At 36.6% G+C, this 72,089-nt stretch overlaps 3 protein-coding genes across 3 annotated transcripts; all 3 read left to right on the top strand.

Moving 5' to 3' along the window:
- The first annotated feature begins 11,533 nt into the window (after positions 1–11,533).
- Positions 11,534–16,011, top strand: TXNDC15 (thioredoxin domain containing 15). The gene is made up of 5 exons (XM_014070367.2): positions 11,534–11,690; positions 12,352–12,830; positions 14,463–14,626; positions 14,922–15,052; positions 15,745–16,011. Exons 1-5 carry the CDS (start codon positions 11,621–11,623, stop codon positions 15,939–15,941), a joined length of 1,041 nt encoding a protein of 346 aa, XP_013925842.2. The 5' UTR covers positions 11,534–11,620; the 3' UTR covers positions 15,942–16,011.
- A 1,509-nt stretch (positions 16,012–17,520) lies between these two features.
- On the top strand, positions 17,521–50,854 carry PCBD2 (pterin-4 alpha-carbinolamine dehydratase 2). The gene is made up of 4 exons (XM_014070355.2): positions 17,521–17,664; positions 24,292–24,423; positions 44,874–44,954; positions 48,339–50,854. The coding sequence occupies exons 1-4, from the start codon at positions 17,554–17,556 to the stop codon at positions 48,447–48,449; spliced, it is 435 nt and encodes a 144-aa protein (XP_013925830.2). The 5' UTR covers positions 17,521–17,553; the 3' UTR covers positions 48,450–50,854.
- Positions 50,855–54,046: 3,192 nt separating this feature from the next.
- CATSPER3 (cation channel sperm associated 3) lies at positions 54,047–69,935 on the top strand. Its single transcript, XM_087708229.1, has 8 exons — positions 54,047–54,156; positions 57,182–57,335; positions 61,379–61,618; positions 64,521–64,703; positions 66,576–66,716; positions 68,288–68,407; positions 69,304–69,461; positions 69,785–69,935. Exons 1-8 carry the CDS (start codon positions 54,047–54,049, stop codon positions 69,891–69,893), a joined length of 1,215 nt encoding a protein of 404 aa, XP_087564355.1. The 3' UTR covers positions 69,894–69,935.
- Positions 69,936–72,089: the final 2,154 nt, after the last annotated feature.

Genomic DNA, 72,089 nt, shown 5'->3' with positions numbered 1-72,089 from the left:
CATTATAGTACTAACGTGATGAATTATGTATTCTGAAAAAATATATGATGAGAAAATAAGCAATTTATGCTCATCTATAAAATAGAAAACATCCATTAAAAAGACCAATACAGATAAAATAGGCAGAAAGGGTAGTTATATACTCATTGGATTTATTAACCAGGCCAGGAGAGCACTGTTGGACATTTCTTGATTTCAATTGATTTTACCTTCTACTGCAGTTCATAAGGGCCTTGCTATAGAGAAAACAGAAGTCAGCGATTTGAGATGTTTGAATGATAAATTCAAATATTTTTGCTACTGCTGTATATAATCTTCTGAATACATTGTGCTTTTTTGGTAAACTATCTCTTGTCATGATAAACACTGCAACAGCATGTTAATTCCTATGCTTTGTTATTACTGGGAAGGAAGAGTGTCCTTTCTTTCGATAGTATTGATACATGATTTGTAAAGCAAATGATAATTTTATATTCTATAAATTGTACTCTACATAAGCTAGGATTGTTAATGTGTATTCACACTGCTCAAAACATCTACATGTTGTGCTTTATCTTTTGGTTAAATATAGATATTTGTTGTATCTTTTGATAAATAAATAATTAAGCATTAATAGGGACTTATACTACTTAAAAGACAGAAAAAATGCTGTTTACTTTCTAACTAACTTTACATAAACTATAGAACCAAATAACTTTACTACTATTTTTTAAGTCTTGCACTGGATATGTTCAAAATTATTGTATAGGTAGTACTTTCTAAATACAGCTTTGTCTACTATATCAAAAATCACTTTTGTTTCATAACTTTTTAAGGTTACTTATTACTGATCAGGATCTTTGTTTTGCAATGGGCCATTTTTAAGAAATTACACATTTTCTTTTGGTGTCACAAGAAATCCAGGAAAGTAATGTATATGGGATGGGAAATTCCATGACCAATGAGGCAGGAGGGATTACAGTCAGGGCATTAAAAGAATTTTAAAGGCAAAAACTTTCAGAATGAGAAATCTACAATTATTCCCTAAGTTGTCATTCTACTTTATATGACTGTACATACAGCGAAGCATCATGTAGTTCACTAACTACAGTTGCTTGCAATCAAAGCTTCTACACTTGCTTATACTCAAATGCTTTTTATTACACATATATTAAATATAGTTCATTATTATAATGAAAATATTAGAACAAGCCCTTCCTTTTGGTCTCCTCTCCCAAATAGATAAATTTAAGTTCTGCAATGTGTAATCAATTTCATCTTGAAAATTATGATAGCATAACAATTTTTTTAAAAATATATATTTAAATACTGTAGGCTATTTTAAGATTTTCACTTTCACGACTTGCTTTTCCATGGACAGGTTATTTTATTAGAAAAAAAATCATCAATATCATCATCCTGTCTTCTGGTGTAAAAAGTCTGATTAGGTAACTGTGTTTGTTCTTACATCCATGAACCTCAGCTACTCATGTGCAATTGTCTGTATGGGAATGGAGTAGTATTCATGAACTGTACTTATGTCATCATTTGGATGTATATTTATTAATAAAGTAATTACTTTAAACACAAAATAATGTTTCATTTCTTGCCATACATTGCATCTGTCTTTCATAAATTTCATAAACTTCTTAAATTTATAAAATAATGCAATAAGCCTACTTAACAGAATGAAGAACTTTTAATCTCTTGATGTTTTCTTTGTTTTATCCATAAACATATTGAACTAAATTCTTTTAAGTTTTTCTTCTGCTCTTCATGTATTCTTACAAAGTCTAATTGAAGGACAATGCCCACCAATGTTATTGGCTATTGATTTTGGTGACCATTTGGTTAATAATATTTCTATGAACATGTGTGAGACTAGGTGTGCATGACAGCAAAAGTGTGAATGAGTGGCGAGGGGCTGAGTACCATGGTAAATTTGTGATTAAAAATGTAATAGTTGATTTAAAAGTAATGGAACAATATATTTTAATATCAATCTTTCATTTTAAATCTTTCACTTTTAAAATATTTTGAATAGCAATAGCAATAGCAGTAGACTTACATACCGCTTCATAGGGCTTTCAGCCCTCTCTAAGCGGTTTACAGAGAGTCAGCATATTGCCCCCAACAATCTGGGTCCTCATTTTACCCACCTCGGAAGGATGGAAGGCTGAGTCAACCCTGAGCCGGTGAGATTTGAACCGCTGAACTGCTGATCTAGCAGTAGCCTGCAGTGCTGCATTTAACCACTGCGCCACCTTGGCTCTTAATAGGCTGTCAATTGTCAGTTCCATGGCCAATATGAACCTTTTGCTTTAAAAAAAAGACCTGCACTGTTCCTTTACTGAAACCCTTTCAGAAATATTGCAACGTCACAATGGAGAGTTTTTAGTGGTATTTCTTTTTAGATTCTTCATTAGAATAAGATGGGTAATTTTTAATTTAATTTTTTGTGTCTTTATGTCTTATAGCAGTAGATGGGCCCTGTAACTTTTAAGAGACGCATGACATCCTTTGAAGAAAAGAGGCCTAGCTGTTTGTTCCAATACATTATATGCATGGAGAACATCCTGGGTTTTATCCCTGGAAGTTCCATTTAAGACTGGATAACCTTCCTATCTTAAATTCCAGGCAGCTGCTGCTCAGTAAGTGCCCTAAAATAGATACATCATTGTTTGATTTGTTACACAATCCTATGAAAAAAAAAACCTTGCATTGTAAAATCTCAGATACTTCAGCCAATAGTAGTGTTTCTTGTGAAATTTTATATAAGATTTTTAAATTTTGATTACCTGTTTAATTGTGTTCTCAATTGGATTGAGAAACCAATTGGTAATCAGTATGTGTAAGCTCTTTCTTCTACTAGAGCAGAGAGAGGTAGAATTAAAATAGTGCAGACATGTATTAAGTTTGTATGCATTTGTATGCTTAAGGTTGACTAGACCTGAAAATTGGAATTCAGAAAATAAATTTATACTTTTCAAGCTTTGCTTACAAGAGAATCTCTTCTTTGTTCTAACTCTGTCTCATAAAATACTGTGTACTTCATTTAATGTTGGATGCTGACATGCAATAATTGAGGTCTTTCATCAGTTGAATATAGCTCATAATGTTTGTTTGCCCAAGGGACATTTGCAGGGGGTCAAAATAAGCAACCCCTGTAAATTGAAACCTATCTGCCACTCTTAGCACTTAAGAGGCTAATCAAGATCAACAAAATTTGGCATTCTATTGGGGCTACTGTTGCATACAAGGTGCTCTTGTGCAAAATTTCACTTAATCCTCTCCCAAAGATGTTTTTTCCCCCCAAGAGGCAACTGGACTTTCAAGTTGCCTTTTGAAAAAAAAAGCAGCTTTGGGACAACCATGACCTGGATGACTGAGAATCTCTATAGACACTTAATTCCATCTCCCCTCAAAAACAGAGTTTCAAATGTTCATAATATTGGATCTTCTCTATCTCTTGCATGCTAAGCAGCTTTTGAACTTTTGTTTTAATTTGCAATTGAGACCTCCCACCCAGCAGCAATCTTGTATGATGCACAAGTTGCAGACCAAGTTGCAGCAGCTATGCATTCCATAATCTTAATGTTACACATTTTCTTTCCTCTTTCCTTCCTACACGATTGGTGTACAGCAGCGATCCCCAACCTTTTGGGCACCAGGGACTGATTCTATAGAGAGAGGTTTTTCTGCGGACCGGAGGGGGTGAGGTTTTATGTGCTGTCTGCATCCTGCAGATGGGGCTTTACTTGTTTGCATGGCCCAGTTTCTGATATGCCGCAGCCCAGTGCCAGTCCACCAACTGCAGCTTTGGGGATCTCTGGTATAAAGACTTCTGGCATAGTCCTTCACTAAAATGTTTATAGATAGGAATAATATAGAAATTTCAAGTTAAACCAGTGACTCAATCCTAATTTCCAAGTTATGTCAGCAGTAAACATTATACAGGCTAACATACTAAGATTTACAACATACTATATTATCAGGAGGGTATATTTGTAGAGGGTAAGAATCCTGAGATAGATGCTTTTGACAACCCTGAAGAAATAATACTATTAGGTAGATTTTAAATATTTTTAATGAAACAATGCTACTTGAAAATGTTGTATTATTTCAATATCTATACAGTTAGAACTGCAGCTATGGAAATGATTGGAAAATTTAAACTCTAAAGCTGTTACCAAAATAACACTAAATCAATAAACAATTTTGTTCTCGGTATGCACAAATATTTATGCTGTCACAATTTGGTATAAGGGTTATGATCCTTTCCCAACCCATAGCAGACATACCTAATCCAAAATAGGTAATGCCCAACAGTGTTATATATTGCACATGTTAAGACACTGGCTTTGAAAGAAACACTGCAAGCTTAGCTCTGGTATATACAAAGGAAGAGTTGTCCCCTGGAAACACCATAGCAGACTGTTCAGCTGGTGGTGAAAACCTCTTTGCCGCATTCTGAATGAATGGCAATGTGTTCCTTTGGTTTCTAGACAGGGACCTCTGCCCAATGAAGAACTACTATATAACTTATTTATGGGACAGACTCTAGATCTGCCACCTATTTTTATACTGTTCATGACAACCATTATTCTGATGACCAAAGAGCTGGTTGGGAGGGCCTGTGAGGCTTTGGTAGTTGCTTAATTGCTTATTTAATAATAAGCAATAGTTGCTTATTTAATGAGTCAAGTATTACTTTTAACTTCTTTATGTTTGTCTAACGTTTGTTTGTTCAGTCATTTATTCATTCAAATTCTAATGCTGTACCTACACTCACCAAACGTTTCTGGGTGGTTTATACAGCATTAACATAATAGCAGTACTGAAATTAATATAAATATCACAATAATAGAAACAACCATACCAGGGGAAAAATACAGACTCAAAATATACAACATGAATCAATTCATGCATTATCGCAACCAAATATCTATGAAAAGAGTCGGGATTTTAAGACCTTGAAGGATAGCAGGGCTGGGGCAATATGGAGTGGGAAGGGTGCTGTTCTAAAGGAAAGATTGGTAACACAAAAGGCATATCTTTTAGGTTCCATAAGATTTATTTATTTATTGGATTTGTAATGCTGCATGAATCCAAAAAGATCCTGGGCAATTTACAATACTTCAAATACATCATTTTAAAATGCAGTTACAAACAAACATAATGTTATTGTTGCTGTGAAACACCTTAATGCCAAGCCTGGAAACCAAGCAAGGTCTAAGGAACCTATGCACTTATAATACAATACAATAGCAGAGTTGGAAGGGACCTTGGAGGTCTTCTAGTCCAAGGTCTAAGCAGGAAACCCTATACCGTTTCAGACAAATGGCTATCCAACATCTTAAAGTCTTCCAGTGTTGTGACATTCACAACCTCTGGAGGCAAGCTGTTCCACTGATCAATTGTTCTAACTGTCAGGAAATTTCTCATCAGTTCTAAGTTGCTTCTCTCCTTGATTAGTTTCCACCCATTGCTTCTTTTTCTACCATCAGGTGCCTTGGAGAATAGTTTGACTCCCTCTTCTTTGTGTCAGCCCCTGAGATATTGGAACACTGCTCTCATGTCTCCTCTAGTCCTTCTTTTCATTAAACTAGACATACCCAGTTCCTGCAACCATTCTTCATATGTTTTAGTCTCCAATCCCCTAATCATCTTTGTTGCTCTTCTCTGCACTCTTTCTAGAGTCTCCACATCTTTTCTACATTGTGGCGACCAAAACTGAATGCTGTATTCCAAGTGTGGCCTTACCAAGGCATTGTAAAGTGGTAATAACACTTCACGTGATCTTGATTCTATCCCTCTGTTTATGCAGCCTAGAACTGTGTTGGCTTTTTTGGCAGCTGCTGCACACTGCTGGCTCATATTTAAATGGTTGTCCACTTATCTGGGGAGACACTGTTCCCAGAGGGCAGGAGCCCTGACAGAGAAGAAGTTGAAATGACCTGGAATATGAGTGCACAAGATGAATCTACACAAAGGCCTTACTGGCTACAGTTATTACTTGCTTCTCAAGCAAGAGCTATGAATCCAGAAGCCCTCATCCCCAAATTGAGTAAAGGTAGTCCTCAATGATGGCAATTGGCCCTAAATTTCCATGCTAACCATGTCCATGGCAATTGGCAGTCCTCATTGCCATCATTAAATAAAAGTTGCAGATTGTTAAATGAGGACCTCATATGACTGTGACTTGGGACTCCCTGCCAGCTTTCCACAAAGCTAGTGGGGAAGATGGCTGAAAGTTGCAAATCTCAGGTACCGTTGTTTACAGAGCAAGAGCAAGCATCCTACAGCCTACAAGATCCCTGGAGTATCATACTCTGACAGGAACTCCTCAGGAGAAAAAGTGGCTAGATTGCATCATAACCTCCTCTGCCAGCTTAACCTTCTCTGCCAGCTCCCTCAATGACTTTGCTTATGGAAGCCAGCAGGGAACATTACAAATGGCGAGCACACATCTGTGGGACAAAGCAATCATGGTAAATGTGAGTTGCTTGCCAAACAGCTGGATTGTGGTCATATGTCCATGTAGAGGATATGATGGCTCGAGCTTTGAAGACTGGTTGTAATTAACACGTATTCAGTGTTGTCGCAACTTCAAATATTCACAGAATGAATGAATGCTAACTGAAGTCTACCTGCACCAGGTAGAGAAAGTCCATCCAGAACTAAAATTGGAAAATCCCTGGAAATAGACAGTTTATGTCATGAACGCACAGATACTCAATCTTATTAGTTTGACAGCATCACTTAATTGGCATGGGATTGAGATATACAACTGGTATCATTGGCATATTGATGATGCTTAACTCCATACATCCACTCCATGGCTCAGCAGTTGGACCATGGACTTACAGAAGTCAACCAGCAACAAATATGAACAGATCCATTACGTGAATCCCTTAGGTTGTTCATATCACTACCTGAGCTGTTGCATTCTGGACCAACTGTAGTTTCTAAATGCTCTTCAAGAGCAGCCCAATATAGTCCAGTAAAAATGTGATTAATCAGATTAATCACATCAGAGCCTTGGTTGCACAGTGGTTAGACTGCAGTACTAAGGCTACTTCTGCTGCCTGTCGGCTGCCTGCAATTTGGCAGTTCAAATCTCACTAGGCTCAAGGTTGACTCAGCCTTCCATCCTTCTGAGGTGGGTAAAATGAGGACCCAAATTGTTGGGGGGAATATGCTGGCTCTGTAAACTGCTTAGGGCTATAAAGCACTATGAAGCGGTATATAAGGCTAAGTGCTATTGCAGGAAAGTTTGTGATTGGTATACAAGATGTTTTGGCCAGAGGTGTCACCTGCTCCTCTGGAGCCATTCAAGAAGAACCCCAAATTGTAAATTAACTACCAAGGAGAGTGAACAATGGAATCTCCTGGACAGCATCATGAACTTCGTCAGAAGTTAAGATATACAACTGGATATCATCAAAATGGGCATATTAATTGACATCAGCAGACAGGTGAAACCTGACTCCATGCCAATGTCTGATCTCATCCAATGGTTTCATGTATAGCTGATGTTGAATAGGAAAATGTCTAATTTTGCAGTATCTCCCTATTAAAAGTCCAAGAATCTCTCCCTATGATTGGAACCCCTTCTTCAGAAAAGACAACCAGTATAATAGAGTGTTCCCTGCTGCTAAATCTTGGAGAAGGCTTGAAAGGATATCATGACCAATGGCACTGAAAGTCACTGAAATATTAAGCAAGACCTGGAAAATTGTACTTTTCCTATAAGTGAAGTCAATGCTGTTTCTCTGCTGAACATGGGCCTAAAATTGGACTGAAACATAACTTTCATTTCCTCCCAGGCCATTTTAGTTCTAGTCCATCCAATTTCTTCACAGAAAGAACCACTGGAGACAAGTCAATAATTGTCCAGGGCAACTGGATCAAATGATGGCACATTACTGCCACTTTCGAGGTTATTATATATTATGCTTATATATTATGCCCTCTCTCAAGGACACATTTACTACCGCACCAACTCAGATCCCCGTGAGCCGACTGCTGATAGCGAGCGGAGGTGGTGATGTTGAGGTTAGCTGACAAGTAATACAATGTTCAAAACTGAATGTAGTGAATGGTCTAGAAACATAAATGAACTGAGTAGAGGCTAGCATAGTATTTGTAGCTATGCGTAAAAGCGATTTTTTTGGAAATGCTAGAATATACAATGTAAAAAGACACCTATCACTTTTTCTTGTTTGAAAGTGCTAATCTTTGTTGTTGTGGCTTGCAAAGCAGGGAATACCCTTTAGCCAGATGATCCAATTGCTTCCTGGGAACTCTAATCCTGGACTTATTAGGAAGCAGACTGTTCTACCCAATTTGTTATCAATCTGAGCCAAGCATCTGGGAAAACTGTGTTAATACAATTCTTGCCAAAATAGACTCTTCAAAGTGCATTTTGGAGGAGGAGCTTCCTGGGGGAGTTTCTGCAGATCAGTTGAGATATACAGTATCCAAAGAGTGTGCAAAAGCATTTAGTGCAAGAGAAAAAGCTGACTTACATATTTATTTTGCAAGCAGAAAGGAATTTAGGTTCCATCCTAAGTATGGGTCAGTTTCATACTCTGAAATGGGTGAAGAACACATGAGTTGTAGCCCAATACAACAAAAATGGAGTAGATTAATAGCCACACTTCCTTGGTAGCCTTCTTATTGGTGCTCTCTAGTTGCCTTGGACTTCAATTTTCAGAAGTGAACCAGCATTATCAGAATTCTCAGAGCGGCAGTCAATATAGATGAAAGACAACCAATTGAAGAAAGCTGTTTAAAAGGAAATGGATCATTAGTTTGCTTTTTATAGGGGGGATAGAATTAAGAAATGTCAGACCATAAACTGTGATATACTATGAATGTCTACACAAAATGGAGCCCCATTAAGCTCAACTGCATTTACTTCCAAGGAATTAACCATGGAATGGTTAGTAGTGCTGAATTCCATGGAATTACTGTGTGGGCATATACTCAAGGTCTTATGCACATTAAGCTGGAATGTACTTTGTTATTGAAATTTAGCCTTTGTAATTTAAATTAGTACCATCACCATTTGCTGTGGATATTGGCAGTATTGCAAAGGAAGTATAGATGAAGTTAATGGAATTTCAGTGTGAGATCATTGTGAAGCAAAATGAAATGGAAGTGTTTACAAGTGTCTTACTGAAAAAGATTCTCCAAGTTACTTATTGCTTCCACAAGAAACCTAGCAATATTTGGATGGACATATACATGTGTGCATTTTTCTCATCTGTAATAATTAATACTCAAAGCTAACTGATGAACATTTGCAAGCAAAAGTGAGATTTGTGAGAGCAAGGAAGATGATCATGATAGAGACAAATCAGACCAGTTAGCAAAAGAAAGACAAAAAGCATAACATACGTCCAAAACAAGCAGAAAGTATGCAGAAACTGCTCAGACAGACGCCACCCTAATTCACATAGATATATGAAGTGGAGAAAGTTCAGCACAATCAGACTTTCAAGATTCTATTATAATAGCCATTCCAGTAAAAATAGTATTAGCGTTCCTGTGGAGCTGATTCCTGGTCTGGACTACCTAGCTGGCAATTTTGTATCTAGATATAAAACCAAATTTAAATGTTTCAGTTAACGAAAAATGTTGTCAGATAAATAGTCAAAGTGCTCAATTAAAAACTCTTAATATTTTTAAAGAGATCTCTTAATATGATTTTGTTATACTTTTTATTTCATTTTCATTTCTTCAGTTTTTACCCATTTCAAAATTTTCTATCATTGTATGATAAGTTTTGCAGCCTTCAGACTAGTGAAGCAATCCTCAAGTGTCCCTCTTGATAATTTGAGACCTGTATTATAACATTGTGGAAACATGGCTTATAGAAAAAAAATGCTTTAAAAATAGGCTGCACATGAATATTACCACTTTCTTTTCTTTTTCTTTGTAAAATAATAACTGGTATATGAGCAAATTAAGGGACATGGTGGCTCAGTGGCTAAGATGCTGAGCTTGTTGATCAAAAAGGTCAGCAGTTTGGCGGTTCAAATTCCTAGTACCGCGTAAGTGAGCCCCTGTTACTTGTCCCAGCTTCTGCCAACCTAGCAGTTTGAAAGCATGTAAAAATGCAAGTAGAAAAAATAGGAAGCATCTTTGGTGGGAAGATAACAGCATTCCATGTGCCTTTGGCGTTTATTCATGCCGGCCACATAACCACGGAGATGTCTTCAGACACCACTGGCTCTTTGGCTTTGAAATGAAGATGAGCACCTCCCCCTAGAGTCAGGAATGACTAGCACATACAGTATATCACAGAAGTGAGTACACCACCTCACATTTTGTTGTCAGCAGTTTAGACATTAATGGCTGTATGTTGCATTATTTTGAGGGGACAGCACATTTACAGTGTTATACAAGCTGTATACTCACTACTTTACATTGTAGCCAAGTGTCATTTCTTCAGTGTCGTCACATGAAAACATGTGACAATATATTTAAATATTTACAAGATGTGAGGGGTGTACTCACTTTTGTATGTGAGAAGGGAACCTTTATCTTTATGAACAAATTATTCTATGATGTACAAACTGAGCACTGAGGCCATCTGCAGTTTATAGGGTTGCAGAGTGATGTGGGATTAATTTTGATAATATTCGAAGTTTTAGTTTTATGTTCATTATTTTAAATTAACTTTTTATTCATTTGGAGACTTGATGGTGTGCGTATATAAATGAATGAATGAATGAATGGCAACCTGTAGCAACCACTGCCAGACATATACAGTATGTGAAATCACAGCTGGACTTCTTTACCATTCTTGAAAGTTAACTTTGCGGCAAGAACCCGAATCACCGGTACGTGAAAGAAAGCTGTAGGTTTTTGTTAATTTTTGCTTGGGAGAAGTGGGATTTAAACAAACAAGCCAACAGGGCAAATTTTGATATTTGTGTTGATTTCCTGACTCGTAAGAAAAATACGGTGACCCTAGCACTCTTCAGTATTACGATATACTCTCGATCAAAGATTTTTAAGAAGAGACAGGACAGCCACCTTTCTCAAATTGTATAGGGTCTCCTGCTTGAGCAGAAGGGTAGACTAGAAGACCTCGAAGGTCGCTTCCAGCTCTATTCTGATTTATTTATTTATTTATTTATTGAAAGATGGAAGGGCAAGATCAACATGAGTAGCTACGACCTGAGATCACTCTTCTGTCCCAACATTCCGCAAAGTGAAAATAAGGAACAAGATTAACTGCAGGGTTTATAAAATCGAGCCATTCGTTTCTCCATAGCAATTATATTATTAATTGGGAAAAGAAGCGCTTTTCGCGAGGAAAATAAGTGATGGTGATTTTTATTAAAATTCCTTCGGGGAGGGGAAGCACAGGAGCTCCCAAAACATCGCGGAGAAAAACGGCGTAGAATTTCACCTTTGGTTCCTCCGAGACTACAATATCCGGGTTGCGGACAAAAGAAGAGCCAGCCCAGCACTTTTACGCATGCTTTCCCTTGGCGTTGCAAAACAGGAAGCGGAAGTACAACCGGAAGCCCTCATTTGGGGGCTAGGTCCTTTTTCCCGGACGCTTTACCGGTGTTTTTTTTTTTGGCCGGGGCAGAGCAGCCGGCCCCCCTCCCTTGCGAGGATGTTCTTGGCCTCGCGCGGGTGGGGGTGGCGCCTCGGGGTGCTCTGGCTACTCGCCTTCCTTGCAGCAGGTGAGGAGGGTTCGGTTGCCATGGCGATGCTGAATGGTTGGGGGGGGAGGAGCGAAGAGCGTGGAGGAAGAGCTGCCTTTTAGACGCACCTGTCGCCCTGACGGCCTGTTAGGTTGATTGTCGTGGCTTTCTGGTGTTTTTTTTTTCCTGGGGGGGGGGGAGAGGCAAAGTAGGACGCGGGTGGGGTTTAGAATAGAATCGAAGAGTTGGAAGGGACCTTGGAGGTCTTCTAGTCCAACCCCTTGCTTAGGCAGGAAACTTTACACTACTTCAGACAAATGGTTATCTAATCATTGGGTGCTATCTGGGTGAACCAGGTAGCAAAAATGTATTCCGCTCACTCTGCATTTCCGTGGTTTTCAGGTTGCATTGTTCTCTCTCCTGAAATAAATATTTTCATTTCTGGTGTTAAAGGGAATAAAGGCAAGGTGAAAGTGTCTAATCAGATGTCTCTTGCTATATTTAAATGCTGTTGAATCATGCATTTAGCAGAGATGGGCACAAAATGAGAAAGCTTTAACCATTAAGGATTAGTAAGTTAATTATAGTTATGGCTGGATTCTCACATTGAACAAATTAAGGATGTGTGGTTATGCTGCATGAAATTTTAAATGATGTCTATTTCTATATGTACACACCTGTATGCATGTATATTTTGCAGCAGAAACAGATGAAACTTCTGACGTGCTATCAGAAGAGCTAAGTGAAACTTCCCTACCATTAAATCTGGAAAGCACTTCTGTCCATTCAAGCAGTGATGGACACAGAGAATCGGTACAGTATAGGACTGCAGAAATTGCTGATGCTATGATGAGTGGTAGCCTTCTTGCGGACCGTCATGTTGTATTGTCAGTTATTCCAAGCGACACAAAGGCACATCTCTCTGAAGCAGATACTGGTACTTGTGATGCATCAGCAGATGGTGAATGCCGTACAAATAACATGGCATCTGTATCTCAGCAAGTGTCTCATGCACAAGAGCCAATAGTACATCCAGCAGTAGTGCTAGAAGCAGTGCATCCTTCATCAGCAGAGGACTCAAATAACACCGATGGTATGAAAACCCCAAAAGTGAACTGTGAAGAAAGAAACATTACAGGAATAACAAATTTCACATTACAGATTTTGAATATTTCACAAGTAAGTGATAACTATTCTGATATATTTCTCCTTAAGCTAAAAATTGGCAATTGGGGTTGACATCATTGGTCTTGCTTAGGTACAACTAAAGTAGGGCCTGGATAGGACTACAGCTGTGTTCCTTAACCCTGGCAGCTTTAAGATGTGTGGACTTAAACTTCTAGAATTCCCCATTGCTGGCTGGGGAATTCTAGAGGTGAAGTCCACACATCTTGAAGTGATCCAGGTTGAGAAACACTGGACTAGAGTAAAAAAATGGGTCTCTTTATGCTATTACAGTACTTCTTTAATTTGCATGCTGTCGAATCTGGTTTTCTTTCAAATGTAATGGAACAGCAGTGTTCCTATTAAGAGAAAGAGCTAATGAACTAGATTGTCGAATTCACATAACATAACAAATGGTTATTCAATTAATCCCTGTTTGGCTTGAATAAAACATTGAACAATAACCTAACCACATAACCTGTTTTTTTTTAATCAAGTCTCTAAAAAATAACCAACTTTAAAACTAGTCCACAAGGCATTATGTGAATGCAGCCCTTGGGTTTTTAGCCTACATGGATAAGCACGTTAACTGAGCTAAGTCTTATCCTACTAATTATGTATGTATGTGTGTGTGTGTGTGTGTGTATATACACACACACACACACATATACATACATATATTGTTTTCTTACTGTCAGCAATCTACAGAGCACAATGCTATGCAACTTGAGAGGTATAACCATGTAAAATGATTCTGAAAATAAAGATGGATTCTATTTTGTTTTTTTTCTGAACTTTTTGTCATGAAATCTGAAGACTGGTATTTCAACTGATGTCAACTTTAATATCGAAATGCATTGATCCTAAAATTGTAAAGAAGAAAAATGTCTATGAGGGATAGTACTTATTTCATAGAATGCTTAATTGAGGTATCATAAAAAAGTGAATGTTATCTGCAATATTGGAGGCAAAGTAGTTCTGCATATTGATTGCTATTCCAAAGGCATTTTGTTGCCTTCAGTGTGACATTATTGGATTTAGATAGTGTTTAATTTGATACATCACACTTATGATACATCACATTATTTGGATTTAAGGAATGTGGATTTTCTGTTAGGTGTTTACTCTTGAAAACTATTGTCAAAATCAAACTATCACAGGATTTTATGGGGTTGATTGTGTCTTTGTTTTTGCAGGAAACTATGCAATGACTGATATTTAAACTATTTAATAAACTAGCTGGCTAGTATGCATATTTACTTTTGAAATTAGGAAATTAAAGTTCTCAAATTCATTCTACATGTCATCATAAGAAAATCTATGTGGTCGCTAAAAGTTGACAATGACTTAATGACATGTAATTATAATACATACTATGGTTATTGTTTAAGTTTGAAACATGTTTTATAATAGAATGGCTAGTTAGAACTTTCATGTAGAACACACCTGTAAAACTGGCGCCCCACGGGCTGGATACGTCACGTGCAGGCTACACCCACCCTGGCTCCGCAGAGGCAAAAACCATCACAATACATCACGATCCGGCCCATGACACAATCAAGTTTGACACCCATTATGTAGAGGCACTTCATTGCTTTTCTGAGTAGCACTTGCTTTTTAAAATTAATATTTTAATCTCTATTTTAGGATTTAATGGAATTTTTAAATCCAAATGGCAGTGACTGCACCTTGGTCTTATTTTATACCCCTTGGTGTCGTTTTTCTGCCAATTTGGCTCCTCATTTTAATTGTCTGCCACGAGTGTTCCCAGCACTAAATTTCTTGGCCTTGGATGCCTCCCAACATAGCAGGTAAATTTTATTCTTTTCTGAATGATAATTGTTACGTTTAATTTATACATTCATAACGTGAGTTTACAATAATAATAATGTAATATAATAAAGTAATAATGACACACGAGGGCAGAAAATGCTTTCTGACCATCCACTGCTCCCTACTGGTCCTACTCCAGGACCTTCAATTATGTTTTGTTTTTGTTTTACATGGTGATTCTAGTTTAATGAAGTATAACTGAAAACTAGTTTTTTAAAATTTAGATGAGAAATTTGTTTAGCAAAATTAATTCTTCTACTTTACTCTTTGCAGTTTATCAACTCGCTTTGGAACTGTGGCTGTTCCTAACATCCTCCTTTTTCAAGGCGCTAAGCCAATGGCAAGATTTAACCATACAGATAGAACTCTGGAAACACTGAAAGCATTTATTTTTAATCAGACCGGTAAGATGAACTATGATTCGGGATAATTCATAGCCTGATATAGCACTATCTAACTCTAGTAAATACTATTTCCAGGAACAAACATTGTTTTGTCTCCAGTTAGGAAGGTACTGGGAAGCAGTTTTATGGTTGATCAAAACCTAAGATTTTGGATGAATACAAAATAAGATAGCAGTCTTAGCTAGACAAATAATATTCTACTTCTTGTGATTTTGGTTCAGCCGAGGATCGTGACATCCTGTAATTTGCTTTTCAGTAGCCTTATTTGGATAATGTAACCATACTTTGGCATAAAAGGTCAATGTTGGTTATGTATATATATTTCAGTTCCTCTGAACAGCAGGAGTTATTGTTTTTGGCACTATTATGTTTTTAGACTAGAATGTTTGCCTGTTTATTATCTGTCACCTTCCCCTGGTAATATGAAGAGATAAAACAAGCTGCAAGAGTTCTTAACAAATGAAATGAAAATAAAGTAGCCCACAAAGAATCAAATATGTAACATTAATAGTTTACTGGAAATATATTTTTACTTCAGTGAATAAATTTTAAAGTATAGTAAACGTCTTAGCAGATTATAACTAGTATGCTATTTTCAAAATAGAAAATGGAGGTTTATACATGCAAATAGCTAAGTATGATTTACGATGCTTCACCTTGCATCAAAGTAATAATTGGATATTTCATTTCAGGTATACAACCTAAATCTGATGTGATGGTGAGCGTGGAAGATCATGTTGGTCCCCTGCCTAGCACGCAGAGTAAAGGAATAGATTGGCTCCTCTTGTTTTCTTTATTGTTTCTTATCAGTTTCATCATGTATGCTACTATTCAGACAGAGAGCATCCGTTGGTTAATACCTGGTCACGATCAGGAGCATCAGGAGTGATATGTGATTTCAGTACTGTCTGCTTTCAGAATAAGTTGATAAACATGTGAATTCCTCAATGTCTTGTGAACTCGAGTCCTGTTACATTTATTGCGTATTAAAAATGGCACATTATGATTCAGAAGAAATTTCTTAATGTAAACAATGAACACTCTAGTTGTTAATTAAATGTTGATGGGCAGCTTTACCCTATAGAATCTATACTCTGCAGAATCCATTTTAATGGAAATGAAAAAATACACAGACACACATACGCCTGATAATCTTGATAGAGTGAATATATTTGTTTCCTATTTTATAAGTTCTTACATACTTTGAAAATAATTGCAGGTGTGTAAGATTGTAGAAAGAAAATAACATATTTAAGTGGTAATTGGGTTTAGAAACATCTTGGCTTTAATGAGGTACACTTTTTGAAAATTGAATGCAATTTAATAAATATAAGTTACTGACACCTTTATATTTGTGCTTTGATCACAGTATTTGATTAAAGTGGTTAGAATTAAGAAAACATTTAATAGGTCCTAATCTTCATGTCATTTATACTGGAAACTAAGACATAGTTCAGTATTTTAAAAGGACATAAAACAATGTCACAGTAGGTTGAAAAGAGGAAATATAATTTCATGCACGATACTGTGATATTTAAATTAAGTATGGGTGTAAATGTATAATTTCATGGACACTGCCTTTTTAATGGTATTTTTGTTTTGATGTTTGTGTTTGTAAGAGTTTGAATCAACAGAAATTAAAAGAATGTGTTGCATAGATAGTTATGGCATTGTGGCTGCATTAAATACAGCTGGATTTTTAGAACTGTTACATCATAATAAATCCATTCATGGTAGAATATTTCAAGTTTTAAAAGCTTAATTGGAAAGCCAGCATAAGAGACTAATATAAAGTACCACAAATGCACACAAGACATAGAAAACAGAATCAAAAGTGAATCAAGACCTGGAAGAGATAATACAGGCATACCTTATTGTCCTCTTACATTTGACAACCAAATTGCTGCTTACTCCTAGCCGAATATTTTTACAGATCATGAGCTGAAAGAATGGTGGACTGCTTGTAAAAGTAATTGCTGTCTCTCTACGCTCCGGAGAATACTGTAGCATTTAGTACAAACAGAAGAGTACTAGATAAATTATATTTTCCTTGCTTCAGACAATACTACTTTTCAATCTTTTTCTATGAACTTTCCTTGCAAGTTCCGTAAAAGCGCGCCACCTGTAGCTGCCGCCGCCTGCAGTAATAAATGGCCAATCAGCCAACGCTGATCCCTCGTTAATTAGTGTAAGGACCCAAAGGGATGCAGGCGCTTTTCAATCCCGACCAACTCTGAGAATATCCAAGGGTCGGAGCCCTTGATCAGATGAATCCAAGTCGATCATTTCGAGCATCCGGGAAAGGCTCAAGTCAAGCGCTTTCCGTCGGGGAGAATCGAGAACCGCCACACTTTCGGAACCCAGCCTGGGAGGATGGATTTGCACCCTCCAGCAAAGGGCTGCACTGGCGCGTTATCGCGACGAGAGGCTCCCCCTGGCGGCCGCCGAACACTTTGGGGCGGCCGCGGCGCAGGCGCAGGCGCTGGCTGGAGGGGGCGGAGATGCCCGCCCGAGCCATGCTGAGCCCCCGCGGGTCAGGGTTGGGGAGGCTGTTGCAGCTGCTGCGAGGGGGCCTGGTGGCTGTGGGAAGCCGGAGCAACTTCTCAGCTATGGTGAGCGGCTGAGCAGCAAAGGAGAAAAAAATCCTCCTCGGAACGATTTGACAGATGGGGGCGGGTGGGGGGGGGGAGGAGGGGTGGATCGGGATCGTCCACGTAAAAAACGTGGCCCTTTGATCTTTACTCAGATTGGTTTGCTTTCTTTGAAGCTCTTAACTGCGGTTTTAACCTTTTACAAGGGAGGTTTAGGGAAATCCATATTTGGATCTCTGGGCTCTTTTTTTTTTTTGCAAGGGAGAGAGGTTCAAAATGTTCCTCGCACGTGTAATCCGAAGATCAAGTTTGCAATTGGCGCTTTCTCTTTTTCGTCCTGATTTAAGGATCTTTCATTACAGGAAGTCCTTTTGCATTAAACCTGGATCTGGCTGGGACTGCTTCAGATTCGGGGCATCAGGATCCTACATCTTAATACAGGAAGTAGTAGCTCAGTTGCCCTCAAGAATTATCCCTATCAGCTTAATCCTTAGATCGGTTTTCAGGTTCTGCTCTTATGCCTCCGGGTGAAACGATTCAGAGTTGTGGGGAGCGAGCAGTGTACAAATGTAATACATAATACTAATAGTTTAAGTATGTTCACCTATTAAAAAAAAGGGAGGACAAAAATACCATCTTCACAAAGTCTTTTTGTGCTGCTCCCAATATTTCCCTGCTTGGAAAATGGTTATTTGACCTTGCAACAGCTTTCATAGGGATAATCATTGTTTGTTGCAGCAAAAGATATTGGAGCATCTTAATTGAACACATTTACTATGAATGTTTTTGTGGAAAATAGTCCAGAAAAAATTACAAATTATTATTTTTTTTTTAAAAAAAAAGCCAGATTGGTTCTTTTTTCCTTATGGATTTTGTACATGGGTTAATAAAGGTTTGTACTAAACAGCAGACTAGTGCTACAGGTACTATTACCTATATCTGTGGTTTCTCATATGTGATGGTCAGTTTTCCTTCAATCAAGTGGACTACCAATTGCTTTGCTTATTATGGCAAATTATGCATAGTAACAGCATATTAGGCAATTGTAAATTTGTTCTACTTTGGGAAACTAATGAGATTTTTTTTACATAGTGATCTAGTGCTTGTTTATGCAAAATGAAATCCCACTCAGAACTAATTCCCAAGTAAGCATCTGTGGCAATGCGCACAATTTGCAATCTAGTATGTGCTAAAAAAATGGAATATATTTTCGAATAAAATTATTGAAAAGTATCCTTTATATGTCTGCATTCTTATGAATCACATCTTTAAAAGTCCATCTGTTAAATTGGAGTTCTCAACCCCCAGTCCGTGGGACACAGACAGCACACGCAACCATGCCCAGTGGTGGGTTCCTACCGATTCAGACAGGTTCGGCCGTACCAGTAGTTGTTTGATGGCCTGGTTCCCTGGAACCGGCAGCGACCCAGGCCTGCCACTCCCCCACTCCTGGTCGGCACCTTTGGGGCTACCATCTTGTTTTTCAGTTCTGCGCATGTGCAGAACAATTTTAATTGCAGCACGCATCAAGCATACGCATGAAGCGTGCACACAAGCAAACCGGTAATAGTGTCATCTGGAACCCATCCCTGACCATGCCCCCTCTGGTCTGTGGAAAAAAACTCTTTCCATGAAACTGGTCCCTGGCACTCAAAAGGTTGGGGGTCTCTGTGTTAAGATGGATGCAGCCTTACATGCGGCCACATAATTTGCTTATTCATCTAAATTATTATGGTTTTCTTGTTCATTCAGTATGTTGTTCCTTGTCTGTTTTATGCACCCACCCACAGACATCTTATGTAATTGCTTCATCAGACATCTTGAGAAGAATGTGCATCAAGTAATGTGATTAATTTTAACTGGAATGCTCACAGCTGGTTTTCCAAACAGCTGAATAGAAATGGCGAAGTTGCGATATGACACTTTGTGTATTAATGGCCCAATAGTTACTTTAAGTAACCTTGAATTCAGGAACAGATTCCAAGCCTATGTGTATTCATTCAGCTGGCAAACAAGTAGTGCATTAGTGTTGAAATTCAAGAATGAAGCTCAGGCATGCATTGAACAGCAGACATTGTAGTAATGGCAATGTAGGAAGCTGTTAATAATAGTACATAATAGCTAACGTACACAATCAAGAATCTCTAATGCATTTTCTTAGATATATTCTCAGAGTGTGAGTCTGAGGCTTGCAATTGGTGGTTCTGAAGACTTATGGGTTATTTGATCTGCTAATCTGAGTTACATATTTCAAACTGTAAAAAACTTGATTTTGCTCTATATCATACACCAGATTATTCTTAAAAAGGAAATCTGCTTTCTTATTTTACATTTTGCAAAATATATTTTATTAACGACTTCAAAAAATATATAGGAAAAAACTTTCAAATAAGCATAGACCCAAAATAGTTTGACATGGTTTTCCAGGAAAGAACTGCTAAAGAGGAAGGGGGAATTGTACAACATAAAAAAGGAATGGTAAGTGGACATTGAAATGTCAACAATTAACAAAAAACCATATATGACTCATGACTATAACTGCATCCTACCACATAACTGGTTAAAGATGGTATGTAAATAAAAGTAGACATTTGAAGTCCTCCAAGAAAAATAAAACAGCTCCATGGGCCAATCGATTCTATCTCCATTATCGGTTACTCATGTAGAATTAGTGGTTAATATTAAATGGCATGCAGACGACATGTCTGGAAGAATTAAAAGAGATAATGGCCATATCTTCCTTTTCAAATTCTCTCTACATTCTTAACAATTTATTATCATTATTTTGTCTGGTTTTTAGCCTTTATTGAAAATGATAGTGTGTGATATTATTTATATACAGATAGTCCTCTACTTACTGGTTGTTTAGTGAAGTTAGGGCAGACTCCCCCCTCCCCAAAGTTGCTTAGAATCTGGTCCTGAAGTTACGGCTGCTGCAGAGTCCCCTTATGACTGACTGTTTACCTCCCCACTGGGGCTCCACTACATCCTTCCCACTTTTCTAAGAGTGTTGGAGTTAGAGTTAGGGAAAACGGACAAACTGCGGAACAACTTGTTCTGCTTTCCTAATGAAGCCTCACAGCATCCCACAGAATGCTCATAGAATAAAATCACAGAGTTGGAAGGGACCTTGAAGTTCTTCTAGTCCAACCCCCTGCTTAGGCAGGAAACCCTAAACCACTTCAGACAAATGGTTATCCAACATCTTCTTAAAAACTTCTAGTGTTGGGGCATTCACAACTTCTGAAGGCAAGTTGTTCATGTTAGGGAAGCGTTCAGAAATCGGAGGCTATTTTCCTAGTCGTGGCCACAATTCAATGTGGCAGCTTCCAGGATTGCGCCACCCAGATCAGCAGGGAACAGCCTGCCCTCTTTCCCTAACTTGAGCTCACAAGCCAGACCTCCTCGAAAAGAGGAGATGGATGTGAGGCCTTATGGGATAGGAAGCAGGCGCAAGGCCTGCAGGGTCCCAGAGAGGCAGGAAATGGAGCATGGGGTGCCTCAACGTGGGGGGGCCTGGGCCAAGGCCTGGGCTAGGTTTCCCAGGCTGCCTCTGAGACACCCCATGCTCTGCATAACAACCTGCATGCTTGTTTAATGACCAAGAATAGAGATGGGGGAGTCATAAGTGAGGTGATCATAGTGCAACTCTTGTCACAATTTCTGACGAATGGGCAGGCTCTATTACAGTCGTGAACTGAGGACTAGCTATATGTTAAATTCAGTCAAACTACAAAAAAAAAAACCTATGCCCTAATAGAAGTATTTTGCTCTTAATAAATAAATAGGCATTATTTTCTTAAAATAAATAGTAATATTTCAGAAGCATCTAATGTTAACAGTATTTATGTTATATACTAATGATTAATAAATAGAAATGATTCATTAGTCATTTTCAGACTTTAAGCTTGTTGATAATGACTCATCTTTTCATCTTTTAATAAACAATTAATTTGTTTAATAGTAAAGCATTACTACTGTTTTCATTATTTTATTCTATAATATTTTAATCATGTAAAAATAATTGAATATTTTAACTTTGCAAATATAATATGAAGCTTTTCTATATTGTATCTTGCTGACTTTATATTAATAATTTACTTGATATATAATTATGTTGAAACTGCTACTTTTCTGTTATACTATATACCACATGATTAATCCTAATTTTTCCCTATATAATATAACATCTCTATTATTTCTTGTTTACCTCACCTTGAATAAGTACTTAAATTTGAAATATACTGTCACCTAGTGGACAAAATGCTCTTTGTGTATAACAAATGTAATTATTCAAATTCATAGGACTGGAGTTTCAAAAATTGTCCACTACATGTACATCTGAAGTTTCAATTGAATTTCATAAAGTTGAGATGTTTAATTGATTTATTTGAAATGTTTTATTTGTTTGAATGCCAGATTGTCCTGAAGTAGTGCTGTTAGTTTTTTCCTTTGAGGAAATTGATTGATGGGATAGGAGGCAGTGAATTATATAAAATGAAATGTTAAAACAAATCAGAATACATATTAAATCAAACTACTCCAGGCATTCTTCTTATACCATTTTTAAATTTATGGCTGCATATGAATTTTAGTTTGTTTTATCATTTTATTTTTAGCTACATTAAATAACATAATCCTTCTCCCCCCCTCCCAAATGTTTAGTTTGATTTGAAAAGCCAGTTCAGAATAAAATATTCTTGTGTAATTTAAGAACTTAGATTTATTTTTCCTTGGTTTCTAACATTACAGTTTTATTTACTTCATTCAAAAGTAAATTCCAGCAGGCCCTCTCTCTTTCTCTGTTGAATTGCAGACTGCGAGTTCTGATACTGTATAATTCCATCCCATGTACAAAGCATCCCTGAAGATATGCATGTCTTTTTATCATCAATATTTTTATCCTGCATGACTGGCAAGGATACTTAATATTCTTTTTGCCAATAAATTATTCTTTGCAAATGTTTTTGCCAAGGATGTACAAAGAATGCTTTTAGGAATCACTCCATTCCAGCTGTCCAGTAGCTGAGAAAAAAAAATGGCAGTTCAACCTACATATATTTTTCTTTCAAATTTTATGTGTTGGCAATATTCCTGGTTTTCACACTTAGACAACAACATCTGCTGTTTTAGCACCAAGCTTCTGGAAAAAAGAAAATCTGTGATTATATAGAAATATGCAGGGCCCTTATATTGGAATGCCACCTAAAAAGCACAAAGTTTGTTCATCATTCTAACTTCAATAAATGTGTCTTGTGGATCACCCAGGTGTAAGGATTTGGATAACTGTACAGGATTGTGATCGTTGTTCTTGTTAATAAAGACTATAACTAGGGTATGTCAAATTTTTCAGTTTTCAATTTCCTAACATTAGTGCTCAAAAAATGTGACGTGCCTTGGGGATTGTAAAAATATTTTGGTTACTTTAATGTAATTTAGATGAGCTTGGTAACTACATAAATATCATACCTTTTGTTTCTTTCACTCTCTGCATTGATACAGTAAAATGTTACATATTAAAAGATGTGAAGGGGAATGTTAAGAGAGTGCTTGGAACAGTTTTGTGGAATTCTTAATACTGTTCAACAGAATCTTCGCAGTTTATATTGTAAATGCATTGTTCATTGCATCTGATTAAAAAAAAGTTTAAATTTGTAGATATCTCCAAACTGGATTAGGAGAAAATGAGAAATAAAGCAGGATGATGAGCAGTGTGTCCAATTGGAAAACAGATGCCTATAGATAGCTATGTGGGTTCACCTACAACAGTTTCTAGAGAAGGGACAATTCTCTGTCCCCTCCATAATCCAATTCTAGTGGACTATGTTTGCTAATTACTGTATTTTTAGAGTATAAGACGCACTGGAATATAAGACACACCAAGATTTTGAAGAGGCAAATTAAAAAAAAAGTTTTTGCACTCTGCAGGCCTCCCAAAAATGGCCCATTTTTAAAAAAGGGCATGAATATCCTTTAGGAAGCTTGTAGAGTGCTCCTGGGGGGGCCCACCAAATTTTTTTGTGAAAACTGCCTCCTTTTTGTCAAAAAAAGAGCATGCATAGCCTTTAGTGCTGCTTGCGGGGGGAGGAATTAAGCAAAAAAATGGCCCGTTTTTGCTCATTTCTGCCTTCCCCAGCCCCCAGGAGCACCCTGGAAGCTTCCTAAAGGCTATGCACAGCCATTTTGGTGAAGGGGCAGGGTTTCTGGAGGCAAAAAATGCTGTATTTAGTGTATAGATGCACCCCGATTTTCAGCCTCTTTTTTGAGGGAAAAATGTGTATCTTATACTCTGAAAAATACGGTATACAGCAGCATCTGCTGCCACCTCCTATGCTCTAGGACAATGCAAAGTTACCTTGTACCATGTTTACTCAAATGCAAGTATCAATGATGTTTGCTTTCTACCTAAGATGCTACCTAAGATATTTTAATTTAGATGCTACTTGACTTCATATTCTAAATATAATGAATCCAGATGTGACTTTAAGGGAGGGAGCAGTATCAACCTGTCCTGTACAATTCTATTTGTGAAGACACAACCAGTATGTTTGCAAATAATTAATGCAATGTGGTCTTTTTAATCTAATAAGCATCTGTATGTTTAATGTAGATTTATGATGTGTTTTTCCTCTTTCTTTGCCATCATAGTCTTCACAATCTAGCTGGTTGAGCACCGAAGAAAGGAACCAAGCTTTATATGATCTTAAAGCTGCTGGCTGGTCTGAGCTCACTGAAAGAGATGCTATATTCAGAGAATTCGTATTCAAAACCTTTAATCAGGTAAATACCGTTAATCTTGATTTAAGGGAAATACACTTATCTTGATTCTCCCTTGTACTTGAAAAATCCCATATGCTACCAGACCCTGTTATTTAAAGTTTTACAGCTTGATGATGAAGATGATTTTCTTTAAAAATGATTTTTCTTGAAAATTGATACATTGTTTAAATGACCGTAGAACATTGTACTGAATAAGACAATTGAGTCCAAAATTTCCTCTGCTAAGCAAGACAGTTGTTAAGTGAATTTTTGCCCAGTTTATAACCTTTCTTGCCACAATTGTTAAGAAAATTGCTGCAGTTGTTAAGTTAGTAACATGATTAATAAGTGAAACTAGCTTCAAGATTGACTTTGCTTGTCAGAAATTTTGGCCCAGGTGCTCACATTTGCGAACCAGTAGAGAAGGTAACTTGATTTCACCCCGGTTGCAACTGTCATAAATATGAGTCAGTTGACAAGTGTCTGCATTTTAATCATGGGATTTAAAAGGAATGCTGCAACGGTTGTAAGTTGAAAATGGACATAAATCTCTATTTTCTGTCCATGGTAACTTTAAATGGTCATTAAATGAATTGTTTTAAGTCGAGGACTACCTATATGCATAAAATATAATTCTCTGGCCCTGAGAGGTATCTATGGGCACCATTGTGGCATCATATGGGCAGAGGTGGGTTGCTGCCGGCATTACTGCTGGCTTGGTGCACGTGCACTTTTGCACACGTGCGTTCACGCACACGTGTGCAATTGCACAAAAATAGATCTGTGCATGTGCAGAACCTTAAAAAAGGAGAAAAAAACATGTCGTCCCCACTAGAGAATCGGTTTGGAGGTGTGGCGGGCCTAGGACCCAGGCCTGGAAAGCACTACCGGTTTGGCCGAATCAGTAGGCCGAATCATCACCTCTGCATATGAGGAATCTCACAAAGATATAAGACTATTTTACTATTTATATATTTATATCCTTCATATCACTCATGTTTATTTTGAACAGCCTACCTTTTGAAAATAACTTCATTACCTTGGGGTGAGGGCTTTTCTAATCCAACCCCCTGCTCAAAGCAGAAAGCCTGTTGAAAAATCATACAAATCATAATTAAAAAAAATTCTACGCTCAAAGTTACATTCCCAAATCCTAAGAGACACTCTAGCAGACCAATTCTGAAAACTTGGAAAACCAAGAAGAAGGCACCCACCCCCCGAAGTCAGACAAGAATGACATTAAATGGCCTGTCACTCACTCACTGTCACTGTCACAATATTCTTTTGGCTTTTTCTACGTGGAACTATAAAGTGTATAGTTGAAAGGTCAAAGACATGGTATTCCTTATTTTTGCATGCTCTTAGGAGGTTTCCTTTTTCTGCTGTATGATCAGCTGGGCTTCCTGTTTATTTTGGCCAAATGGCAATAAAAGAGACAAGGATATTTAGAAATTCTTCATGTTGAAGAATTACAGGACTGGCTGGAGTACTTGAAAGCTGTTTACAAAACTGCTATGTTTATTAAATAAAGGCTTCAAGTTAAATACTTGATTTAGCTTTCTGCGAAACTTTTCAAGCTCTTATATCTAAAAGTGAGAAAGTAAACTCTACATGTGTATCAGGGCTGCATCTAATATCTAAAATTGGAACATCTTTCCAAGGTTGCCAGCTTAACTTTTATGATTATGTTACATATATGTGTATGTGAATATTCAAGGCAATCTTGGTTCCTGACAACTGACTTGACAAATCTATTCAGTTTTCTTGCAACATTTTGGTTTTTCACTGCCTCCTTCCTAGAGCTGGGAGAGAGCTAATGGCCCAAAATCATACAGCACACTTCGTTCCTAAGGTAGGACTTGAACTCAGAGTCTTCTAATTTTTAGTCTGGTGCTTTTAACTATTACACCAACTAGCTCTTTTTCAATAAAATAATAGGTTTAGGGAAAGATTCCCAATAAAACAGAACAATTGTAAATAATACCTGTAGAAAATCATGCTTAAGTGAATAGGACTTTCTGGAAGGGTAGATTTTTAAAAAGATTGTTGCCTTCATCGGCAATTATTTAAAAATAACTTTTAAAATACCCTGAATTATTATTTAAATAATGATTTAAAAAACCTGAAATGATAATCAATGTTCTTTCACACTTATTCATGCCATGATGTAAAACATGTACTCGATAGCAAATCATATATTTTTAACTATTGACATTTCATAGCTAGCAATAGCAATAGCAGTTAGAATTATATACCACTTCATAGGGCTTTCAGCCCTCTCTAAGCAGTTTACAGAGTCAGCATATTGCCCCCACAGTCTGGGTCCTCATTTTACCCACCTCGGAAGGATGGAAGGCTGAGTCAACCTTGAGCCAGTGAGATTTGAACCGCCGAACTGCAGCTAGCAGTTAGCTGAAGTGGCTGCAGTACTGCACTCTACCCACTGCGCCACCTTGGCTCATTTAGCTATAAGATTCATAAGACTAAAGTAAATCTAAAATGCACATTTTTTTCTGTATTATCTACATTCAATAACTTAATATTCTATCTATTCTGCAGCTTTTACCTGCTATTCCTGCAGGAACTGTAAACCCATAAAAACCTCCAGGTGTACGCAGAAGGAATGCCATCACATCCAGAACCAGAACAGAACAGAATAGAATAACAGAGTTGAAAGTCCCAAAGGTGCTTTTTTGGACTTGGATGACTGAGAATCTCCATAGACAAAAGAGTTGGAAGGGACCTTGGAGATCTTCTAGTCCAACCCCCTGCTCAAGCAGGAGACCCTGTACACAAAGATGCTTCTCCAAAAGGCAACTGGACTTTCTTTTTTCCCCCCTTTGAAACCATTTTGCTTCCCATCAAAGAAGCTGATGAAGTTCTGAAGATGAGAATTCAAATGTTTTCAAAGAAAAAAAATCAAGGGAGTCCAGTTTCCTTTTTGAAAAGCCAGATTCTGGATGATTGAGAATCTCTATAGACAGAGACCCTATACCATTTTAGACAAATGATTGGCCAATCTCTTCTTAAAAACCTCCTGTGATGGAGCACCCAGAACTTCTGAAGGCAAGCTGGTCCACTGATTAATTGTTCTAACTATCAGGAAATGTCTCCTTAGTTCTAGGTTGCTTCTTTTCTTGATTAGTTTTCATCCACTGCTTCTTGTCTTGCCTTATGGTGCTTTGGAGAATAGATTGATTCCCCCCCCCTTTTTTTGTGGCAGTCTCTTAGATAATTGGAACACTGCTATCATGTTATCCCTTGTCCTTCACGTCATTCTTAGTCCTAACCAAATACAAATTATCTTGGAATTGGATGACGTTTGAATGAGGAGCCATTCTATCTTGCTGTGTGAAGCCTGAGTTAATTTCTTCTTAAGCAGATAGTAACAACTTCCAAGCACTGAGATCAGTGGTGTATTAACCATTAAGCAGACTAAGCACATGTTTAGGGCACCAGGTCCAAAGGGGGCACCACAAAGTTGAGAAAGAAAAAAAAATGCAATGAAGATTTGTGCAGTATGTACAAAGGAGGGGCACCGAGATTTGTCCGTACTTAGGGCACCAGTAAGTCTTAATCCACCACTGACTGAGATGAGACTTCTGCCTCATCTCCTACTTGATCTGGAATGGAGATAAACTACTGCATATCGCAAGCATAAAGATGATGCCTCTCCCAGCAGCTCCATGTAAGTGCTGAGCATTACGAGGGAAAAGAATGAGATCTGTAGCACCCTGCATTGAAATATCCAGGGCTCAGTCTCTCCTCCCACCCCCACCCCAATTGCCACTGTTTGGAAGTGCCTGCTGTGGAAGAAGTAAAAACAATGGCAAAACAGTGTGTCTAATCTTAACCTTGTAGGTGACCCAGGATATCACAATTGGAAGCTGTGCAGAGATTTAGCAGGAGCCAAGGGATTGCACTCTTCCTATCCAAGTGTGTCATTTGCATAAACCACCAGCATCATTTCTATCCCATACCTGGGTTTGAATCCTGACTGGGAAGGGAAACTCTGTGAATTCTTTCTTGGCTAATAAGTGATAGTTGTTGAGAAAAAATTCATGCAGAGTGCAGTTGATCTAGAAATACCTTTTTGAAATCTACAGCAAGATTCTAAGGCATGCCAAGCAGAGATTATTTCCATGTGATGCCACTCCATCAAAACATAAAAAGAGGGAAAAGCCACAGATGAAAAATAATAATGTACAATTTTAATGTGACTCAAATGTATCAATTTTTATTCTTCCTGATGAAATTGCTGTCTTATACCATTATGTTATGATATAAACTTTATTTTAAGATTAATCTTAGATACATTATCTTACATATGATACCTTTGAGAGTTTTGTATCAACAGTGATTTGAATCTTATGTGTGGTATGTGGACTTATTCATACCCTATTTATATGGCCCTAAGACTTACAGTTTATTTTTGCTAAGTGTGACAAGTGAACTGATTTATAATGGTTTATAAATTGTGGCTTTTTTCTTGGGATGGTTCTTCTCATCAAACAAAACCAAATAAAATCACATTAAAAGATAATTATGTTATCTTATGTTAACCAGGCTTTTGTACCTGATTTAACCAATCACACATTATAAAGATGTTATAGATTAATTAATTTGTAAAAAAAACTCTTCAAATTTGATTAATATTTTAATATTGAAATACATATTAAAATATTAATCAAATTTGAAGAGTTTTTTTTATAGAGCTGCATCCATTTAAAAAAATGTTTCCTTTGGAAAATCAGTAAGGATAAATGATTGAAAAATAATTGGAAAAAGATGAAATTGCAATTCTACCATAAAGCTCATCAGCAGCCTAAAGTATTCACAAGCTTCATGTAAAAATAAATCAATGGTTTTTAGAAGAACAACTTGATAGCAATGCAGGAAATTAGAATAAATGAACCGAAAACCTCCATTCTATGTACCCCACTTCTTTTTGACATTTGGGGTAATTTTGAACTTGGCATTTTGTTTTTGTTTAAATGAGGAAAAAGTCCTTCTGTTGAAAGAGTTTTTCATTCTCAGTTTGTTTTAAAGGATTAGGAATCTGAATGATAGATTTAATGTTCTGGATTTAACAGAGAAATTTAACAGTTATTTATTTTAAAATTCCCCTTTCAGCTTCTAACAGAAGTTTGCAGATATCTCAGTAGTTTTCTTACCATTCCTCATTACATTCAGAAGAAGGCACATATGGTTGAGTCAGTTGCAGAATGAAGGCAGCCATTTATTCTTAATTTGATCTGCTGAATACTTTGTAAAATGTCTTGATTAATTACCGGTAACTAAAATTTGGAGTTCTGCCATGTCTGAAAAAACCCTTCCATGTTTTTTCCATCTTTACTGTGCATTATAGTCAGCTGCTTTGCTTCCACTATGTGGAAGATTGAATAATACTTCCATTGTCTCTGTTTCCCAGCAATATCTCAACTCAACTGGGCATTTAAAGAAAGTTAAATATTTTGTCTTTCAGATTTAATAAGCACTTTGGAATAAATATCTGATATTTTGGATATATCTTTTAATGCAAATGCTGTGTGTAATTTTCTGTCATCCCTTTTACTTACTCTGAAATGGTTGCCATGAACAAGTTAATAAAGATTATGTAGATATTTCTTTCTTTCTTCCTAAAAACATTATTTCAAAACCTTACTTTGTAATTAAATGGATTCTGGCCAGTAAAAAGATATTGGGAGGGAGCGGGGGAAGGAGAGAGAGAAAACTACAATTATACCTATTTTAAAAATTAACCATTACTTGCCAAAAAGAGCATCAAACCCACTTAGCGGACATCCGTTAATCCAGTGGTTAGCTGTTTCAGGCTTTAATGCACACTGTTTTACACGTTAACGGTTTTGAAGTTCCAGGCCAAGGCTGACCTTTCACATCTGCTCCTTTCACGGTAGGAATCTCCACTTACAGCTTCCTGTCAGAGCAGATTACAATGACAAAGTGCAGAACTTCTGCTGGCTGCAATTTTGTTTTTGATCAAAATTATTTCTTTCACAAACAATCACGTTTGCTAAAATGTTACATCTGCTCTGCAAAACCACTGGCAGCACCACAGTTTATCAGTGGAGATCAAGTGCAGTTTTTTTTTTTCATTTGGCGTTTTCAGAAAGCTGTAAATCAGCCTTAGATATGTTTGCTAGAGCTCACAATTTTTGTTGTTTCCTGCCCTTTTGTGTTTCGATATATTTGTTTTGGCAAGACCAAGAAAGACAACTTGCTGCTATGTCAAAGAAACATAAACATGTCTAAAATTGGGGGTGATGGTGGTGAGATGGATTGTATTATTATTTTTTTCCTCTTGAAACCGAGGACCGATTAAAGTTATAGTTATGAGATAATCTAATGAATTACAACTATAGTTCCTTGATTTTGTTTTTAATATTATGAAGAGAAAGTCTCTATAAATAGTATAACTGATACCCACCTCTGCTGATTAGTGCCATTGCATTTAACATACTCTTGTGTGTTGTTTTGTTGTTAATTTTAATTTCTAGATATTTTTCTTTGTGTGCTGGTTAGAGGTACTGGGAATAGAGCAGCGTAGTAAATAAATATAAAATACTACCATTTGCAGTTTTTAAGAGGCATTATTACTTACGGTTTGGTTCTATTTCCTTGTAGAAAATGCTACTTTGACAGTTACAAAAGGATCCAAGTGGGACAACTAGAGATGAATTGTAGTTGCTTGCTTTACAAAATAACGTTTTTTTTTTAAACTGGTGATATCCTTTGTATTGGTTAGTTTTTATATGGCTTGCTATAAATGTGATTGATTATATTCACTTATTCAATTACCAGTAAATATATTTTAGAATCTCAAAAGGTCTCTTTTAGATTCCTGAACAATTATAGTTTTTATTTTTATTTTTAATTTCATCGATATAAAAGAGAAACAGCATAGCATGCAATATATTTGCTGTTTAGCCAGTTTGTTAAAGATTCCAAATATGAAAATTTTTGTTTATCAGTTACATTACTCAGATAGCAGTAGACTTATATACCGCTTCATAGGCCTTTCAGGCCTCTCTAAGCGGTTTACAGAGAGTCAGCATATTGCCCCCAACAATCTGGGTCCTCATTTTACCCACCTCGGAAGGATGGAAGGCTGAGTCAACCCTGAGCCGGTGAGATTTGAACCGCTGACCTGCTGATCTAGCAGTAGCCTGCAGTGCTGCATTTAACCACTGCGCCACCTTGGCTCTAGGATAGGATTGAAGACAGTTATTTTCTAGTCAATAGAGATAGAACCATAGCTTAAATATTTTGCTTGAGTAATCAAACTGATAATATGTAGAACAGAGAATGAATTAGTTATAGTTAAGTCCCATGAAAATTGGCGTAGAAGTCATAAGTTGCTTAAGAGTGATTGGTTTTAGTGAACTAAATGCCTGTATCTTTGAATCCAATTGAAAACCTACAAAGGTAGTGAAATGAAATCAAATGTCTTTGTTTAGATGCTTCTTTCCACCTTACCTTCTCAAAATAAGGCTTCTCAGACTTTCCTCCTGTTTACCTTGCATTATTCAGGACATATTTTATAGAAAATCTCATTTAAATTTAGATAGAACATTAAAAAGACTGTACAAAGCAACATTCTGAGAGAGATACCTACCTACCTACCGTGATGGGTTCATCTAAATTTGTCTTTCCTGGTTGCTTATTTTATTTGATCTAAAGTCTTATTTATTCTTAAATAACACATACATTTCATGAATTGATTAAATATTGAGTTGCATCCATACTTATAGGCAAACACATCCACTGAAAATAATACGATTTAAGTTAGTTATGAACAATTTTATTAGAATGTATTTCAGTCAGTCAGTCAATTCAAGGATAGTCACAAATAGGTTCACACTATTTTTTTTTACTAATTTTTTTTGTGTATGTTCATTTGCCACACTGAATGAAAAACTATTATTTATATATTACAAAACTACAGTGGCTGAGTTTACAAGATAAAGTAAGGCAAAGCCAAACAAACTATATTATGATTTAGTGTGCTGGAGTGATCCAGCTTTGAATGTAGGTTCCGTCACTAGGAGAATTTTGTTGTGAAAAAACAATAACACTCCAGCTAGATTCTGGTACCATTTCTGTCCACATCCAGATGTGATCAATGCAGTGGTGGGTTTCAAAAGTTATTCAAACATACTCTGTGGGTGTGGCCTCCTTTGTGGGAGTGGCTTGTTGCTCATGTGACCGGATGGGAGTGGCTTGTCACCCATGTGACCGGATATGAAGATGCCAACGACACTTGTCAGAACCACCTTAAATTACCTCACACACAGCACTGGCATGCATAAGAATATGATGTAAACTTGTTTTTTTAAAAGGCATCTTTGGTTTGCGTTAAAACAACTTCAACACACGCAATGTTCTGATTCATCCTTGCCTTTCACAGAAGCACTGAGTTTTATAAATATGAGCATGATAGTGTAGAATAATCATATCCAAGGACCAGTGATGGGTTTCAAAATTTTTTGGAACCTCTTCTGTATGTGTGGCCTGCTTTCCGGGTCCACTGGTGGAACCTCTTCTAACTGGTTCGGTAGATTTGACGAACCGGTTCTACCGAATAGGTGCGAACTGGTAGGAACCCACCTCTGGACCAATGTACCATCTCAGCAAGCTGTGAGACAGCAATTATAATTTCTCCCATTTTTCAGAAAGCGATCTAGGCTAATTATTCCACATAAGCTTGATAATGTTTGAAGGATTTAAGCCACAGATTGGTTGTATATGATAGGGACAATCTCATGCTGGGAAATGAATTATAGTCTAAGATTGGTTTTTTTTAAAAAAAATTACTTGAGCTGAATTCCAAAAGCAAATTATTTTGGATAAACCTGCCCTAAACAGAGATCTGTTATGACCTGATAGTTAAATAATTATTTTATCGCAAGTGAATTAATTTAAAGGAGATAATGACTTTACTGTCTTAAGAAAGTTAAGAAAGATGGCATTTCTCAGGCAATTTATTTTAGAAAGCAGTGGTAATAAAAGTTAAAATATATTTGGAATCAAAGTTTTCAAAGCAATCTTTGGCTGCTACAAGTTGTAACTATTGCAACATTTGTAGTTTTAATCTTGTTTAAAATAATATTAGTTTGGTACGATCAGTTGAATGCAGTCATACAAATGATTGTTTAGTACTTGTCTTCAGAGTAGCAAATAGCATAAAAAAAACATAAAAGAGAGGAGAAGCAGCCAAGTATAAAATACTTGTAGAAACACAAATGTTACTACTATCTATCTACAAGTAAACTTTTAAAAATTAAAAGTTCACAAAGAAATTTTTTTCCACTCACTAAAAATGGTCTACAAAGTAAGAAAATATGTTTTTGTAACATGTAAAAATTCTGTATAGTTTTAAAGAACGCCTCCAATGAATTCATTATACCCTGCCTTATAGAGTTGGCAGCCACACAAACTTTGATCATTCTTACATTCTCACAGTATTATCTATTATTATCTAAAGGACCATGAAATTATTTTGTCAGGTTTCTAAGAATAGGGGAGTAGCAAAGGAAGACGTGTTCCATTGTTTCAGTTTCTTCTTTGCCACAAACCCCAGTCATGACTCATGAAACTACCCTCCCAAATATTATTACATGCAAAATTATGAATTCAACTCATGTGAAAAATAATCTGTGCTGTATGGCAGGCTATAGGCAAGCAGCTGGATTAAAACATTGCTTTATTCCCAGGTGTCGATATTACTTACAGGCAGTATTTAAATAACGCTAGATCAGAATTCCATATTTTTTATAGTTATCTTACCTTCTTCAGATTGAGTGAGATTAAATCTATTACTTATTAAAGAGATAACTAGCTTTGTGTACTGATTAAAGGCACTGGGTAGAAACTGGGACATTGTGAGTTCTGGTTGACTTTGGGCTTCTTTCAGTCTTAGGAAGAAAGTAATGGCAACTCAGTTCTGAAAAAGTTGCTAAGAAAACTGTAAGGACTATAGCCATCAGGAGTAAGGATTGATTAAAGATCCTTATTTTAAAAATCTCACAGCACTTCAGAGTTAAGAAATCAGCACTTAATTCTCAATTTACTACAGTTAAAACATAAGTTAAAACATGATATAAAATTTGTAACGTATAATAAGAAATAAAATATAACAATCATCAAACTAACATTAGAAGAACAAAATTGTTAAGATGTTTGGAAAAATAAAAAAATATCTTGGCAAACAATTTATTATTTATTTATTGAATAGATTTTTATTCCACATGTATTACTTTATAAGTAACTCAAGGTGGCAAACATACATAATATTCCTTTCTCCTCCTCTTTCTCCCCACAATGAGAGAAAATGACTTGCCTCAAAGCACCCAGCTGTGTTCATGTCTAAGGTGAGACTAGAACTCATAGTCTCCTGGTTTTTGAGTCAGAAACCAAACCCAAACCTTAATTACTACATCAAAGTAATTTAAAAAACAATTAAATAAAAATAATGCATTTCTTCTATGAATCACATTGTTTTGTGACAGGAGTGTCAAACTGGCAGCCAGTGGATGCCAGGCCCATCCCAGCTCTGCAAAAGGAAAAAACATCGTAATACGTCAAGTGACAGCAATGTGACGTGGCAAGTTTGACACCTGTGTTTTGGCGGAATGGGTCCCATCTAGAGGAAATTGAATCCTACTTCTCTGACAGAGAAACTATCTACTAACAATATCTTTTCAGCTTTTCTGAATTGAGCTTCAGTTCACTACAAAATCTGGAGAGTTTGTCCGACAGAATTTTCTTCCATTTCAATTTGAAATAGTCAGCTAGGATTAACAGTTCAATCAATTGGAACAAAAACCAATTCTAACCAGTGGCTATAAAGATGAATCCGAGTCTCTGTTGAGAGCACTCTGGTTTCAAAACATAATATAATATTTTTGCACATAGGAAACTAATGGAAGGAATTTACACTTTGCAGCCTTAGTCTGTAAGTGTGGAAAGGTCATTGCACTTACATGTTCTACTAATTTATGGAATGGAATACGTTTTGGATAATATAAGATGGAAATAGAATATTGGAAAATTTGTGTTTAGAATTCAGAATTGTGATGGGAGTATGCTGCCTGAATATAAATTCTGCAACCCCTCACCTTAACCCCAGCCAGATGGAATGGAAGTGGCCCAAATGTATTTGCATGAATAGTTTGCCCAAAATATGTTTATCTATTTATTTTCTTGAATGATATGCTTGATATTTTTCAAAAGCTTTTTATATAAATCCAAATGGATTGAATGTGTTTTTATATCCATCTCTTTGTATTTTTGTCTGCATTTTAGTATCTACCATAATTTTTGGATGGCCTTTTAATTTTTTTTTGTGGAGGAAAGGCAGTATTACACTGGGAATACTATACCTTAAGTAAGTAAATTAAGTTTAATGTCTATTAGGTAACTCCTAATGTCACTTATGTGAGATTGATGACTATATTAATTGAATGAATAAATAAAATTACATTATTCTATTTTTTTCAGAGTTTATAATGAAATATCTTATAATGTAAAACTATCTGAATTTATACCTGGAATCTTAAGATTCAGCTCAGAATATGTCTGAAATGATCAAAATAGTTTTGGAACATTTCCAGTAATGTCGGAATAGTTGATACTTTGAAATATTTTCTATGCTGCTAGCAAATAGGACTTAATTAAAATCAATGTAAAATAATGTTTTGTTGTAACAAATAGAATATTCTGGTAAATAAGTCATGCAAAAGCTTTGTTCAAAAGCTTATACTGTAATCAGAAGATCTCAAATGTTTTATTTTTCCTGGAAAGATGTAACAAAGCATCCCTTGGAGTTAACTATCCAGTAAACTTTGAACTGTATTTTTTAAAAATTTAACACAGACTTCATTATGCTAAGCAACTGGTTACGTGAACAGGTGCTTTCCTGCTTAGAACTTGGATATTTATATTGGCAAACTCTGAGGTACAATATTTTGGTTAGAAACTGAAAAGTCCATTTATTATAACAAAAATATAAACGATCACCCATTTCTAGTATTTCTGAAGAAAAAGGTATCTTTATTTCCTGATTCTAAGTGTAATATATGATAACTAACATATGGAGAAATGAAATGTTGGTTGGCAAGATATATTCTGTAATCAAACCTGGAACATCTGATGTTTGCATTTAGTTTTTTTAAAGCTTCATATGGTGTTTCCACTATTTTTCTATTTGAAGGTTTATTTTAAATGCTTTAAATAAGAAAATAAACTAAAAACAACCTGTGTCCTTGAATCTGGAAAATGTCTTGTTTTGAAGAAATGCAAATCATCATTTAAGAAAAATAAATATGTATTTAGGCAATAAACTTAAAGATGAATATGATATGTGAAAATAGTATTCCAGAAAATCTATTCATTTATTTACCTTGGATGCCCTCCTGATTCCCAACAACTCTGTGTGACTCTCAACAATCAAAGCAAGAAAATTAAAATAAAATCAATTAAAAAGAAGAAAAAAGATAGAAATTGAGAAATGAACAAAGGGGCTTCATTCTCCCTTGCCAAAAGCCTAGAGGAAGAGCCATTTCCTCCCAACTCTTCTAAACAACAGCAGAGTTTAGGAATTTAAAATGTGGGCCAGACCCCCCCTTTAAATTCATTCAAATATATCAGCAGACAGCTGACCTTCAAATCATACCATAACTTGTCTCAGTTTTATTAAAGACAATTTGGCATTATTGGTGGGAGATGGAAAAAAAAGGAATGTTGTCTGAATAAAGCAAATTTTAGCTTCTTTTGTGTTCAAAGACTTAACTGCATATTATGTTGATCTGTCTTTTAGTTGAAATTATTCATACTTTGCAAATTCCTCTTTTTTTGTTCAGATGTTTTATATCACGTAAATCTAAATGATTATGAAAATCCATACCTATTGAATAGGTATGTATACATTAATTTATGGCCTTCTATTTTATAAAGTAAAATATTCCATTCACTGCCACGTTTTTTTTTGTAAATAAAAAGAATTTACATCTCTTCTTATGATCGAAAATGGAATCAAAATTCTTTGCAATAATAATAACACATAAAGTTATAATTGCAAAACATACTTAATATATTTCTTCCCTCTTGACCATTCTCTCCATTACTCTGATATAAAATTGCTATTCATTTTCACTCTACCTAATTCCAATTGTGTGCTAATTTTGTTGCCTTAAATACATGTTTCCACCTGATTTCTGATCCACTGTTTTAAATCACCGAGGGACCTGATGAAAATGCCTTATGGGAATGTCATTGTTTGGATGGCCTTTGAAATATGTAGCTCCTAAAACTAACTGAGATTAAATTATATTGATTTAAACTATTTTATTCTTCAGTTACTGATATTTTTGCATAAATACTTGTAACCATTTAACCTACTTTTCCTTGAAACTCCTGAAACTTTTGACATTATGTTAATACCTAAATGTAAAGATATTCCAGTGTGTAATAGCCAATTCTTCTTATCCACAGTTTGACTTGGCTGCATTTATTCTTCATTTCTTGAAAATTAGCAAACCATATGACAATAAACAGAAATGTCCTCAGTGAAGAGAGAAGGGGAAACTGTTGTTTATCTGGTCAGGTGGTTTAGATTAACAGTGGTGCTGGTCTGTATTATGTTACTTTAAATCACAGTGTCCCAAAAGGACAGAAATTATGAAGATTGTTACAGTATGTTTCATCCAATGTAAGATCAACAAATTGGAATAATTTTATAGGAAAATCACAGCATTTTGGCAAGACACTTGTTAAAGAATTTGATTTAACATGAAGTTTTGTTCACATTATTTGTTAATATGTAAAACATTGTTTGAATAACGTATGAAGTGTAAACATTCTAAATATCAAAGGCAAGAATGGCTTTTACAAGATTACACAGAGTGGCAAAGTACTTAAAATAGATCAGAGTTTGTGCTTTTGCTGTCAAAATGTTTGATACAGAGCTGACTAGCTAGTTTCTTCACCATAATAATTGTAAACAAGTATTGTACATTGTAAACCATAGCCTATAGTTGTAGTAAAAAGGGTAAATTTACGTAAGATCTTGAAAGAATCTAGAAATAGAGTTTAGGTTAGCTTAGATGAAGTTAGGTTAGGTTCTGTCTGATATTCATTGGACTTTAATTTATAGAATGTCTCTTGTATAGTATATGAAAAAGCTATGAAAATAAAGCCACTATTAGAATGAAAAAATCTGTATTTAGAGTTCAGAATGATTTAGTAGATGAAATAAGTTAAAATACAGTGAATTCATGAATAATTTGTATGTTCTTTTGAAAGTGTAATGTAGTTAAGCATCGCCCCCTATAGTGGGCAGTGGCTAGAGAAGTAAAATATGCAGGGATTCCTTTACCTTTATCTTGTACCTGAAAGTGAACCACTTACTGTAAAATGTAATCTACAAGGAAGCCTGCAGAGCCCATGTTTCCGCACTGGGCTAGTTGTCTAGATCAGTGTTTCTTAAACTTTTTGCTATGGCACTAAGACTCCTTTCCACTTTTAAAATTATTGAGGACCACAAAAGAGGTATTTTTATTTTAATTATTTTATATTTCCCAATATTTACTACATTATAATAGATGCTCTTGGAATATTTATTTATTCAATATATGTGACTGCCCATCTGAACACATGACGTATGATTTAGCATAGCTACCCTGTTTCCCTGAAAACAAAACCTCCCCGGATAATAAGCCCAATTGGGCTTTTGACCACATGTGCTAAAATAAATCCTTCCCCCAAAATATACCCTCCCAAAAAATATTGCAACACAGCAGAAGACATGAGGTGACCATGCTCGCTGCCTCCTGCACCTCAAAAATAATAAGACCACCCCGAAAATAAGGCTAAGTACTTATTTCGGGGGTCAAAAGAAAATAAGTCTTATTTTCTGGGAAACCCGGTAGTAAGATAACATATTAACAAAGTGCAAGAATATTAAAATAGCATAATGTCAAACCTATTAGATATTAACAAAATAAAATATGTTAATGAAAGCTTTATTTTTCATAAATGAAAATAGTAAGGAGAAGGGCATTATTGTTTTAAATCTTTGCAAATATTTTCAATATCGGGCAAATCATTTTGATTTCCTGAGAGGATCTTGGGGGACCCAATGGGTCCTTGACCCCTCTTTAAGAAACACTGATCTGTATTATTGTCATTTCCCCCCCTATTTCCTATGCCTTTTGTGTTGTTCAAACATAGCCAGAATCTGTTATTTTTAGTAATAGGCAGCACACTTGTATCTAGATGCAGACCTGGTATTGCCTGCATAGTTTAAGCAAAATTCCTGCTTAGAAATTTGCATGGAAAATAGGGTACATTTCTGTATCTTTCATATTTTTCTTGATAATTTCCTAAAGCCATTCATTTAGCCCAATCTGAACCTTTGATCTGCATAATACATTAATAATTCATTTCTGTCTAATATGTTTCTTCTTATTTTCTGGATGTGGTCATTGAGTAGACTTAACACTGCTGAATCTCACTGAAACATTTAAGTTGTATCTGATTATTAGTTATAAATATATATGTCATACAGTCAATATAGTACATATAGTATTGACATTAGGAATATTATAAAACACTGATATTTTACAGTCTATCTGCCATTTACATAGAAACACATTTAACATTGATTTTAATTAAGTGCAATTCCAGCAATATGTTTAATCAGTTGTTAATACAAAAAGTATATTTGTATTCTAGAATGTGAAGTTAGTTGAATCCAATTTTATAAAAGATAACAATGAAATAAGTAACTTTCTAAACATAGCAGCATAACCTTCAGAAGATTTGTAATATTTTCTCAGAAACTTTAACTCTGAGATTGATTAGTATGTGGGTTTCATATTTAATTAAATATAAAATGATGCAATAATTCTAATATCGTAGTAGAAGTAGCATGATAGATCATCCTTTTAAATAAAAATTATTCTGACATAGTATGCCTAAAGACTCATGATAATATACCAGCAACTTTAATTATTTATAAAATTATCAAGAAATGTAACCTTTGCTGTCAAAATTAATAGAACAATCAATGGAATATTGAACTATTGGAAGCTAGAGGTTAAGTAACATGGGATTAATGTATTTTTTGCCTATTGAATGTTTAAAGAATATCAAGGAATGAATAAATATTTATATTATTATTGTTTTTCTTTGAGAATTCTTTCTATTAACAAAATCACACAGCACTTTAGCTGAGTAATTAGGTAATGGGATCAAAAGGAAAGAGGAAAACTCCAGTACTTCAGAGTAGCAATGCAGAAATGTAAAGGAATGAAGAAAAGATGCAAGCTATAATCTATAAAATTTAAGGAACAAGGTGTGTAAAAGGGAGAACTTTTCTTAACTCAGAAGGAATTCTTCGAGGAGGAGAAAAGATTTGTTCTGCTGAGAGGTTAATATTGGAAATAAACTACTAAACTGAAAAAGCGTAGCAGTTGTGTTGGACAAACTTCCTGAGAAAAATGTAATTGAATGCAAATTGTATAATACAAATGTGCAAATTGTATTTTTTTAAATACATCCTATACTTTTCCTACTGTAATAAGATTGCCCCAGAATGCTCTCCAAGACAACTTTTGATTCTTAGTGGAAAAATGGTTTTTAAGATGTAAGCTTATTTACTACAACACATGCTCTTTTTCCAGTGAATTATTTTAAGATCTGCTCAATGAGTTGGGGGAAAAAATCCAGATGTTAAAATATCCTTGCTGTGGTAAGCTTAACAATAGTGCTGATATGAAGGTCAAGACCATGTTGGATTTTTTTTTTCAAAATAAACAAAACACTTTCTATCATGAAGTGTTTGGCTTGCTGGTAAACAAAAATTTACCAAAACTAATTTGACTACTACATACAATGTAGGCTTGACCATGATCTTGGCTCACAGACTGCTTAATAATATTCATTATTTTAAATTAAAGTTGAAGTATTGCAGACTCTTGCTCAAATTAAGATTGGTTGTGTTGCCGGAATCTGGTAATTACTTTAATTGATCACCAGATAGTTTCCTTGATCACCAATTACACCCAATTACTGATTATGTTTCAAGACGTGAAGAAATGTCCAAACTGATTATGTAATAATGTTTTCATATATAATCAATCCTAAATAGCTTTTTCCCCATTCCCAATTGTATTTTATAAAAAAAGAAGGTTATAAGCCTACAGATACAAAAGGTGATCCATAAACAATAAAGTTCTGATTTCATTTAATTAGCAAGGGAAGTATTTAGAAGGCTTAATGGAGATTGCTCTGCCAAAATTGCTTCAACAGACCTGCTTTTCATTTTCTTGGTAAAAAATATGTGTAAGGGGGAGACAGCTGTACAGATTTAAAATGGACTATAAAGGTATGAGTCTCTTAGATGTACAGATAAACCTGACTGCAGCAAGGTAAATTTGTACACTGTTAGAAAAATAATTCTACAAGACCCATAAAATATTTTAAAATGTCATAGAACCTTTGAACAAGAATTCCTTCAAAAACTGTTGTGGTTAATAAATTGAGTGACATTAATAGTTTCATTTAATGTGATTAACTTTTTTATAAGCTTGCATTCAATGATCTATAAAATTAAATATCCAAACTCAAGGATAATCAAACTCTTAATACTAAAAAAGCCAAAGTATTCCACTTGTTATGTTACTACCGTTTAACCTTTGATTTGTTTATAGTGATTTACATCAACAATTTCCATTTTTTTTGAGGACCATAATATGATCTAGGATTAGAAACATGGGTCTGTGGACAGCATAACATGCATGACTTTCTCAGAGCAATAGTGGTATCTAATCATAGGAGTGAAAAAAGTAAGTAGCTCAAAATTTTCAAGATCTTGCAGGTTTTTTGGGCATTCTTATCCAAAATTTCATAAGAGACCAGTTGGAACCCCAAAACCTAGGGAGATTTAATAATCCCATTATATTTTTGTTCTTTATTACTTTTGGATGCCTATACTAGAAGCTAACTGTGTTGCCTTTGTTGATCACTCTGAATTAAATGTACCATTATTGGTCTTTCAAATAAAGCTTTCCTTTTGTATAACTCTAATTGGTAGGTGAAGCAGTTCCTTCACCAGCATGGCTAGATACTCAAAGAGATGTCCATATTAAAGTAAACAAAGTAAATGTATTTGTTTGATAGATCGATTGACAGAAAGACAGACAGACAAAAATAAACTAAGTAAATGGGAATCTATACTGTAGTATCTATCCTCAGCAATACCAGTGGAGATCTTTAAGGCAGAAGAATATTGATTAATCCTCCCTGGACAGGAACTAAAGATGCATTGTCTTCAATCCAAAAAGCATTGGGGGGAAGAAAAGGATTTAACTTGTATTGTTGTTGGCAGTATCTTTCCAGTGTCTCAAGCAGATATAATTTTTTATCACTAGCTGCCTAATCATTTTGCCCATAAATCCCAGGGTTAAGCAAGATTTAGATTTGGTCGGCAGATTATATTTGTTGCTGACTGTAGCAAACATTGATATAATTCCAGTAGAGATTATTCCCAAATTTTATATTTTCAAACATATTTTTTATTCCTGGGAAAACAGATAGATGTGTATTCTATTACACTATGTAATGTTTGCACCATAATTATCATTTTAAGGGGCATTAGTAATGTTTTAAGGATTGAATTAAATATTGATTCAGTGGACAAGCTTCATCGTTGAAAGTCAGGGGTAGGTAGTTAAATGGCAGGAATGGAGGAAAAACAGACTCCATATTGTGACCAGTCATGTGATCAATCTCTGTTTATAGAATTTGAATGGAGAAAAAAAGTTTTATACCCACACCCGTAAGGATTTAATGGTATTGCTCAAATGTTAGAACGTTTTCAAGTCCAAGTTAAAGGAAAAGGCCCTCAAATCAAGAATGAGGTTTGATGACTTCATGGACACATCCATGTAGTTATAGTTTGTAGTTGCAATTTACTGTTGTCAACTTCTGTGCTGGTTGATTAGTTTTTCTCCCCAACTATTACAGTTGTGGATTTTCTTGGTGATCTCTTCAGTGAAGAAACAATACAATTGTGCCCTATCTATTAGAGCTGGCTTCCTTCTTTGTAGAATAAAGGCAATATAACTTCAAAATGCAGGGATTAACTTTATAAACAATCTCAGCGAGAAAGGGACAGCCAGTCTCATGCCTGCTTCGTTTACTTACTGTGTTCATTAGGAGTTTTTTTGCAACATGGAAGTTGATGTAGTTAATTATACTGAGAATTACTGATTATTTTTGATTTTATCTTTTTTGGGGTTGTATTGTATTGTAGTACTGTAACCGGAAGTGAGATTACATACACATTCTAGCAAATAAATAATCACGATGGAAACATTAGTAAATGTCTTTTAAAGAGTAATAAAGTAAACACTCTAAATCATGCCATTCATTAAATTGTAGAATTGTAGAAAATGCCTTATTTTATCACTATTAAAAACTAAAACTCGTAGTGTTTAAAAAATAGTTTCAGAACTTTAAAGTTTCAAAGCTGCTTTTTACAGTGGTGTGACTTTGAAATTTAATTCAAAAACAATGGCTGCAATTCTGTGATTCACTTGAGAGCAAATAATTTCAATTGCCAACATTTTGATAATTTGTACACGAAAAACTTTGTTGGAATAATTTGCTCTGATTGTAATGATTGCATTCATCTGATTGGAGAAGTGGCTTGCAGTCATACTTAAGCAGAGGTAGAGGAAAACAATACTGAAACTATTATCAACTATTATACTACTTCTTGATTATATGTTTAGTCAAAATTGCTGTCAAAGGGTTGAACATGGTTTTTCCCCTGCAAATTTTTATAACGAGACACTTTAGTACACTTGATAGATACGTGGACTTTGAAAGATCACACTTAATGTCTCACAGATTTATTGCTGTTAAAATAATATTTCAATTAGGTTTTTAGTCTTATTTTGAGAGCAGTTTGTTTGGTTTTGGCAAAAGCAAATCACTGTATAAGATTGGATTCTTGATACTTTAAGCCCTTGTGTACTGTGTGGATGTATGTAAACTGTAGAATTTGTTTTGCACAAGACAAAGTAGGTGAAATAGAGCACATACAATTTTCTTTTGTTTGATTTGGATCAAATCACACCTCTTCTTAACTCAGCTAATTTTCTGTATTTATAGTTTAAGGATACATTTGTCTGCTTCATCAGACTTCTGTAACAATATTTGAAATAATCTCTGTAACACACTTTCTTGGATTCTCCATTACTAGTAAAATCTAACCAGCATTTTGTTTGTTTCAGAACTGAGTGTACAGTATCAGATCTATACATGTATGCTTTTATTTTTTAACTGTTACGTTTTGACACTTTTCCCTTCTGGCATATGCAGAATATAATAAAATGCTTTATTTTAAGAATTACACATGCCTTTAATTATTTTTTTTCTTGCAGGCCTTTGGTTTTATGACCCGGGTGGCTCTTCAGGCTGAAAAGATGAATCACCATCCTGAGTGGTTTAATGTATACAATAAGGTAATGAATTAATATTAATGAACTAGTAGTTTATCTCTTTTCATTCGTGACTACCAGGATCTAATTATATTTCTAAACCCAACCCCCATAGATTAAAAATCAGAGCATTGTTCAGTCTTATTCTGTTTGTTGGACTCTTTTTCAAATTATTTCCCTTTTGTTCTCCATTTTTTTGCAATGATTGCTTGGTTCCATGTTTACTTTTCCTCATATAGCTGGGGTTTGTTCATTGAAGTAATAGGAAAAATCCACAAACCCTTGTTTGACCAGCCTTGAAAGTATAATAATTCTATATTCCAGGCAGCGGCAACTTCATTATAGCAATAGCAATAGCAGTTAGACTTATATACCGCTTCATAGGGCTTTCAGCCCTCTCTAAGCGGTTTACAGAGTCAGCATATCACCCCACAGTCTGGGTCCTCATTTCACCCACCTTGGAAGGATGGAAGGCTGAGTCAACCTTGAGCCGGTGAGATTAGAACCGCTGAACTGCAGATAACAGTCAGCTGAAGTGGCCTGCAGTACTGCACTCTAACCACTGCGCCACCTCGGCTCTTAATGCTTTTGTCTCAATGCTTTTGTCACAGTGCAGAAAGAAACATAACACTGAAGCTCCACCCCTTTGGGGGGTTGTGTGAATTTGTGATACATGCAAGAAATGAACAGGGCTTACATTGGGACATAACACTGCTTGTGTCACTCTGCCTCCCCCTTTTCCCTTATGCTCCCTGCAAATGCTCTTTATTCCGGTTGTGCCTAACTTTTGTGGACCATTCTTGATTTTTAAAATGTATACCGGGCCTCATTCCAGAAAGTAGTGAACAGGGAGCAAGAAAAAAATAATATTTTTATTTACAATCACATTAAATTAAGTTAGAATTAATATGATTATTCTCCAAAACTGTATTTAATTATTTTCCCTTCTGCCATATATACGTTTTAATTTGGTAGCACATTTTTGAGATCTTTAGGAACTGATATTAGGTATTTGTGACTCCTGTTATTCAAACTTTGCAATCTGTTGGGAGCAGCTGATTTTTATTGGCTCTCCAGATTTATTAGCTCTTTTTTCCCATCCCCAGGAGCAGACCCTTTCAAAAGTAAAGACAAATAATAGATATTCCTGCTTTCTGATATTGCAAATTAATTTTCCAAATTAAAAAGCCAAAAAATATTTTTGAAAACTCTAGATTTCAAAATGTATCTCCAGATTAAGTAATAAAATAAAATTTCTGAATGAATATGCTGGTCTGCGAGGAACCAACCCCAAATGAAGATATTTCTACAGATCTTGAAATGTTCATATGGATAGACTCACAATTAGAATTTATCTGTCGGTTTATTAACAGTTCTCACTTCTTAATGAGAAATTCTTGCTTTTAAATCTCTACTTAAAATGATTTTAAACAAGATGTTTTTTGGCAACATGTGCAGACAGGAGTTTTGGTAACAATTTCTATTGTAACATTGTGTGTTTATTTCTTGATACTCCTGATACAGTTTTAATTTCTAAGAATTAGACTTAATCTTTTTCTCTTCCCCCAGTAGCTCTGATGATACAAAATTTTTTAGCAAAGTAGAACATTGTGTTCTTCTAGAGATATGGGAATAATCCCTTGGAAGAAACATTAGAGCTGGTCTGCAAAATGTTGCCAGGCTTTTCATCTTTATTTTACACTGAACAGTTTCTCACTTGCAATTGGTTATAATCCAATTTTCTTGTGCTGCAAATATGTACAATTACTTTTAAAAGAAAATATAATGTCAATTGGACAGAATCCACTGTTAAAGGCAGCATTATATCTGGGACACTTTTGATCTTCTGAAGCCCAAAGAAGTAAATTGGGTCCTTGATAGTATGAATTCTGCCACTTGTGGGTTTGATCTCCTGGTTTCTTTGGATTGGAGGGGAGGGCATGAGGATATAATCAGTATCGCTTTGGATTTAGACATAATGCCTCTTGCCTTGAAAGAGGCAGTAGTCTTGTCTTCTCTTAAAGAGGCCTTCTGGCTATCTTTCACAATATTCACCAAGTTTCCAACCAGTCCTTCCATGTAAAATTGTTTTTTGACGGTGATAGCAAATCAGCTACAGAGAATCCTAAATGATATAGGATTTCGGTCAGTATTCAGGACCAAAACAGCATTGGTCCCCTGGCTCAGTGCTTTTTGTTGGGACACTCAGTGGCATTCAGTACCATCAGGTCTGGTACCTTTTGGGACTGTCTGCATGGATTGGGAAACTGGAAACAGTTTTATGCTAATTCCTCTCCCAAGTGGCCAGTTTCATCTGGTATCATGGGAAGGTAGCCCTTTGCAAATTCCAATGTGGAGAGTCCCAGAACTCTCTCCCACGTCATTGGATACAGAATATATACATAACCATGGGTCATTTATCAGTTTGAAGTAAGATGTCACCAATATGTTGCTGTTATGCACCAGTTATGCATTGCCAACTAAAGATGTCATAGTAATCTTTAACTGGTGCCTGGATGCTGTGACAATTGGGTAAAATAACCTTGGGTTAAATTCTACTATGGTGGACTGGTTGGTATTTATCAATAGGTACCTTGGGAAAGTTGTCTAGGCTATTCACACTCCCCATCCCCCAAACCAAGTTGGTTTGTGACCTTGGATTTCTCCTGGATTCCCAGTTCTTCCTTAAACAGTAGATGGAAGCTGTGGCCAAGGGGAATTTTCTTCTAACTTTGGCTGGCATATCAATTGCATCTCTCCCAGGAATGAGATGCATGGCAACTGTAATTTATGCTGATCACTAACTAACTGGGCTATTGTAATACGTTCAACATGGCATGGTTCTGCTTTTGGAACTGACTTGGAGACTACAGCTATATCAAATTTCAGTAGCAGCCCTTTATTGAATTCTCTTCCCCTGAGAGATATCAAGCTTGATATTTTTCTGTGAATGATTTAAAATAGCCATGCTTCGATATAAGTTTGAACCCTCATTTATTTAGCACCGTTGATGTTTGATTATTGATAACTTTAATTTTTGTATTGTATATGGCCTAGTTATATCCCACCAGGATCCATTATGTTTGGGGCATGCTATGACTAATGAAAATAAATAAATGGACTTTTTTTCTAGAGAAACTTTTGGCAAACGTGTTTGTTGTACAACTGTCTCCACGTTCTGCCTATATCTGAGTGCTGAGATATAAAAAACAATATCAGCACCATTCCAGTTTTCGAACAGCAGACAAGTGTTTTTTTAAACTAAATATACAAATGAAGATGTACTTGAGATTTTCATACTAAATCTGCAAGGAAATACATTAAATTATGAATGGTTATTAAAAATTATTTAGTTGCAATTTTTGTTTGGGTGATGAACTTTTTATCTTTCTTCTTTCTTGTTCAAAGGTCCAGATAACACTCATTTCCCATGACTGCGGTGGTCTGACAAAGCGAGATGTCAAGCTGGCTCAATTTATTGACAAAGCTGCTGCGTCTTGTCTAACAACTGGGTGCTAAAGTAATCATAAACAAATTCTATAATTTGTTTATTTAGTCTTTTACGGTAAAAATAGTTAATCCTCAATTTTCCCCATTCTTGCAGAAGCTTTTGCATATAGATACATAGAGGTTTGATCTAAAATGCTAGAATTGCTGCATTAAAAAGTTGAGTTGTTTGTTCTATGTTATCAGTGACAATTCCTCTGTGGTGATCTGTCTTCAGTAACACTGACCATTTAGGCAGGAATTCCTCTAAAGAAGAATGATTTGGGCTGATTAGTAGGTCAGGTTTGCATCTGAGTACCCTGTCCTGTGTTTCATCTTTTAGATTCTATACACAATGACAGTGGCACAGTTCAACGTGAACATCTGGATTTTTAGTCAAGAATTAATTTGTGTGTGTGTGAGAGAGAGAGTTTCCAGTAACCCTATATTAATATGCATAGTTGCAAGGTATATAGCTGAGAGAAAATTTCCCTTGCTGTAGGTATACAGATGCACTTTCCACTTGTTTAAACTTTCAGGTATTCTCTGGAATAAAATGACCACAATTGATTGTGTGACAAAAATCATGTAATGTTCTTGGAAATCTTGGTCAACATTATACAATAATTACAATGAATGTTAAAAAAAAAACACATGTTGGTGGTACTTTATATTGAGCTAAGCATGTTTGTCAGATTGATTCTATATGATTTCAACTTTTAGGCCAGATCCAAGAGGGATTCCCACTCTCCTGTTTCCTGAGGCACAGATATGGCTCTTTCTAGATAAACAAGAGTCTTGGTGCAGCGTATTGTGGTAAAAAAACAGACTCTCCCCGAATGTGTCCCTTTTCTTTCATTTATTAAATTAAATTCTTGACCATTTATCATTTATTAAATTAAATTCTTTACCATTTATCATTTATTAAATTAAATTCTTGACCATTGATCATACTGATTGGAGGACTGTGTTCCAATCTCCTTGAGGGCAGCATTGGAGGAAGATGGTCTGAGCCAATTTTGAGCCTCCTTCCAGAAACAGGAGTAGTAGAAACAAGGTTTAAGAGTAGACCAAAAGTCTGATTTACTCAACAACCTACAGGAGAAAGAGGATTAAAAAAAATATTTTTCACGTTTAGTGTAGGCACACACATTTATAATTAAAACCAAACAGAAATCTTACTTATTATGGCTAAATAACAAGGAAATATCATTTCCTTGTCATGTTTAACTCTCTGCTTTTAAGCCAAAATTCAGCTATTAAAGAGGCAGTTTACAGCTGAAGATTGATACTGGAAAAAGATATTTTTAACCTCTCTGATACAATGAATGCCATTTTTTCTCCTACGTATCCATCTGGAGGAAGTCACTTGGGACATTTCTTCGAAGGAGTTACATTGCTTTTCTCAATGGCACCAGAAGAGAATATGGAAAGAAAAATGATATTGTTCAGTCTCATAACCTGTGTATTTTGCCCTACTTTGTATGAAAAATGCTATGGAAAATGCAGCACTTTTCAGTGAACCAAACGTTTTAATTCAATGTAATTCGCCTTGCGCTATTGGGAATTATCTGAGCCGGTGTTGGTGAACTTTTTTGTCACTGAGTGCCGAAACAGGAGCACACGTGCGTGTGCCAAAAAGCAAAAGAGCAGGCACCTGGTCTTCCAGTTTCTAGTGCGCATGTGTGCACAAAGACCAACTGGCTGGTGCACATGCTGAAAACCGGAAGAGAAACCAAACTCTGGCCAGGATGAAGCACTCCCCCCGCCCCATCCAGCCTGCCACTGAGAACAAGCCACCACACATTCACACAAACCCTTCTGCCAAAGGAGTGCGACTGCTTCCCAGCCAGTGCACCTTTTACTTTGGCACTGGATAGATGTTCTGCCCGCGCGGACTCAGCTTCTCACAGCCCCAGAAAAGCAGCAGCTACAGCCGCAGGGCAAGGGGCAGGAGCAAATGGCTGGCCCCTGCAGCTGTGCTCCCGCTGGCGAGGCAGGCCCTCGGTGGCGTGTCCATGCACGAGGATCTGCGCTCTCCTCCGGCCCAAGATTTCCAGAAGAAAAACATAGTTGAGTCTTGAAGCAATATGTTACTATTTAATTATAGATTTAATAGAATAAATTCTCAGGCAAAATACACAGGTTCCTTGATAAAGACTGACCAGTTCTGGGCATTTCTGTTGACAAAATTAAGTATATTTTTGGTAGCAAGTCAAAAATGGAAATCAAACTGGATAATTTCAGTTAGAGTCTGAAGAGGATACAGCCTTAAAAGTAAAGTCGAAGCTCCTGATGCTACAGAATCTTCATCCAGAGATGGGCCTCACTCTTACTGGCTGAATTTGATGTTGCCCAGTTGGTGTAATCTACATCCTTACCTTGTTTAATTTTCTATATTTTAATTTGAATAAACAATTCATATTACTCTTTCTAAACTCTTGCCTCTGGTTTCTGATTCTGCTAATTCCATATGGTGCCTATTTTCCGTAATGATAAAAGTTTGTGAAAGTATTTTGATTGACATTTTTAAGTGGTCCCCAATACAAATGACACATGGTCCATGTTTTAATGGGTGCTATAAGACTGTCCATTGTTTTAGCTGAAAGACTATTTTTGGTGAAAAATCGCACCCTTCTGCACATGCTTCCCTAGAAATAAAACCTACTGTAGTTAGAACATGGATAAATTAAAAGTGTACTGGAGAATAATTCAACACACAGCCTTCTTTACAGATTTTGATGTATTCAACATAAAGGCCTTGAAAATAGATTTTAGCTAAGCATCCTTCAATAACTGAGAAGTCAGTTTCTACCCAGAAATCCTTTTCAGAATAAGGCACTGAATCCGCAAAGGTCAGACTGAAACCTATCCTTGCAGGAATGGATGAATACATTAAATATTGGTGCTTGCATACATGCTCCCCTCTCCCACTTTTAGCCCTTCAAGTGTCCAAGTCAAAACCCGAATAAAAGCTTTAGATTTATTCTTTTGAAAAGATGTGTGTTAGTTTTGCACTCTTTAAAGAAATCAAGTACTTCCAATGATTTGTTTAAAGCCCTTGTCAAAGATATTTGTGTGGATTTTAAAATCTCTCAGAATTTCATTTTACATGTGGAAAAATCATGTTAATATTGAAGTTAAAATGCAGATAAACTTTCTGTAATTTCTTAATACTTTTTATTCAAATGACAAAAGCAGTTCTTTTAAAGGTAGTAATGGAAGGATGACTTCCAAGGTACATTATTCGGTTGTTTTTCGGAATTAATAAAGATATTGAACCCAACATTTAGATGAGAAGCAAGGAAGTCTTATTTGAAGCTACAGAAATGGATTTATTGCAGTTAATGCTACAAAAGACAATATGTTGCAAAACATTATGTTAGAGGTACCAATAATTATGGCTGGATTTGAACACTCCTAGTCTAATTTTATGAAGTTTTGATGACTTCATAAGTCAATGTTTCTCAACTCCCAGAATTCCCATATTTATGACAGTTGCAGCAACCCGGGGTCATGTGATTGCCATTTGCAACCTACTCAGCTAAGCAAAGTCAGCGGGAGAAGCTGAATTTGTTTAATGACCACATGATTCACTAAGCAACTGCCCTGATTTGCTTAATAACTGGCAAAAAGGTCATAAAATTGGATGTGGCTCACTTAACTGCCTTGCTTAGTGATGGAAATGCTGGTCTCAATTGTGGTGATAAATCAATGACTACCTATAATTCGCTTTACATGAAGCTTTAAGGACTACTTGCAAACTTTAGTTAGGACAAAGTGTGGGCCTTGTACTCATTGAACAGTGTCATTATTAGCATATTACACTACCCTCTGAAAGCTATACTGGCTTCAATGGGTTGCTAAATTTTACCCCTCCTTTGTTAACTCTTCATAAGATTAACTTTTGCTTTCCTCTTCTTTTCCTGGAGAGGAGGAGGAAGAGGAAAACCTTTTCTAAGCCTTCTGAAAAGCGAGCTCCTTGGTTGAGTTTTTTCACTGTTCCTTCTGTTTCTTCCAATGTGGGTTTTGTCTTTTCACAAACCAATCCACTCTACAAATTTTCATTTCTGATCCTACTTGCTTCTGCTGGGTTATCAGTTACACAGTCCTCCTTCCTCTGAGGACCCTTTACCTCAGGTGTCAAACTCATGTCGTCATGGCATCGTCATGTGACATATCATGACTTTTTCCCCCTTAGCTAAACTGGCCGTGGGAGTGGACAGCGTATGATGCATTGGGGCCATGGGTTTGACACCCCTGCTCTAACTGTTCAATTGCTCTTGATAAATGCTTAAAACCTCCAATCAAGAAAGAAGCACACAAAACAAACAGACGTGTTTTATCTGACAAATCTGTCCTTTTTGTATTCAAAGGCAGACATGCCTTTAATAAGATTTAATACTTTTACTTACTTTACTTTACTTTAATAAGATTTGTATGCCGCCCACTCCCTTGGGACTCTGGGCGGCTCACAACAAAAGTAAAAACATATAAAAAATTTAAAAATACAATTGTTAAAATTAATCTATCATCCATTCAATCAAATGGGGCTGGATATTCATCAACAGCCCCATGCCTGCCGGAACAGCCAGGTCTTGGTTGCTTTAGTCAACCTTAGCCGGTGAGATTTGAACTGCTGAACTGCAGATAACAGTCAGCTGAAGTGGCCTGCAGTACTGCACCCTAACCACTGCACCACCTTGGCATTGTCTGGTCAATGGCATCCGGAGGAGGCCCAATCTGTGTGATCTTATTGGTCGTTGGGAGGTGAATGGCAGGAGACGGTCTCTCAGGTAGCCAGGTCCAATACCATGTAGGGCTTTAAAAGTAATGACTAGCATCTTGAAGCGGGTCCGGAGACCAATGGGGAGCCAATGCAGCTCGTGGAGGATAGGTGTAACATGGGTGTATCTAGGTACACCCATTATCACTCGCGCGGCTGCATTCTGGACCAACTGCAGTCTTCGAACACTCTTCAGGGGCAGCCCCATGCCTGCTTACAATTGCCTTAAATTAAGCCAAGAAGTTTTTTAGTTGCCTCTGTTGCACTTTTCATGCAACAGGTAACTAGACAAAATCGTAACCTCAAGAAGGTCATAACCTAGTTACATCTTAGTCATGTCACCTCAGACTATCATAGACTTGAACAAATTACTAATTTCAAGATAGGAACTGCAAATTCTAAAAAGCAGGCAAATTGTTTTGTGCAAACAATTGTACTGAATCATTTTCCTCTATACATTGACATTAATCATTTCCTTTAAAGTATTCGTACTAGAAATAAAAAAAAAATTACAGCACTATCAAAATGATAGGAACATTTAATGTGCTTTCCTCTAAACCAGGGGTGTCAAACTCATTGCCTGCTGGCCATGCGTACCTCTCAGCGAAGGGGAAAAAAGTCACGATATGTCATGTGACAATGTGACACCGCAAGTTTGACACCCCTGCTCTAAACTGTCAAAAGCCCAAGGAGCAGATCTTAGATTTTGCATACGCTGTTCTAAAATTGTGAGGTCACAGCGAGGTCATATTGGCACTTTCATTCTTCTCCAGATAGACTTTCTCTTAATTTACAGTTCTGATTGTGAAAAGATAAGCACAGTTCATATTCTGGGAAGCATGCTATGGATTCTTCAGAATTACCTGAAAAATTTCGTCTGACTGACAAGCTCTCATTTGAGGCATTTAAGTCTGGATCTGAACTTGAAATTGCACGCTATGTGTTTGGATACCGGTAAGATTTCAGCCAGGATTTTTTGTTTTTGTTTTATATCACATCTGGAAATTGTTTCCTGAAATTTTGAATTGCACATTACTCAAAACTATATTTTAATAATTTATTATATTTTTGAATGCCATGTTGATGGAATGGTGTACTTCTCATTATTTTTAGCCTACATAAAAAAGGTTTTTAATTTGATGAAATCCATTTTTCTTTCAAAATTCCTTTCAAAAGAGATTGTTAATGAATTTTAATGAATGTAATGAAATTTAATTTTGACCTGAAAACAGGTCAAGAATGAAACATGTTACTTAGTTCTATATGTGAATACTGCGTTATGCTGTAGAATACTTTCTCCAACAGCTTCCAGCCTTCCTGGATTTTCATACTTTGTTTAATTCTCTAGATAAGACATTGAAGAAGTTGACCTTTTCCAATTAGGCTTTTTCAAACATAGTAGGGAGCCGGAGAGGCTTCAGAGTGATGGGAAGGCACATAATGGAAAAGGACAGCAGCGGGCACTAGGAGAATGTCAACTACAGGAGAGCCTTCTCAGTAGTAGCTCCGACCCTTTGGAACGATCTCCCCGTGGAGATTCGTACCCTCACCACCGTCCTGGCCTCCCGCACAGCCCTCAAGACCTGGCTAGCCCGTCAGGCCTGGGGACAAAGATAATTGCCCCCACCCGAATGATGAATGAATGTTGCTTATTATTTTACTCTATGTATTGTATGTGTTATTGTTTGTATATCCCCTTCCCTCATTTTATGTAAGCCGCCCTGAGTCCCCTTAGGGAAAAGGGCGGCCTATAAGTATTAATAAATACTCAAATACTCAAATACAGCACTAAAAAAAGTTCAAAAGCACCAGCAATAAAAATTTGGAATACATTCTCATACACTTTAATAGGGTAAAAAGCTGCTTTTTCAGAAGGAGGAAAACTTTAGAGTATTAAACAAGAAGCAATGGATGGAAAGTAATCAAGGAGAGATCCAACCTTGAAATAAGGAGAAATTTCCTGACATTTAGAATAATTAATCAGTGGAATGACTTGCCTTCAGAAGTTGTGAGTGCTCCATTACTGGAAGTTTTTAAGAACAAATTGGGTAGCCATTTTTCTGGAATGGTATAGGGTCTCTTGCTTAAACGGATCGGAGTGGAAAATCTTCCTTACTTTCCAACTCTATTATTCTGCATTCTGGTTAAAAGAGTCTGATAGTGGAGAAAATCAAATCATGGTTCACTTATGTAGGAACTTGAAAGCAGAATTTGAAGTAGGTTTCATTTTTTTTGGAAAGAGAGAACCTGTCATGCATGCCTCCTTCAGTAACCAAGAAAGAAACCTCTCCAATTCATTGCTGGTGGAATTAAAAGTACTTTTACTGGTTATGAATACATAGCAGCGAAGTAAAGCAAAGTCTGAGTGAGAAAAGCACAAAATCATACATATCAAACATTTGCCCCACCCCCTCCCTCCAACAACCTCCACCCCATTGCCCAATCTGCAACTCCCTTAGGTGTCATGTGGGTTGCATCTCCAAGAAGCATCATCAGGTTGACTATCCCTCCTGCACCAATTATTCCCATCCCAAATACCATGCCCCCCCCCCATTGCCATGGCAGGTGAAAGCAAGTAAGCAAAGCAGAGGCTGACAGAACCACAATGGCAGTAACTAGAACATGAATGCTGGGAGAAGGGACTAAAGCACGACATATTTTTAAACACCAAATTATATACAGCCATAGTCCATAAAGAGTCGAGGTGGCGCAGTGGTTAAATGCAGCACTGCAGGCTACTTCAGCTGACTGCAGTTCGGCTGTTCAAATCTCACCGTCTCAGGGTTGACTCAGCCTTCCATCCTTCTGAGGTGGGTAAAATGAGGACCCGGATTGTTGTTGGGGGCAATATGCTGACTCTGTAAACCGCTTAGAGAGGACTGAAAGCCCTATGAAGCAGTATATAAGTCTAACTGCTATTGCTACAATATTTTTACCTTTTAAAAAAATGAAAATTTACCCAGGGGCTAGGGTGCTTTATCCTTTCACTCCGTGTTAATAATCTCTTCTGGCTTTTTTCCATTATGGGATTCAAAACGGTCAATTCATTTTAGTTGCTGCTTTCTTCGCAATTCCCTTCCTCTACAATGGCTTTTCTTTTGGAAGAAAGATAAAAGTGTTTTCTTAGGCTGTCACTGCAAGCAGTAAAACTTCCTGTTACAGGCCAATCTATAGGCATAATGCTCTCGTGTTCCCACAACACCAGGAGGCTTCAGAGCCAAGGTGATTATTAGCTTTGTTCCAATTCCAGAGGAGATGAATCCAAGAAAAATTTGTAGCAAGTCCTCTGAAATAGCGGGGCAGGTAGTTTTCCACTGGAATTTTATCAGCTCCACTGCATGTAGTCAAGATGCTGTTGGCATTTGTGACCTCCAGGGACCCACAGGTGTAGCTTTGCCGGAGTCCTTTGGGATTGGGCGGCCTATAAATTTATTAAATACTTAAATACTTTGCTTTTGCAACCAGGTTTTTTTTATTAGTGGAGGGGGGAAGCAAATTTGGTTAGAGCTGAACAGAGGTGAGGCAATCCCCCCACTCTGCCCATCCAATCTTTCTGTGAATCAGCTGGCCCAGCTCCATTGAAAGATGGGGTGCAGCTATATGGACCCTTCTGCAGTTATCCAAAGCTGCTTCTGGGCATTTAAGGGGTGTGGCTGGTGGCTGTGTAGAATTGCTTCTAAAAGCATTTGGCTCTTCCCTTGGTTGACATGACATCTGAATTCTCTCCCGTTGACTTGACATCTGAATTCTTTTCTTGCTATTTCATCATAATTGAAGGGTAATCCAATGAGTCTATACTTGCAGTTAGTTGTTTTAAGTATCTGACTGCTTCTATCTAATCCAAAACCCTTGGTTTATAACCACACCTTCTGCATGATACGAATTTGTTTTTGTTTGAACAAGCAGTAGCTTAAGAAAACAGGATTTTTTTCAGGTTGTAGATTCAATTCTGTCTTCTTCTTTTTTTTTTCCTTTCCAGGAGGAGAGATTCTGAGCTGTATAAGTTTGTGGAAAATTTATTCTATCATCCTCTATTCAAGTCTATTATGATCAGCAGCATTACGCTCAATGCGATATTCTTGTCTTTAGAAACTGATTATAAAGTTCGTTACGAGTCACATTTGTTCCTGCAGGTAATGAAAACTGCTGAGTGAGGTGGCCACAATTTCTCATTTGACTGTTCTGACGACATTTCCCCCCCCCAGAAAAAAAGTCAAGGAAGATGAGGAGAAATCAAATTTTTAAAGAGTTTTCAACCAACTCATTGAGCAAAAGGCTATCAGTATGGATACAGTTGCAAGAAAAAGTATGTGAATCCCTTGAGATTATGTGGAGTTTTGCATGAATTGGTCATAAAATGTGCTCTGAACTTCATCTAAGTCACAACAATAGAAAAACATAGTCTGCTGAAAATAATACTACACAAACATTAGATGTGCAATTAAACCATGGCAACATCTAATGTTTGTGTAGTATTATTTTCAGCAGACTGTGTTTGTCTACTGTTGTGACTTAGATGAAGTTCAGAGTACATTTTATGACCAATTCATGCAAAACTCCATGTAATCCCAAGGGGTTCACATACTTTTTCTTGCAACTGTAGCTACATTTGATCCCTAACAAGGCAATTATGACTGTACAGGCAGTCCTTGACTTAACAACTTTCATTTACAACAGCACTGAAAAAAGTGAATCATGACAGTTTTTCACACTTACGATTGTTGCATCATCCCTGTGGTCATGTAATCAAAATTAGGATGCTTGACAACTGGCATGTATTTATGACAATTGCAGTTTCCCAGGGCCACGTGATCTCCATTTGTAACCTTCCCAGCCAGCCTCCAACAAGCAAAGCCAATGGGGGAAGCAGATTCATTTAATAATTGCATGATTCACTTAACAACTGAGGCAAAAATAATCGTAAAATGGGGCAAAATTCACTCAACAATTGCCTTGCTTAGCAATACAAATTTTGGGCTCGATTGTACCATAATCATGGGTCAAGGACTACTTGTAAACTTAGTCATAATGGAACATAATAGAGGGCTTAAGCCCAGGGGAAGCTTATGAGGGACTTCTAGTTAGCTATCAAGTTAGGTTAGCTAACTAGAAGTTAGCCACTTCTAATTAACTAACCTAGGTGGGCTTTTGCCTAGCAAGGGTTCTCTGCTTTTATGTTCAAACTTTAAAGAACAACTTTCATAATAACATCTACAACTCAAGGATAAGTCCTCTTTGAGCAATGCTACTCTTTAAAGCAGTGTTTCTCAACCTTGGCGACTTTAAATCCTGTGGACTTCAACTCCCAGAATCCGCCTGGAGAATTCTGGGAGTTGAAGTCCACAGGACTTAAAGTCGCCAAGGTTGAGAAACACTGCTTTAAAGAGATGCATAGTGACTGAGGCATAGTCAATTTTGCTGAATGCTTTCCCTGGTTTTGGGTACAGCTATAGAAGACAGATGCAATTCTGAGAAAAGATACAGCTGCTTTAAGAAGATGTTGATAGGGATTGTTAGAGCCCTCTTGCATACCATGAAACACCTTTTTTGTCTTTGGATTGTATTATTTATGCTAATTTCTAAAGTAGGCCTCTTCAATAGCAGGAAGACCTCCAGCAAAAGCAGTATTATTAGTAGCAAATATATAAAGCAGGGGTGTCCAATTCAACTGCCAGAATTTTCCAGCCAGAAATTCTGGAAGCTGAAGTCCACAAGTCTTAAAGTTGCCAAGATTGGATACCTCTGATGTAAAGCCATTGCGGTCTTCTCCTACATAGAACAGGGAGATCTAAATGCAAGCAAAGATTCAACCTGATAGGACATCAAGCTGAAAACTGAATCCAAACTCAACCCACAAATCAATCTAGTATACGTCTAATCCAGAGGTGATATTCTGCCGGTTCACCCTGGTTCAGGTGAACTGGTAGTGGAGGTGGCTCCGCCCACCCACCCAGATGTCATCATAGACTCTCTGCGCATGCTCAAAAGCATCATGCGCGAGTGCTCCCGGTTTCGAACTGGTAGCAAAGATTGGAGTATTTAATGCCTGATCTATCACATTGGTTATCAGCACTGGGTCTGTGGCTTGCTAATTGAGGACACTGAGACTTCTTTGTTCAGGCCATGCCCACCCATAGCAACTAGCCTTTACAGCTAACTAGAAAAAATGGTAATAACTTAGGATATATTCCTGAGCAATTGCCTGCATTTTGAATCCAGATCTTCCACATATTCCTTCTCCCTCTGCCAAATATTCTATAAAGCTTGGAAAATATTATTCTGCATTCTCAGTATGGTGGAGATTGGTTTCTCTTGACTGATTGTCCATCCTAATAATGAGCATAGTTTTCTCTTTATCTAAACATCTTTTCGGAACTGGATGTATTTTGGTTGCAAACTCCAAGAATATGAACTTGAAATGAAAATGTTCGTACTACACTATCCTCTTTCGTCCTGATTTAACCTTCCTCTTGAGAAGGACGTATCTTACATACCTAGAATCTCTTAACTTACTTAATGAGAGCTAATAAACACAAACCTCTTGGCTTTAATTATATTTTGCTGGCACAGAAGCCAAGAGAAAAGCCTGGCTAATGTCAAGAAGTCAGTTCATTGCTTTATTTTTTAATAAATAATGTGTTAAGGGCTTTGAAAATGTGAGTCATGTAGTTTTGCTTATTTATCAAACCCAGATCCTTATACAACATTATCACCTTCCAGTAGATATATATATGGCTAGCTGATGAGAGCTAAATAGCTTGAAATAGATCTATACTAGTCTCCCTTTATTTATCAGCACAAATACAACATACATGCATGCATGCATGCATGCATACATACATACATACATACATACATACATACATACATACATACATACATACATATATATATATATATATATATATATATATATATATATATATATATATAATTTTCTCTCTGGAAACAAATGCTGTGGGGGGGAGTAAGACACCCTTAACAACCCTCGGGGTGTGTGTTCTGTTAAGATACAGACTGTTGTTCTTTACCAGTTTGCTCTCCCCTCATGGCTAGACTTGCCAGATCTAGGCTGTAATAATCTGGATGGCACAGTGGTGGGTTTCAAAAATTGTTCGAACCTACTCTGTGGCCCACTTTGTGGGAGTGGTTTGCTGCCCATGTGACCGGATGGGAGTGGCTTGCCGACCATGTGACTGGATATGAAGATGCCGGCAACATTTGTCAGAACCACCTTAAATTACCTCACACACAGCACTGGCATGCATTAGAATATGATGTAAACTTGTTTTTTAAAAGGCATCTTTGGTTTGCGTTAAAACAACTTCAACACACGCAATGTTCTGATTGCACCACAAACGCAGTAGTCATCCTTATCTTTCACACAGGCACTGAGTTTTATTAATATGAGCATGATAGTGTAGAATAATCATATCCAAGGACCAGTGATGGGTTTCAAAAAATTTTGGAACCTCTTCTGTAGGTATGGCCTGCTTTCCGGGTCCACTGGTGGAACCTCTTCTAACCGGTTCGGTAGATTTGACGAACCGGTTCTACCGAATAGGTGCGAACTGGTAGGAACCCACCTGTGGGATGGCACCCGATTATTACAAATTGTTGAGGTTGTGTCTTACTTTTTTCTAGCTTCCCTCCTTTGCGTTGTCTGCCTCCCCAGGTTTTTTGTATGTTTCTAAACAGGAAACTCCATTCCTAAAGGAAGGAGTGAGCTGCATGTGCTCAGCATTTATCTGCTAAGGTAAAGCCTTATCTGTGAGGTCTAGAAGCACTGGATCAAGAAATTAAAGGCTGCTCCGCTTTGTTTATGCAACTTCTCATTTTTTTTTTATTTTTCATTAAAATAATAATTGTTAAAAATGAAGTCGGGTGGCACAACTGTCAAAGATAGCTTACAGGGACACATTGAGCCCACCCTTCTTAAACTGCTTGCTACAAACTGCATTGTTTGGCAGAATAGCAATAAAATTAAATAATCTAGTTGTAAATGTTTAAACTGGACGATAGATAAGCAGTCAAACCTGAAAAAATGACTAACTTTATAAAGTTTGAAAAAGAATCATGTGTATATGTAATGTATACATGCATTGTGTGTGTGTATACAAACACATGCATATATGCAAGCATATTCCTTTGAACAATATCACAATTTCTTTTTTAGGTAGCAGATCTGCTCATTTTAGCCATCTATACCACAGAATTTCTAATGAGCCTTTACTTGGATCCGGTTAATTATTGGAAGGACGGTTATAAGCGTTTTGATGCTACTGTCCTTTTCATTGCTTACCTCCCATACACCATTGACCGCAGCAACCCAAAAATGCACCATACTGTAACTATGCTGAAAGGATTCCAAGCTCTCCGAGTCCTCAAGCTGCTCTACTATAGTCCAGGGATAACTGTAAGTAATCAGATACAATTTCCCTTTTACTGTTCACAAAGGACCTCCCATCTGTCTTGTGCACTTGTGTGATGTTGCACTTGTTGCAGTCAGTATTAATGCAAGAGTCACCTGTAGGTTTTGGGAAGGAATGCCTCTCTCTCTGCAATAGTGGCAAATATTTGTAGCTCGGGTGGAGGATGAAGGTGGAGGTTCATTCTCCATGCTTGTGAGTTGGTTTCTGAACTTTTCATTACCAGGTTAAGTAACATGTTTAGCAGAGTTTAGGGGAAGTCAGTGTCAGTGTTCTTCTGCTTATAAGGGCTTTGTGTGGTCAGTAGGTCTTGTGAATGGGAGGACCTGTCAGGTGAGGGTCGTGTCAAGTGAGGATCTTGTGATGAGTCTTGTGGCGGGTCACTATTCATCCAATATTTCATTATTAAACTAGGTAACATCTAGCACTGATGAAGTTACCTAGTTTGGTAATAATATGTCTGCAAGAAAATAGCCACACTCAGGGAGCATCAAGGACAAAAGTAGTAATTTCTATAGAACTTCTACTTTTTAAACAAATTTGCTACAATACAGTATTGTTGTTCCCACTCTTCAGGACTATCTATTGCATGCCATTTTCAGGGTAATAATTCTTACTTAATAATCCCTTAGAGGAAATACTGAAAAGCGCAGGGTCATCAGCTAAGAACGCCAAACAGAACTAATTCTTATAAAGAACTGAAATGATATCAGTACAGTAGAGCAGATTCTTCAGGAACAGATGTGAATTCTGACTTGAGAACTTTGCTTGAGTTCATTGTGTTGGTCATGGATTTTGGCTAACATTGCAGAAAATCCCATGCAGCCTGCATATTATTTTACTCTAGGGAGTGACTAAAGAATAGGCTTGCTGCCTTTCCTTTACTATAAGCATACAGATGCCAAATACAGAGGCCAGAGGGAACCTTTGCAATCTCCTAGCTCTTTCAGAACAAACATCTGTGAGTGCCAAAAACATCTCACACTTCAAATCCCAAATCCATTTGTTGGATTATTTGGGTGTTTAATGGATAAAAAGTTAATGGATTTCTGCAAAGCCAGGATTAGCTGCTCATTGGTACCTCTGGATATAGCAAAGAAATTATTTTGTGATGTCAGAGCAAAGACGTTACCAGCTTAGCAGCTCCCATGTCTTTTAGTATTGAGACTGTTACTACACATGCCGTCATTTCAGACATACGTATTGGCACGTGACTTTTTGTACTTCAGAAGCCCCTTCTGAGTTCTAAACATAAGCACATGGTATTATTTATTCATTATGATGATGATAATGTTCATATTTATAGGCCAAATAAATAAAACCAATAACTGGAAAAAAGCAAACACCAACTTGCATGCAGCTGAGAAGCCTTCATTCATTCACACTCTTTAAAAAAGAATTTCCAAGTCAACAGAATGTTGGAAAGAAATTACGTAAAGGGAGCAAAATTCCATCTATCATCCCATTAACTCTCAGAAAAAGTGAATTGAACGGGGCCAAATTTGGTGTAGGAGAAGAATCCAACAAAAGAAAAAAAATCAAATAAAAAAGAAGAAGGGCTAAATCAGGCTGGGGACTGTGGAGAAAAAACACTCCGAAAAAATTCCCCAATGTATCCCTTTACAACAAGCATTGAACAGTGGCACACAGTGTTGCTGACATTTTAAGTCCTCCGTCCCAGGCATGTGATTCAAAATGGAACTATTATTAAGGGATGGGGAGAATTCAAGAAGCTGTGATCTATATGCTTTCCCTAAATTGCTTTCTCTGAAGTAGCCTATGGGGCTGCTGGTTTATTGTGATTTCTTTTTCCACAATTAAGCATGCCATTGTTGATCATTGTGTAAGATGGTAACTTTGCTTCAGATGGGCAAAGATCCAACTCTATAACCTATTGTTCCATTATTTTTAGTTTAGAGCTTCCTTTTTTCCCTCTTCATGTAGAGATAGTCCTCAACTTACACCACAATTGGGAAAGAAAAGCTTCTTATTAAGCAGTGTGGTCAGTGTGAGGTACCATGTGTTCATACCAGAGGTGGGTTCCTACCAGTTCGGTAGAACCAGTTCATCAAATCTACCGAACCGGTTAGAAGAGGTTCTACCAGTAGACCAGGAAAGCAACCCACTACTGACACACACACACACACACACACACACACACACACACACACACACACACACTAACACAGAGAGAGAAAGAGAAAGAAGAAAGGAAGAAAGAAAGAAATAAAGAAAAAAGAAAGAAAAAGTGAGATGAAAGAAAAAAAGGAAAATGGGACAGAGAGACAAAAGGAAAGAAAGAGAGGGAGAGAGAGAAAAACATGGCCAGCAAGCCACTCCCACCAGGTCACATGGCTGGCAAGCCACTCCCACAAAGGAGGCCACACCCACAGAGTAGGTTCGAAATTTTTTTGAAACCCACCACTGGTCCATACCCAATTTTGCCATAGTCATTATGTGAAACATCATGAGATTGTCATTTGTGACCTTCCCTCCCCACTTCCCTATTGACTTTGTTTGTTAGAAGCCTGCTGAGAAGGCCACAAATGGCAGCCACATGGTAGGACACTGCAGCCATTATGAATACCTGCCAATTGCTCAGCACATTATTACCTAACCACAGGGATGCTGCCACAGTTGTTCATGCAATGACTGGTTATAAGTCACTTTTTAGCACCATCATAACTTCAAACAGTCACTAAATGAATGTTCCTAAACGAAGGGCTAGCTGCAAATCATCTTTCCTGTCCTGGTGCCCTCCAGAGGTGGCTAGCAGCTCTGAAAATGGTTGTCCTCACACACCTGGAGACCATCAGGTTGGAAGAGATCGATAAAGCACATAAATTGTATTCACTTGATTTTTCTTCCTTTTGTTCCTCCCTTCTACAGAATCTATTGGCAGCTATGGGCCAGACTGTGAAAAATGTAATCTATGTCCTTGTCTTATTGTTCTTGCTAATGTTTATCTTTGCTATTCTGGGACATGGTTTGTATGGAGACTATGAACATGGAGATCCACGGAACTGGGGCAGCTTAGCAGCTGCCTTTTTTACACTCTTCAGCTTAGTAACGGTAATTTTCATGCATTTCACATGATAGTCAACTCTGCTAGACTAACGTTATTGTTTTATAATTGGAACCGAAATTGAAGACTTAGTTTCTCCAGGCTAGTTGTCCAGCAAAATGAACCTAGATAGACAAAATTTGGAATACAACTAGAGGGAGTACAGAGCATCTGAGTTTTTATAAAAGGGGAAACAAAGGGCAAGACCTTGTTTATTTAGATCAAGGTTATTAACTTGTCAGGATTGCATTTAGTAGTTTTTCCAATCCTGTTTGCTTTGATTTAAGCCATTTTTCAAGAACTAAATTTTAATCTCGAGCTTTGTGGACTTACATAGATAAACAAGGTCCAAAGCCCAGGGTGAGCTTTGACACTGCTCAAACTTTGCCTATCTTGCATGATTAGGCTTTTTTTTTTTTAAAAAAAAATGTGACCCTTCTCTAAGTTACTTCTGATGCTTCAGTGGCTCACAATTCATATTTTGAGAACCTATTACGGAATTTCTTGTTTCACTGAAAATTCAGACTATAATGCCACTACCGGTAATTGCTTTTTTAGGATTAAATCAAGCTGGTGTAGTTGCTAGAACTATTTGATTTAATTTGCGTTGCAAGATGATACTCCCCTGCAAGTATCATCCTAATGTCTAAGTAGCCTTAGTGAACATTATGAGTTTGGCTTGAAAAAATGGTGCTTTTCAGCATGTGTAGATTGAGCACACTAATACCCATGTAGGAGTAACCATGATCTCTATGGATCAGGCCAAATTGATTTAGTCTACTCTTTTCCGTGACCCGTCAAAACCGCGGTCCACAAAAGCGCGATCGACGAAAGCGCGCATTTGACGTCATCACAGCGCGATGAAAAAAATTAAAAATTGAAATAAAAATTAAATTAAAGCAAGCCGATTCACATAAAGGTAAGGGTTAGGTTTAGGGTTAGGGTTAGGGTTAGGTTAAGGGTTAGGGTTAGGTTTAGAGCGTTAGGGTTACGTTTAGCGTTAGGTTAAGGGTTAGCGTTAGGTTTAGCGTTACGTTAACGGTTAGGTTTAGGGTTAGATTTAGGGTTAGGTTAAGGGTTAGGTTTAGGGTTAGGTTTAGGGTTAGGTTTGGGGGGGTTAGGGTAAGGTTTTCGCTTTATTTTTACATTTTTCGATCACAGCGCGATGTTTTTGTCGCGCTGTGATGACGTCAAATGCGCGCTTTCGTCGACTGCGATTTTGTCGTCTGCGGTTTTGTGGTGGAACCCTCTTTTCTTTTCAGAAGGATCAATCCCATGTTAATAGAAGGCCCCAAAGTGGGACATAGACCAGGAGGACAAAAACATCAAGATAGCTCCCAAGCTGTACCCCCTTTTTACATGCTTTGAGATATTTTGGTTGTAGCCACCATCTTGACTTTTTGGCCTGCTTCCTGCAAGCACTCGTAGCATGGGAAGTTTTCTACTTTGTCATGTTCCCCAACTTCTGCTTAATACTGTAGCCCTTATCGTGCTTAATCTTTTTTTTTTAACACAATAGGGCATAACAGATACAACAAACACCAAAATGACTGAACTGGCATAGATGCAACAGTACAGTGAAATGTATGCAACGTTTTTATGACCAGATTGATATTTTTTGTTACTTATGAACAAGTGTAGTTCATTTATACCTGCTTAAGTTTGTTTGTGTATTGGGGAGAGGAAATGCATTGGGCCACAACGGGTGAAGGAACTATAGCCCTTTTATTATTTGACTTTAACTCGCAGAATTCCTGACTTTATGACTTCATAAAGTCATAAAGGGGCCATAGTGTTCCATCTCTGGACTAGAGAAATAATTTATCAGATGTTTGACAAAAGGTATCTTTAGATTGTAATGTTGAATTGATAAATTTCAGGTTGATGGATGGACAGACTTACAGGAAGAATTGGATAATAAAAAGTTTGTTACAAGCCGAACATTCACAATAGTATTCATTCTGCTAGGATTTTTTGTATTTTTCAATATGTTTATTGGAGTTGTCATTATGGATATCCAGGTAAGTGACATTTATATGGCATTTTAAAATTTCTACTGAAATCCAATTATTAGAAATTGACATTGGGTATAAAAATAGTGTCAACTATTGCAGGGTTACTGAACTTTAATCTGTTCATTTTCATTTTTCTATATTTTTAATTTTGAGCTTTTTAACATAACGTGGACTGTATATAATACCTTCCTTGATTCTGGTTTATCTTAGCTGAAAAGTGTTTGTTAGGTCTACCAGACCTGGACTGTAGAACTTCAGACAACCAGTAAATAGGAACAAAGAATTAGATTCATCTCAAAGCTAGATGAATGGCAAACAAATCTAATAAATAAGTACGAAAAATCATATATTTTTATATGCAGTATATATGTGTGTGTACACACACACAATCACACAGCCATTTATTGGTTTTTCAGATTTTTGAATCTCAAATCTGAATGAAAACACTGTGTTTGAAACTTTGTATGAGATTGGATAAGTTTTATCAAGTAACTAAGTCATTTCAGAGGTTGTTTTCCCATCGGTAAATTACAGTGTCGTTTACAGTCATTCAAACATAATTGTGGCAAACTAATAGTACAAGTAAACCTTGTTTATACAATCAGTTTGGTGTAATGTTAATGCATCAGGCTAAAAATCAGTGAGACAGTGATTTCTAATCTCATCTTCAACACAAAGCCATCTGGCTGAACTTGGGCCAGTCCCTCTCTCTCAGCCCCAGGAAAGAGACCATGGCAAAACACTTCCAATAAATCTTGGCAAGAAAACTATAGGGACTTGTCCAAGCAGTCACTAGGAGACTACACTAACTGAAAAGCATAAAAAGATAATCCTTGTTTATTGACCAATTCATTTGGTGACTATTCACCATTATAATGATTATGATAAAATAACTCCATGACCAATCCTCACATTTACAATGTGTAGCAGTTATGTAAAGGACAACTGAAGCAAGATTTTAAGTACAATTGCGATTTCACTTAGGGATTGTTTCACTTAACAACCAAATTGCAAGTCTCGGTTGAGGTCCCTAAAAGCACTACCTGTAATCAGAAACGATGTTATAATTTCAGAGTGCTTAGATCATAGGTGTCAAACTCGCAGTGTCATGTTGCCGTCACATGACTTTTCGTGATGTTCTTTTCCTTCACGGAGCTGGGGTGGGCATGGCCTGCGCATGATGCATCTGGTCTGCGGGCTGCCAGTTTGATACCCCTGGCTTAGATGGTGCTTTGAAGACACAAGTTAAAAGTATGAAAATGATAAGCTAGGTAACCTAGAAACTGAGGAAGTGGGAGGAGAGAGAGTACACAATGGTGAGAAGTTCCTTAAAGCTGCAAAGTGTAAACAATTTATCATTTGAGACATGGCCATTGGCCAATGCAGCAGTTGATTTTAAACTACTGTTACTCAGAATTGGCTTAACCAGTATGGTTGTAGATTGTGGGAAATGAATTGCTCCAACTGGTCACTTCTGCTGTGTAGTTTGTTCTATCATCTCCAGCCAGTGGGGCCATTCCTAGTAGGAAGTTAGAACCAAGTGGGGCCTTTGTCTCAACATCCTTTGATTTATGTAGCACTCAACTGAGCAATATGAGGAAAAACTGAAAGAAGAAAGGCAAATTACTTTGATTGCAAAGAAGCAGGCCATCCTAAAAAGGCAACAGGAAGAAATATTTGAATTGTTCAATCTGCAGGTAGGAATTGTATTTTATATAATGTTTTTCAATAGATAAGTCTTCATTAGTTGGAGTTGATTCATCTCATTTTTCACTAGATTGAGCTTTCTCATGTTCACAAATCTTATGTTCCCTGTTTTTGCTGAAATTATGCTTTGGGATGTCTTTTCGTCAGGGCAACATCAACAACCAGACATTTCAAAAGCTTTAATCCAGTCACATCATAGTATAGTCTTTATTGTAATTGTACAAAATAAATACAATGGAATTGGTTATAATCATAAACATCATTGGTATTCTGAAAGTTCTCAGCTGTTCCTCAATATCAGTTTGAGTGCCATCTGATCTGAGGGAACCCATCATCTGGCATTATCTTGTCAATCACTTCATTGATGTGGTTTTCTTGGTAAAATACAGGAATAGTTCACCACTGTCTTGTCTCTTGGCTCTCCCCATCCCACCTCAGTTTGAAATGAAGCATTTGCCATTGTCACTAAAATCCACCTCTATCATCTTTCTATGTTGCTGCTGCCCCATATGCTGTAGGTGTCTATTTGCTTTAGCTAGGGAACTGGGATGACCTTCATGCCTTGGATAAGCCTACTGTCATTACAGATACTTAACTTACATTCCCAATGTTCTTCTCATCCCTCCCACAGGAACACCCTTTCTTCTCCATGTTGAGATAGCACAGCATAACTTGAGGGGACCCCCAACCTTAAAGGTTGAGACTGGACAAAATTTGTAAATATTTAAGAGGTTATTCATGAGGCAAATTCTAAATCTGATGACCCACTCCATACTTTCCATTGTGGCTATTTGGAGAAGTGACTTTTGGTTCCGCAAAACCAAAACTGGCTTCTGAATGAGTTCTGAATGAGTAATTAACCTCCACACCTCTCTTTTCACCCTAGAAATCAACTGAGTACAAAACTTTTGATGAAATGGTGGAAAGCTTTAAAAAGAGCCTGCTTCATTCAGATCCTATGGTCTTGGAAGACTTCTGTGCCAGCCTGCCATTCATTGACCTCTATTTGGCATCCCTTGATCGTCAGGATGCCACTGTGTACAAGTGTGTAACTTTTCTTAAATAGAGTCTGGGATTTAGATCCTATTCGCATGCTAATATTCAGCAATGATCAAATGCTTCACTGTCCTCAATTCTAAAACCAAGTAGAAAGCATTCTTTTTAAAGCATCTGAAATAGTTACCCTGAACACTGTAGTTAAGGAATGTGTTTAGAGATGTCACAGCCAAATGACTTTCAGAGTCATTTGCTGCGTATTGAATATAGTGCTGAGTGGAATATTTCTATGTTGTCCTGATAATCAGTGAACCTGGCTTTATTTTTTGCCTTTCAATACTGATACAATGATTGTATATGTTTAATTTCAGGCTGCAAGATCTCTACTATGAAATTGTTGCCATTTTGTCTACCCTGCTATACCATTCCCATGAAAAGACTTTGCAATCTCTGCAGTGCTTTAAGGGAAAATCTAGGTAGTTCATTGTTCCCAAAGTAATGTAGGACATCTACTGTCATTAATGTGCCAAAAATATTTTCTTTGCATTTGAAAAATAAAGAAGAATATAAACTGAAGTTTTAGAACTGGTCAGATTAATGCAAAACTCCCATGCTCTAAGATATTTTTGATTTTGTTCCTTTTTTTTTGAAAATGCAAACATAATACGACTACTTTGCTAATGTATCTTGGTGGTGGTGGTGATATTTCCTTCATTTTTCATAGGTTTATGGCAAAGCATACACATACATACACAGATGCATTTTATATCTGTCTATCTATCTATCTATCTATCTATCTATCTATCTGTCATCTATCTATCTATCTATCTATCATCTATCTATCTATCTATCTATCTATCTATCATCTATCTATGGTGTATCTCTCTCTCTCTCTCATCTATCTATCTATCTATCTATCTATCTATCTATCTATCTATCTATCTATCTATCTATCTATCTATCTATCTATCTATCTACCTACCTACCTACCTACCTACCTACCTACCTACCTACCTACCTACCTATCTATCTATCTATCTATCTATCTATCTATCTATCTATCTATCTATCTATCCCATACACACACACATACAAAAATACCATAATAGATCTGTGTACACATATACACATACATATCTGTCTACTTGAAAGTGTTCTTATTCTTCATGTGAGAGAAGAGTTGGAGTTGGTATTTAAATGAAACTTCCCAAAGTTGATGAATGCCAAGAGAAATTCAAGCCAGACTGTCTGCTATGACCTTTTTAATAGTCAAGTCCATTATTCTGGTCATAGGGCATTGCTCATTCACAGAGAATGTACCATTAGGTGTTGAGCACACACCATTCCTTAATTATTGCCAAAGAATAAAAAAGGACTAATACTTTATATGTAATAGAATGGAGAAATAAATCATCAGCTCTTGAAATTTTTTTAAGAACTATGCAGATTAAATTCTACTCCTAAAGGAACAGAAAGGATTCTCACAGTTGGTGTTGAATTTTCTGGCTCACATATTTTTACATTATAGCTGTGAAGTCCTTTGTGATTATATATACTGGACTGGTATATAATATTACATAAAGAAACACTTGAAAAATGTCTTGTTTAATAGAAAGTGGTTAGTCTGTTTCAAATAAATTTGAAACAGACCGAAATAGTATCTGATTCTAGACACTTAAACATTTGAAAAATGATGCCATAAAGGATACTTATTGACACTTTCTAACAGAGAAACATACTATTAAAAAATAAATTAACGGAACAAGTTCATTTATCATGCTGCAAATATTTCAAGGAATAGAACTTACATTAAAAGTTGGTTTGCAATAGTAAATCATTTTGAGTTGAGACCCTCACTGTCAGAAACATCTAAGATACCCTTCTTTGCATATAGTTCTATTGTAGATATATTTCATAGAGCATTAATTCTAATAGTATGTGACTATTCTACATTAGACACAATATGGATTGTATGTTAGCTGTACAGTAGATGGCAGCATGCTCCTCACCTTGAGTAATCTCAGAAAAGCTAAGTAAAGTTGGAAGTGGTTATAACTTGGATGGGAGACCACCAGAAAATCCCAGGGATGGAGAGTGGATTAGAAAACAATAAAACATTCTGGAAGAAGGCAATGGCAAGCTATGTATTTTATTGCTGTCAAGAAAACTACATATCTAGTTCAGCTTGGCTCAAGGAATCAAGTGCTTGGCTACATTTGCAAAGAATAACCTACATTCAAATGCAGAATTGGTTTTCCTACTTATTACAAATATAATTTTTCAATGTAACTCTGGATGCCCCAAATTTAGAAGCTCTTCTAGTATCTTTTATTCCAGTGTCTCAATTATTACTCTTTATTGCATGTCAGGAAGGCTAAAGTTCAAAATAAAGAGAAATCGGTGAAGAGTGCTCAAAATGAAAAGGCCATATTCATATATATTCAAAGTAAATATGAGACATAAAGCTAGGTATACAAACTGTGCAATGAAGACAGCAACATGCCAATAGGTAAAAAGAAAACATGGAGCTACTATTTTGGTTCTGTCTTCTCCAGCAGGTAAGTGTGTGTCCCTCAAATAAATTATGAAGACAAGGACAGGACTAAAGCATGCAATTGTTAGAAGCACGATTAGAGATTAATCTCCTTATTTTGAATGATTTAAATTTCCAAGGAG

This window comes from Thamnophis sirtalis, unplaced genomic scaffold, assembly GCF_051295495.1.
Source record: "Thamnophis sirtalis isolate CommonGarterSnake01/CBP01778 unplaced genomic scaffold, rThaSir2_p1.2 scaffold_3, whole genome shotgun sequence".
Lineage (NCBI taxonomy): Eukaryota > Metazoa > Chordata > Lepidosauria > Squamata > Natricidae > Thamnophis > Thamnophis sirtalis.
The sequence above is the reverse complement of the archived record's forward strand: the minus strand, read 5'-3'. Positions and strand labels throughout refer to the sequence as shown.

Coding starts and splice junctions, on each gene's coding strand:
- TXNDC15 (XM_014070367.2), top strand. CDS start 11,621: ATGTTCTTGGCCTCGCGCGGGTGGGGGTGGCGCCTCGGGGTGCTCTGG. Junction 12,831..14,462: donor AGATTTTGAATATTTCACAA/GTAAGTGATAAC, acceptor TCTCTATTTTAG/GATTTAATGGAATTTTTAAA. Junction 15,053..15,744: donor ATTTATTTTTAATCAGACCG/GTAAGATGAACT, acceptor ATTTCATTTCAG/GTATACAACCTAAATCTGAT.
- PCBD2 (XM_014070355.2), top strand. CDS start 17,554: ATGCCCGCCCGAGCCATGCTGAGCCCCCGCGGGTCAGGGTTGGGGAGG. Junction 17,665..24,291: donor GGAGCAACTTCTCAGCTATG/GTGAGCGGCTGA, acceptor TTGCCATCATAG/TCTTCACAATCTAGCTGGTT. Junction 44,955..48,338: donor GGTTTAATGTATACAATAAG/GTAATGAATTAA, acceptor TCTTGTTCAAAG/GTCCAGATAACACTCATTTC.
- CATSPER3 (XM_087708229.1), top strand. CDS start 54,047: ATGGATTCTTCAGAATTACCTGAAAAATTTCGTCTGACTGACAAGCTC. Junction 57,336..61,378: donor AGTCACATTTGTTCCTGCAG/GTAATGAAAACT, acceptor TTTCTTTTTTAG/GTAGCAGATCTGCTCATTTT. Junction 66,717..68,287: donor TTGTCATTATGGATATCCAG/GTAAGTGACATT, acceptor TGATTTATGTAG/CACTCAACTGAGCAATATGA.